We start from the raw sequence: 72,089 nt of genomic DNA on the forward strand, positions 1-72,089 counted from the left end.
GATGGATCTGTGCTAGAGCTTGAGTGACAGAACCAAGTTGAACAAATTGAAGCTGTTGATATTCAAACAGGTGAGAAAACCATTCCCGTAATGTGCCAGTGAACCTTGATGTGAATTCAGTTAAGACAGCTTGGAGATTAGTTTGGGGGTTTATCATTTGGAGATCAAGCCAAGCATTGAATTCCAAGATCTTGTTACGCCATTGTGATGGAGGAATAGTATCCAAAGAGAACCAGGGACCGGAACCTAGTTTTAAGGGAGAGAATGTTCTGGAGCAAGAGATTCTAATTCTTCAGTTTCTTCAGTAATTTCGGGTTCTTGCGGTGTGTTCATCAACACATGAGGACCTTGTGTTCTAGATTCAGCTGTTGATACAGAGATATCAGTCCCTCGATCGGGAAGAGGAAGAGTCAAGTGTTGTAGTTCAAATTGAGACAGTCCGAATCAAATATACGACTACTGAGGAGGAGTCGACCAGAAAGACATGAGGTTTTCTTTGTATAGCCATCCGTGGCTTAGCACCTTTATCCTTTAGAGGTTTGGATGGAAAGGATGAGGAGTAGAGGATGTCCTTTTGCAGTTTGGATGCCGGTTTAGATGCTCGAGGCACCAAGTCCGAGATCATAGCATATTGTTTAACAGGCATAACCGTGGACATGAAAGGATGAGGTGTAAGAATGGGAAAATTTAGTGGAGAAGAGGTAGATTGCTTGAAGGGTAGAGATCTCTTTCTATTTCCGAAGTTGTTCTTTCAAATTTTAAGATTTCTTTGTCCTTTCGCCGAACAAAGGTGATGTAGGCCGAGTTGACCGCTCCATCTCTTGTTCGAGCTTAAATAGCCCTGGATGAAAGCTTCGTGTGCATCCGTAAAGCTTCTTCTCCGAATGAAGTGACATGAGCTTCTATGGAACTGGTTTTTCATAGACTTCCGAGAGTCTATTGTCAATCTTTTCCGGTAGTAATTCGGGCAACAAAGATTGTTTGTCGCTACCAAAACTTCTTGAGAAAGGGCCAAACCGCCGCAGTTGGATCGTATCCTTCACAATGAAAGGACGGGCGCTTTGGTCTGTTTCATTTTCTTTTCTCACCGTAGGAGGAAATTCCTCCGAGTTAACCATAAAACATGGCACCGCTGACCGGCTTTGGGATCTTCTTGGTTCGAAGAACAAGAGCAAACTCACGGAGGAGGAGGACAAGTCAAAAGTCCTTCTTCCTTTAATATTTCAAAGCATCTCTTCAGATAATCATCATTGGACATTGGTTTGTTCTTTTCTGGTGGAAGACCAATCCAGGGTCTTTCTTTCCTGGTTTGTACAAGAGCCTGAATGGAATCAGGTTGATCATCATCTTTGTCATCATATCGAGGTGGACTAGTACATGTATGCTTTCTTTTCCAAGTCTTAGTCTTCTTTGATCCAATTTCTAAATCCTCCAGATCATCTTGGCAATTACATCCAACATCGCATATAGAAGAATTAACATCCCAAATAAAGTGACCATTAATCTTGCCCTTATAGACTTCCCATCCGTTTGATCTGAAGCTGTGAATGGGAATTTTCTTCTCATAGGATCTCTGTACTGGTTGAATCATAGAGATAGTATGAGGATTTGAAGATGATGATACTGTGGATGATAGATACGAAACCTTGACAGACTTGTCAAGCTGTTTGATGAATACTGGATCTTGTTTCTGGACAGGCTGTGAACTTTGGTGAAGCTTTTCATAATTTGTGATCCATACAGAGGGAATCAACTTCTCCAGCTCCTCTCTAGGCAACTGCCTAGGAGTCTGAACTATGGTGGGAGTAAGACCACTGTCAGCAAAGATAAACACTGCGTCTTTGCTAGAGAGACCAGGAGTCTGTAGATTTATTGCATGGTCTTGAAGCCTGTAAACCATCTGGTGATGAAGGGTAGCCGAAATGGTATCGGCGACCTGGTCAGCGCCTGTAATCTAGACTTGGACTTTCAAGGCCTGACTAAGATGTGAATCTTCCAAAGACATGTTGAAATTAGGGAAGAACGTTAGCACTACGCTCCCTGCATTCAAAGTTGTAGCAATAGAGCCGATTACAGCATGTTCATAATTTAGATACCGGGTATCTAACAAGGAGAGTCTTGCTGTAACTGGAAGTCCTTGTCTCCCGTGATAGGAGAGAACAAGTCTGATGGCTCCAAAGTGGAGATGGGTATACTTCTGTTGTCTCCACTGCTGAATAAAGTATGGAGGGATTTCTAAAGTTACATACTGTTCTGTTGTTACTGAAGAAAGAACACACTGGGAAAGAGCAGATGACTGTACATACTCTTTCACTGCAACAGAGGGTCTAGAGATAATATGTCTTAGAGATCTGGAAAAAGACTGATTACGGCGGAAGACAGAGTAGGGGTTAAGTATAGGCACAAGGGAGTTCTGGATCTGGGCTGTATCAGGTATATGAGATACTTCTACCAGGTTATCTATCTTGTCTGTAATATATTTTTTATAGGAAGTAGGTAGAGTAAGAGAAGAAGTTTGAACAATAGGGCTAGTACTGGTTTCCATGGTTCACAACAAGGCTCTAATACCAATAGGAGGGGTAGCACACTCAACAAGCACGAAGGGGTAATAGTATGGGTAGCACACAAAAACAGATGAGAAGATCAACAAGTTTCTGATGTGCAGGATCCTCTGACGAGGCAAGCACAGAGCATATGCTTGATGATAAAGAGGATGACAAATAGTAAAGATAAACAACAAGATTTTGATAAACAACTATCAGGGGTAGCACACTCTATGGGTAAAGGCACTCCTTCTTTACTAGCAACTCAATCTCTAATCCAGGCCGGGAGCTTTTTTCTGTACTCATCAGAAAGTACTATTGATTATCATCAATCTTTAAGCCAAGCCATACACATACGCAACCCTACAGCCAACAAAGCCACTCCTGGGCTACAAATGCCGTTCTGGGTCTTTAATATGTATAAACTTACTTAGCAGACGAAAATCGAAACTCAGAATAGAATTTCATAGCTTTACCATTTCTAATGAATACAGGAGATAGACCGAAGTGAAGAAGGAAGGAGAATACCTTAAAGAAGGAGTATGAAGAATTTAGAATGCCATGAGAGATATGAAGATAAGAATTTTTATTTCTCACAACTTGTATATTACAAACTTTTACTTGAAAACCTTACTCCTAAGTGAGGAGAGGTCTTCTTTATATAGAAGAAGAGTGACTCTTTAGAAAACCATACTAACAAATAAGAGATTGCCATCTGGCAATCTTATCTAACACGACTCTTAGTGCTTATCTCGGTTCATGTGAAGGAATATATTCCTTTTTACAAGACTCCAAAACAGACTATAATAATGACATACAAAGCCAAAACATATAAGGCCAAACAACTCATAATGATGGAGACCATAATATAGAATCTTGCTGTTGGAAGTGCATCGTGACATCACTTATTTTGTCTGTTTGTGGATCCACATTCTGAGTAGTTATCATCAGAATCATCCGAGTCACTATCCTTATAGCTCCGACGTCTTCTTCTTGATAGGCTGGGCTTGTCAGATGGACAAGGCCTAGAAGACCTTAATGGCGCCATTTGGGCCAAAAGCTGTGAGGCTGATAGAAGGGATTCTTCCGGCTGTGACCATGGCTCCTGAAAAGCTAGATTCATTATTGTTGAAGATGTAGCTTCAGATTGTTGACTAGCTGGTGGTGATTGTGTTGAGGAAGTAGAGGTGAACAACCGTCTTTGATCTGAGGATCGCCTTTGCATGTTGATGACTGGAATTACTTCATTAGCTGTATGATTTAGCTCATTCCCTCTGTGAAGTAAAGCATGTTTAATGACAAAGGGCATTTCTTCAAAACGTCCAGGAAGAGTTCTCCATTCTGTGATGACTGTCGAGATAGTGTCATTCGAAGTGTGTCGTTGATGGAGGAAAAGGATGGTATGATAGGTCAAAGCCTTATCATGATCTGCCATGTGTAGGAGACCTGCTTGGTGAACTAACCTTCTAAGTTGGTATTGCCATGCCTGCTGGTTATCAAATATCAGGAAGAAATGCCAGGCTGGATGCGACTCATTCTCTTCTCTGTGTAAGAACCACAAGGTTTTTAACAATGGTAGTTCTACAGGAAGATGATACAATTGTTCGAAGTTGGAAGGAAACGTTTCTGTAATAGTGGGGAAAAGTTTCCAAGGAAATGAAGCGGAAAAGTCTTCTGGATTTGGTACAATAGTCTGATAAAAAGCTAAGATACGTCTATAGGCCCAAAGCTCAAATTCTTGAATAGACATACCTTCAGGTTGATTTGGGTGTAAAGTCTTGAGACTGAATTGTGCCATAAAGATAAAGAAGGAAGGACCAATAGGGTTCATAAAAGATTTGGATAATCGGGATGGAAAGTCGGGGATGAGATTTTTATCACCTTGAATGTGTTGTACTTCAAAATCATATTGAGAGAACCATTCTTTCAGGCGGAGCAGTTGTTTGTCAGGGATCTGTCGTCCCTTGAATTCCAGAATGCGAGGGAAATTAGAATTGTCCATTCTAATTATAAAATGTTTTGAAGCCACGAAGAACTCGCATTTTTGAATTGCATATTTTACCGTCAGAATCTCTTTGATGTTTGAATGATAATAAAGTTCACTGTCCTTGAATTGTCCTGACATGTGTCTGCATAGTGACTCTTTATTTTCCCGTCTCTGGAGAAGAATAGCGCCCCAAGCATAGTCACTTCAAGGATCACCGCGCCATCGCAGGAATAGAGAAATTTGAGTCTTTTGGGCCAGCTGTTTCAATGTTTTAACAGCTTCAGTATGGGTTTGAGTCCATGGGCCCGCATCTTTCTTTAGCCGTGCAGTCAGGGCTTTTGTATGGGCTGCAGCTTTTGGGATGAAATCTCGAATGTAATTTATGATCCCCAGAAACTGTTGAATCTGCTTCTTGGATAAATTTTCGTTGGGGAAGTGCCGCAATTCTTAGGCTAAGTGTGAGCCTGCTTCATACTGCCCATTCTTTAGTTTAAGCCCGAGAAAATCAACTTCAGTTTGTCCAATGTAAGATTTCTTTTCAGAAAGCATTATCCCATAGGAGTGGACTAAACTGTGGAATCTTCTGAGAAGATCATCATGCTCTTTTGCTGACTTAGAGAAAAGTAGGATATCATCTATGTAGATGATACAGGTGTCTAGGATTGGCTCAAAAATTCTGACCATTGCTTTCTGAAATATGGAAGGAGCTGTTTTAAGCCCAAAGGGCATAACAGTCCACTGATACTGAGCATCTGGGATGCAAAAGGCGGTCTTGTATCTTTCTTTAGGACGAATGCCTAACTGCCAAAATCCTGACTTTAGATCAAACTTAGAGAAATAGGTTACTCCTTGAAGACGGATCAAAAGAGAAGAGATTTTAGGAATTGGGAATTTGTCATCCGATAGGAAATGATTCAGAGGCTTGTAATTAATGACGAGCCTTTTCTTTCCTCTTAATTTTTCTGATCTCTTTTCCACATAGAACGCCTGACATGCCCAAGGAGATTGTGTAGGTTCAATCAAACCTTGCTGGAGGAGCTCTTGGCATTCTTGTCTTGCTAAAGCCAAATCAGATGGGCACATTCCAGGATGGCTGGCTTTAGTAGGATTGACATCTTCATTTAATTTGAAAGGGTGAGTGATGAAGAAGTCTGGATTCTTGTATAGTGGAGAAGGGTGATAGAAGTTTCTATGAGAATCAGCACAGCATGGTACGAACAACTCTTTCAAGTGAGCAAAGTCTAGTGGGACTTCTGAAACAGAGAACTGGTTGGGATCCTGAGTATAAGGGAGAAATTCCCGTTTATACTTTAGGCCTGTTGGCAGGATTCGTAACCTTTTTGCTGCATGATAAGTGTCGAACCCAACTAGAAGATCTCTTCCAAATAGATAAGAACCAATGACGTGAATTCATACAATACAGCCAGGGAAAAACTGTATTCCAATCTTATCCTTGGAGATTATTCTAGTTTGGAAATTCTTGCCATCAGCAGCTAGGAAGTGATAAGTCTTTTTCTTCCAGGCTAAGCTAGGCAAAACATCAGGATTCATCATTGTACAGTGAGATCCAGTATCCATTAAGGCACCAACCCTCTCTATTCCTGTTGATGCCAGTGAACCTTGATGTGAATTCAGTTAAGACAGCAGAAAGCAATGGTCAGAATTTTTGAGCCAATCCTAGACACCTGTATCATCTACATAGTTCCCATTCACAGCTTCAGATCAAACGGATGGGGAGTCTATAAGGGCAAGATTAATGTTCACTTTATTTAAAAATATATATAAAATAACTGAATATTATCATTCTTATAAAAATATATACAAAAATGCTAATAATATATGCTATTTTGTAAAATAGTATACCTAACAAATATTTTTAAAATAAAATTTCAACTTACAATATTTTAAAAAAAATTAATAATAAAAATAATATCTTCAATTTCTTTAGAAAATTTCCAAAAAAGTCCCCTAGGATAATACTAGAAGCAACTTTTATTTTGTATAAAAGGAAACAAAAATACAGCATTGAGGTATAAAAGAGAATTCCAACTTCCACTCGCTTTCAATGCTTTTCCCCGGGCCTTGCAAGCTCTACAAAAATACAGTTTTATACTATTTGTCTATTGATATTTGGTTTAATATACAAACTCTCTCTTATAATTTATTCATTATACTAAAATTTTATTGTCTTATTTTTATACAAAAATTAATTTTAGTTTTTATATAAGAAAATTAATTAATATTCTTTAATTATAATTTTTGTACAAAAATAATTAATTAGTGTTCTTTAATTAGTCTAATCTTTAGCATAATCAAATTCTAATAAAATTAAAATATTTTAAAAATACTTATATTATTCAAAATATTAAAAATTCATATAATTTAATTTTATATTGTTAAAATAAAATAAATAATATTATTATTAATAATAGTATTATTATTATAAATTTATTACAGTAGAATCGTAACTTTGATAAAATGTTTGAAGATTAAACTATATTTCTTTTATCAATTTAGATCCTTATTTGCATTTGATTTTCAAAACATAAAGAAATTTTAGTGTAATAAATAAAATATAAAAAGCAATTTATATATTATATAAAAAATCAGGGGGCAAGTACTATAAAACCATACGTAATTAATGATTTCCTAATATAAGTTTTAACGGAATGAGTTTTTAGTATAAAATTGTAAAATAAAATAGTAAAAAAATATATTTTTTAAATGTCAGAGAGTAACTAATATAATAATGAAAAGACACAGGGAGCAAATAGTAATTACCCATTTATTTATCAAACCCAACGTGCCTCCTAACTTCTTTGTGTGTGTGTGTGTGTGAAAAAGAGCGTCTAAAATTGAAAGTTTATCTGGAGGCTTTGGGTTTGGGCAATTAATGTGTCCATTCTACAAGAGGCCAGGCTGCCTGGCCTGTTTAACATTATCAATGGTCTGGTAAGTTAACTGAGAGAAAACGTCTGGAAACTGCTGAATATGTTTGCACCAATCTAGGAGGATATCTGCTGGTTGCTACTTGTTACTGTGGCAAAGACATCACGTAGGTGAGCTCACTGAAAAAGGTTCTCAACATCACTCAGGCAGGCCCAATAATATTTTCTAGGCAACTGGACATTGATTTACAAGATTAAAGAATATACAAAGTGACGTTAAGCTAATTTGTAATTCACTATAGGAATTTCTTAACACCCAGCATCACCATTCTAGTCTATAAGACATTGTAAAAAGGCTCCTGGAATCAGGTTTGAATTTGAGACTGAAGAGCAAAGGGGAATAGTAACATTTTGAATAATACAAGATAGAAAAATGTTTATCAATATCAAATATGCAATAAACCAATCTCTACAAATGAAAAAATAAAACCACTTTCCTTTCCAGGGTTTAGGGAAAGCTTTTCTCACTAAAAGTAGCTATTTTCTTTTCTTTAACATTTATATTCTATCATTGCAAAAACTATGATGTAAAACAGATATCGGTACTCTATAATATTCCAAAAAAAAAATTCAATATGAGATATATTTCAGAAAGCAGAAAGCTAACTAGGATATAGAGGAAGGAATATACACTGTTGACATTTGACAAGTCCCACCAGACGTTGCGATTATGCAGTTGCTTCATTCATTTCTTCCATCTTCAACTTATGGAAGTCGACAGAGAGCTAATACAATATGCAGGAAGATTACCCTTTCAGCTAGAATTTGTGCTACTATCTGCCTGGAAGAATGCAGATCAATGTTAGTTAAAAGAGTAAAGGTGGTGAGCAGAGCAAAATTTCCAGTTACTAGGGGCTGCACCAGCAATAAATTGCAGTTAAGCCTCACCTGTGCTGATTACGGATTTGCTTGATAAGTACATCATAGTCTTGTTTACCAGTGGAAGCTGTGCCCCATCCTTTCGTGTTTCAAGCAATTTCTGGCTGCAATATTGAAAGCATATACGGACTCATGGAATAAAGCAATTTTACAATGTACAACAGTCAATCAATCAACCATTACTTCAGGAAAGCAATAATCTAGCGTGTAATTCGTTCAATGCAACAACCATATGCCCTTATCCAGAAAATGCTGATGCTATTGCTACGTTGATGTATAAATAGCAATAGAATGTGACTTTCTCATCAAAAGTAAAGCCAAAAGGAGATTTGACATAATAGTATTACTTCAAATCAAAGTAAAAGGTTAGTTGGATAACTAGATTTCAAGTGAGCTCAAGCAAGTTTAGGACTTCCAATATGCCAATCTCATCTAGTCTGAGACACTAACTTGCCTCCCGGAACACTTGCGCTATAGTTTGCAATGCCCAAGGGACAACATTGTAATGATTACATAGCAAGCACATACATTAACTTAGACAAAGAATCGAGTTTAAACTCCTATGCCCCTAATTATGTTAAGCAATTGTTAATATCACTTCAAATGACATAAAAAACCTAATCTTATATAATAGCTTGTATTTCTTCTAACCCACTTGAGCATATATATATATATATATATATATATATTAGACTGAACTTTAATTTTTCTTTCTTTTGACTAACATAATCAGCTCACAGATTTAAACATAACAAAAAATATATATCTCAACTTAAATTGAATTTTAAATTTGAATTTCTCTTTCATCATTATGCAATCTGCTTATCCTAAATTTCAAGTTTGAGTCTTCGACCCTCATATATTATTATTATTATAAAATAATAGAAAAAATACAATATCTATAACAGCCACAATAAAATTGGATGATTTTTTTGTGGTTACTTAATAGGGCAACTTTCAAACATTAATTCTGGTTTCTCATCTATCCCTATCAAACCTCAATTATTCTCTACTCGTTACTTTATTCTCCACCCGAATTTTCCGGAATATGCCACCGTGTCAGCTGTGTCTCCTACTAAAATTACTCAAATACCCTCCTACATGCATGCTATTTAACAACAAAACAAAAGCATGTAAAGTCATTTTACCTCGTATATGGCAGCGGGCAAAATATGATCAAATAATCAGTTTTGGCACAAGTATAGGTGCTAGTCTTATCATCATACGCATAACTGTACGCGCGTGGGCAAGCATGTTTAAAGAACAAAGAATAAATCGAAGGTGAACACGTGTCAGGCGTTGAATAACCATCACTACAACAAAACTGTGGTTCTCCAAAAGCCTCACACGCGCTCCTACACGCGACACCAGTCTCGCTATTCCCACGCGCCGCCAGCTTCAACTCCTTAGGACACGCAAAATTCAAATCAATCAGACAACCGGTAGCGCCGCAGCTTCCGTTGGTAGCTTTCTTCGGAATCACAAGCATCGGAAGATTATATCCGTCGACTAAGCTGACGTCGTAAAAATCCAAACCCCCGGCGCCGTTTAAAGTAAACTCCGCCAAAGTCGCCGGAGGAATAGCGCCGCTGCCAGAGCATTCGATTTTACCGGAACCGCAGTCGGCGGTTAGACAAGAGAATTTACCGGAGGAATATTGGAAACAATGAGTCCGCCCCCATACCCGACCCGACCAGGCTGCTGGTATGGAAACGGATCTTGATTTTCCGGGTTTGAGAGCGAAGCCTGTTGTAGGTAGCTGTGGAGTGTTAGCGCCGGAGAGTAGGCCCGGCCAGACGGTATAGCGGCACTTGTTGATGAATTTGAAAGAAATTGAATTAACATCTGCAAGAATTTAAAGACAAGCATAAAATCTTTTTAAGAAAAAAGCAAAAGAAAGAAAGAGGATCAGAGAATGAAAATAAGTAAAGAAAAGGCAGTGATAGTGAGTAAGATTAATTACCAGAGAAAAACGAGAAAGAGAAGAGAGTGAGGAAGCCGAAGGAGAGAAGGAGATGATGATCCATTATTGAAGTTTGCGTTTGAGATTGAGTAAAGAATTTCACTTTCTTTATGAGAATGAAGCAAAGCAAAGCAAAGAGTGTCTTATGTATGTGTGTGTGTGGGGATCCTTCTTTGCTTTTTGATGTTTTCTTTTTGTGCGCGTGTGGTGTTGGCTGTGCTGACCCATGCAACTGTATTTTAGGCGGTTACTTTTCTTGAGACTCAAAAAACAGTTGGCTATAATGAGTATGCATTTCCATTTTTCTGTTTTGCTTTTTCCCACCAAAGTTCAACTTGCTATCTATTTAAGTTACTTATGTGGGTAGTTTCCTTCTCAGTTTACTTTCAGATTCCAACCAGTTATCTTCTTCTTATTGCACTATACAGCTTGCTACATGGCAAAAGCAAAACTAAATTGAAATTATTTTATACGTATAGCTTATTCAATTATTACAGGAATGCAACCTAGTAGAAAAGGAAAAACATCCAAGACAGGTCTTTTTGTTGTTCAAATAATTTTACAGATGACAGTAAATAATCTGTCGATTGAATTTTATATAAATAACCAACTCTCCATATTCAAGGCACAAAGTTACAAACTTTTCTGCATAATGAGGTCCGATACATTGCAAAATGACAATAGTAAAACAATACAAACTCCAACACTCTAGTATTTTATATCTATCTAAGCCGTGTTCCTAAGATTAGCAGATGAGTTGATTTCATAAGGTTGCTACTAGGCTTGCCATAGAGACCTCAGCCACATCAAACGTCGAGGCCCTCTGATTGTCATGAACGCGATTGCATTCTTATCATCTTTGAGAACATTAACAGCCTTGGTGAACTCGGTTTCGTCTAGTTCTTCCAATTTCTGCAACTCCTCTAGGCACTTCTGATATATACTTTTCTCATTCAACACATTTCTTTGTACAGCTCTTAGTGTTGCTGCCGTGAACATCTCATATAAAGCATTTTCTAATGTCTCTCCAATATTTTCCCCTGATCTTCTTTTGCGGCCTGATGCTGATGCAGCGACAGATTTGCGCTTTCTAGGTTGCATGTCATTTATTCGGATTATTGAATCAGAATCAAGAGTGCCTTCAACCACTTGTGTAGGCAGATTCATGGGATCCGAAGATCGCACTGTTTCTGTATTGCTGTTTCCTTCTTCAGTTTCGACAGGCACTCCACTCGGAACAAGAAATTTCAAAGTAACTCTTTCTCCTGGACCAGGCATGTTACTAAATGCTAGAAGATTTGAACAATATAACTCAGAAAGGACAGGAAATTTTGAAGCAAGATTACCTTCAAATATCACGGACATCTGCTTGTACAGGGGAAAGCTCTTTCGCCTGAAAGGTCTTGCTTCAGTTCGCACCTACAATAACATGTTGTAAGTTTCTCTCAATGCATCATTCTGTATGTAGAATAAGTTACCTACCGCAATGTAGCTATCCCAAACTTTATCATCAGCCACGACCATTTGCCGTGTTTCATCCCAGCGAAATCCAGAATGACTAAGCAGGGTTTTAACAACACCATAATCTTTTTTCATCACATTGTAACGATTTTTAATCTGGTTTTCTTCTAAATTCATGCCAAAGTTTTTGTTAAAATCACGGGTAACAGATTTAATCACTTCGTTCTTAAACTCATTGTAAGCAGTTCTTCCACAGTTATGCTGCTCAATGAAAAGCTCAACCAGATAAGCATCACGAGTTGGAGTCCATTCTGCCTTGGGTCGCCCTAAGATTCCATCTTGTGCAGCAGACATCCTGTAACACTTTGAGCAATCAAGATGCGAAGATCTGGTAAACCAATAATGAAAATCAAATAATAATATCACAAAGTGACAAATATGAAAACAAACCCAACACTTCTCCTTTCATGAGAGATCAAGCCCATGATTATTGTCAATATGTTGTGCAATATTTAGGCTGTCAAGTCTACTTAGAAGCTAGGGAAGAAAATAAGAACTTGCAAATTTACAAACAGAAAGACACCTCTATATGTGAAGGAAAATTATAAACATGCAGAAGAAAATAATTTACTTTTTGGTTGCCAGTATCTTCAATTCTTAACTTAATACAAACCATAGTTTATTGTGATTTTGATGACTGCATGAAATGACTTACCTTTACATAAATATCTCTACTTCTGAATTTGTAGAGTGCATGGAATGATTCCCCATCATAGCAGTATCTATGACTTTTCAGTTGATGCACATGATTCATTTGACCCACTCCCTTTCTCCGTAACAAGTTTGATGAATAAGTGAAGATAGTTTGCACATCACTTATAATTCAGATCAGACTAGATAATAGGTGTGCACATGTTCTTACCTCATAGACTACACGTTTCTTATCATTTCACTTCCCTTGCTAAACCCCCTTACCTTCTCCACTTTCTTTGCTTACATTCTTACTATAAGATCTCTTTTTTCCGCCCCTCAATTCTTTACCAGTAAGACTAAAGCTTTTCAGCTAGTAGGTTAAAACAATAGAATATCTGACCTGACAAAGAGTAGTCTAGCTAATTAATTTTCACATAAAGCTGGGAAATTGGTTATAACATTCCTTTTCTATCAGGAAGATACATCACATCTTCATACACTTCATTTAGCTCGTCTCCTCAAGTACATTATAAACTTCAAGTTGTTAGATTAGTGTAGAATGATAGCTGTTGTCATCAAAGTTAAATATACCAGTTTTTTAGAATCCCAGCTATTGTCTGTTTGAATTAACATCTGGGAAAGAAAAAAAAAGATGAACAGTTTAATCAAAATATTAGCACACCAAAATGATTCCTTTAACACCAACCTCAAACACAAGAAACCACTAAATGAAACTGTTAAACACAGCCTCAGATGATATCCATTTGAACATATAAGAATATATTACCAAATTCAACACTTACCAATCAAAAAAGAAAAAAAAATTCTTAACTCCACATCGCAACTGCTTTATACTTAATAGCCTGTGAGTGTAATTGAAATATCAACAAACCAACTTCAAATGGACTCACATTATTCCTATTTCATTCTGAAAATTAATAACAAGCCAATAAAAGAATTGTTTCTATAACAAAACATAACCCCAAGCTGAGGTTTTTACATCTCTCTCTCACATTCATTGTTAAATTGATCATCACATTATCATCATGATTTTTCCAGTTTCATTATATATGCTAAGTTCTCATAACTCTAAAAAAGATCAAATAGTACTAATATTAGCTGTTAATAATACCAAATAATGCAGATGCTAAAGAAAAAGAAAAAGAAAAAGAAAAAGTGATACAATGTTATAAGCAAGTATAAATTTTTGAGTGTTTGAGCTAAAATAATACATTTCCTAGTAGTTTTCTTGCATGTGAAAGAGTTAGAGGTACTACACTACATGAACTCAGTTTCTTTTTCAAGATTTTTCCATTTCTTTCCCTCATTTTCTGAGCAACCAAACAGAGTATGAAAAGTTTAAAATGTGTGAGCATTCAAGGAGAAAAAGCCCATTTACAAAGTACCTGAAAGTTTCAGAAATCTCCACCGGAGCTCCGGCGACCGGCAAAAATGGTGAAGCGGGTGTATATTGAGGAAGAAGCTGATTAGATTTTCTTTTTTAATTTAAAAAACTAAGTAAAGGCAGTTTAAAGGCTAATAAGATAATGAGAGAGTATGAAAATAAAGTATGCTGCCACGTCAGATAATCTGCTAGATTATCTTATTTCTGCTTTTGGGCTCTAAACTCTTGGGCCACTAAACCCTTAAACCCTAAAACCCAATCCATTTTAACTTTTATTTATTCAGAGTTTTCATTTTAATTCTATTATCTTAATATTAAATCAGGAATATGATTTTGTCGTTTGGTTAATCCTAATTAAGTTTTAATTCGAAGTATAGTTTCATATTCTCTTATAATCTCATTTATTTTGTCTAAGAACTATTTAGAAATATAAAGATTATAGATTGTGATATTCAAGTGATTTTAATTTTATTATTATAAATAAATCAAAGCAATTAATTCGTGTAAATCATTTTTATATCTGGAACTAATTCCAACATTAGGAAAAGAATCTAAAGTCTGTTTAAATTTAGCATTATTGTATTAATATGCTTGGTAAAAAAATCATTTTAAAATTATATTTAAAGCCTAACTTAAGTAGCAAAAATGTTTGTTTTTTAGTGTAAGATGTCTCGAATGCGAGTCATCTCTTCCTCACTAGTATTGTATAATCTATTGCTTGTTAGTCTTCCAATAAATAAATAAAAATATTATTTTAAAATTATAATTTTAGTTCCTGTTTTGAAAGGATTAAATTAGGAACAAACCATTCCTTATAGGTTTTCATCCGATTTAGTCAAAATATATTTAATTAGATTCTTAAAATTTTAAAAATAGAATAATTATATTCTTAAGCTAGTTCTTCTATTAACTAATTTATCATTTTATAATTTTTACTTATTAAAATACAAAGTTATATTTTTTTTACATGTAAAAGAATGAGTTGAAAAGTGTTAAACTGATTTTTTTTTAGCGCGTAAAACTAACTGGTCATATGCCATTAAACTATAAAAATAGAAGAAGTTAGTTTCGAGAATGTAATTATTATATTTTTTAAATTTTAGACATATAATTTAACTATTTTAAAATTTAGTAGTTTAATTGTGATTTACTTGAAAAGATATATATATATATATATATATATATATATATATATATATATATATATAATCAAATTCAGTTTTGGCCCAAAACCAACGGAAGGCAAAACTACTTTTAAACGATCTAGATATATCATTAAATTTAATGCAAAAATTATTTATATTTGACTAATTATGCTAATAAAAAGCAGTGTTATATGTCTCAGTCCATTTAATATACGACAATGTTACAAATATAAAGTTATAGCTCTTCTTAGTAGACTTAAATCATATAAAATGATGATTGTACTAAACAAATTCCTATGGAAAGTTCATTTTTTTCAAATATTCATTGCTTAAACCCTAAATCAAAGAAGCAATAAGATATATGTCGCATAGCCCAAGAAAATTCAAACGGTGAGTTACCAAAACAAGATGACTTTTGAATCACAAGACTTGCAATAAAATTGGACAACTCGTAAAAGGAAAAGATTAAAAGGGAATATAGAGTCAATTCAAAAGCCATGAAATTCTAATAAGACATATACAAAATACTTTCTTGTGCTTTGGACCAAAATGCAGCTTTAGTGGTGCAACACAAAAGGGGGATTAAAGTGGGAGTAAGAGAGTGACAAATGGGTGTTTTGTGTATAGGATTCTTTGATTCTAAAAATTGCTTCACAAAATGGAGGCCATAAAGGTGGGCAAGTATGATGGTGTTTATTGATCAATAAAATGAGTTCAAATCAAAATGGGCATTTGGGCAGCCAATCCTCAAGTAATGGAGTTGACCATAATTCAATCAAATATTTAGCACATCAAAGAGACCCCACATTCTGTAACTGCTTCCCAAGTCAATGCAGGTTTCCAAGCCCATGCCTCCTTTAAGTACCCAAAAATTAAAACCAAAAAGGAAAAAATACACAAACAGCAATAGTGCTTCCCTTAATATGAATTTTAAAATAATAGCAATAATAATAATTATAAAACCCAAGTAAAATAATTAATTGTTAAAGGAGACACAAGGCTGTAATTTGATCTACTTGGGGACCCTTAATCATTGCTAAACATCTCAAAACTTTGCTTGGAAAAGGCCGTAAAAGAATTGTCAAGGGAAACTCCAAAACCTACAAGTATAAATTAACTACAACTTAGGAGGTGATTATACTTAATTAACTCAAATATTAACCCAAGATTAATTTTCGAAATTGGACAGTAAAAGTAATGCATAATTGCTTGATTTTAGCCGGACTAAAATAGATATAAGAAAAATATAAAAAGAATTTAATAAAAACTTAAAATGTCACATGATTGTAGTAATGAAAAAGAGGAATAAGGTGAATTGCTAGAAATATATAGTTTTAGACATGATGCAACTTACTAATGATATCTAAAGATGCTTTATTGTTCATAATCATAAATAAGGTACTAACATTATCATCTTTTATATATAGTTGCTGTGATTCATTTGCCTTTTAGCAAGCATGGCGTGCTAAATTTCTTCGGCATGCTAATTGTTTTTCTGATCGTTAGTTAGCTTTGTCTTGGTGTTAATTATAAAGGAAGGCAAGGTGGGTAGATGGCAATTTTAGTAGATATTGTTCCCTTTTCTTTCAAAGACAAAATAAATAAATAAAATTAAGAACAAAGTCTATCATTACAAAACAATCCAATTTATATACTTTTGTTGTCTAATGGTCCCATATTTTAGTGACTCCAAATATAGTTTCAAAGACAAAAAGATTAGCAAAATTAGCATGCCCTGTCTATATTCATCAATCTTAGCTTCCCATCATCTAAGATTATAAGAAAATAAAATAAAAATTGTTGTTCTTTATAATAATTTGTATGGGAGACCCATAAATGCATTATATGCCTATAACTTATGAGAAGAAAATAATTACTTCACCTGAAAAATAATGTTAGTGGCGATTTGGTAGGTTCCACATTTCTTTCATGCGGGAAGGCGTAGACAATTTCTATTAGATGAATCATATATAAATGAGTATTGGTAGGTATTTTTGGCCAACTATGATATTCCTTAGTAAATCATAAATCTACTATTTTTTTTTTTTGAAAAGTCGTAAATGTATAAATTTTGATCTATGATATTAGATGAAATTTGTATTTTAGAAAGTATATTCAAGTCTTTGATTAACTTATTTTTTAAAAATAAAACATTACATTACATAACTAATTAATTATTTTTCTTTACATATCATATAATCAAATTAATAAAATTAATGACTCGATTTATATCAAGCTTGACAATTTGGACTTTACTCTTTATTATTATATTGAAAAGAGTCGAATATTATTGTATTCATTAACATTACACGAGTTTAAATCTAGTCCAAAATTTCAATAACTATTAATTAAAAATTTATTAGTTCATCAACAAATTAAAAATATTTTTTAATATTATAAAATATTTAATAAAACTTTTGAATATAATTTAATAAAAATATAAAATATAAACATATAAAATTATATTTATTATAAATAAAAAATATATAAATTATATATTTAAAATTAAACTATTAATATTTTATCTACGAGTTAGTTTACCAGCATGTAAATAAACCAAATGAGTTAAATATTTTTTAAATTATTTTTCTTATATTAGGAGCCTCGATAAATGAGCTCGAATGTACTTTTACTAAATCTAGCTCCTAGTGCTTATAACAAGCTCAACTTATTTTTTCTTATAAATTATTTATTTATCGGTCTAAATTATATATAGATATTTAAGGGTATTTTAGAGTTTTAATGATATATTTTTATATATAATATGGTGAAAACATATATTTTTACCTCACTTAAGCTTAAGTATTTACTTTCATATACTATTAGCCAAAAGAGAAAAATATGAGCTACATACTAAAAAAGAAGCTTAATTGGATATGTTCGTGTCAAGACCTAAGTTTAAGATGCATAGACTACTAATTACAAGGCCCAATTGATATTGTAGTCATTTGTATAATTATTAGGATTTATATTAAGAGTTATTTATGGAATAGTATTTGGTGGAAATAAAGATCCTTAAAGTCTTATCTATTAGATATACTTATATTAGGTATACATCTCTCGGAAGACTTATTTAGAGGAGGATTTTTTTCTATATATATCTCTACAAAATCTAATTATAGAAGGAGGAGAGCTCTCTCCTATCTGAGAGGAAGACAGTATGGCGTACAAGGTGAGGTGCACACTAGCAAGCCAGTCGCGGGCAGCAGCGAAGTTGACGACGCAGTCTGCAAGGGCACTGAAAATTCCACGGGTCGCAAAAAAAACACGAAAATTTTAAATTCTTGGCTATTTTTGGCGAAAATTAAAATAATTAAATTTAAAATATTAGGTGATTAATTATAATAAAAAAGAGTTATTTTTAAATTAAAATACGCTCTTTAAAAAATAAATATATATCCATCTCCTCCACATAAATAGTCATATTATTGATTTATGACTTTATTTTAAATTTTATTCTAGAATTTGTATCCATTTATCAGGACCTAATTTTTAATTATATTAGGATTTAGTCTTTCTAGTATATTTAGGATAGTTTATTATTTTCAATTCTTTATTTCTTTTATGATGTATGCTCAAGTGTGCTTCTAAGATTTGGATGGTGGAGATTGGAATTCAAGTTCATGGCTTACTATGCATTGTAAAATTCCACGGGAGTATTCTATCTTTTTTCTCTCTTTTTATTCTTTATTTTTATATATGCAATGACATTGAGTACAATGTCAAATTTAAGTGTGCGGGAGGGAAATAGAATATTTTTTCAATTAAACTTTACATGCCATGACATGAGAATTAGCAACTTTGATGAAGCTTTGCAAAATTTTAAATTTTTCTACTCAGCTTTTTCTTATTATTCTATATAAGAGTCAATGAAAGAATACTATTATGCCGAGTCTCTTGAATTCTTGAGTTAATTTTTAACATGTATAAATGTGAACTCATGAGTTATTTGCACTTAAATGGTCAAGTATCTATTCTTTGCATATGGACATGATGAATAGTATGACAAATTTGACTTGGATATAATTAGAAGCGTATGATTTAGACTATGATTTTTTGTTACTAAATTGGTTTGCCTAAGTTTACGAGATATGATATGGGTAAGTTAAAGCTCTAAGTAATATGTTATACTCTGCTAATTTTGATTGCTTAGTAACCAGAAATCTTTATGACCAATGTCGATTTTCGCGTAAAAAGACAATTAAGATTATGAGTATGCAAAGCATCTTGAAGTATGTTTTGTTGAGTAACTAGGTGCATTTATTACCCATATTTGTATTTGTATAAAAAGGTATAACATCTCAAGAAATAAAGAAATACCCCAAGTATCAAAAGTTAAAATCCAAGCGGTGTAAAGAAAAGAAAAGAAAAGTTTAAGAGCTTCAAAAGCAGTGATATAAAAAATGTATAAATGTCTATCGATCTCTTGTTATGAATGAAAATTTTACCTTTTTTGAATAGGGTTATAATAATTTGGATTATGCATCATAGTTGTATCCTTTAAAGATGAGTTAGACTACTTATTGTGAAACAGGTGTGAAGGATTGGATGCTTTAGTCTTTTGATTAACAATGATTAAGTTTAAATTCTTAAAGAAATTATTATGATTCAAGTGTTCTTGGGTTGATATGATCTTTGCATTAGTGAGATTCTTTTGAATAATATCTTTAAGCTGAGTATGGGTTTTCTTCATGATTTTTGCAAAAATTAACTTTCAATTGCTATTTATTTGAGGACAAGTAAAGGTTTAAGTGTGGGAGTATTTGATCGGTCTAAATTATATATAAATATTTAAGGGTATTTTAGAGCTTTAATGATATATTTCTATATATAATATGGTAAAGATATGTGCTTTTACCTCACTTAAGCTTAATTGTCTGTTTTTAGGTAGTATTAGCCAAAAGAAAAAAATATGGAGCTAAATACTAAAAAAGAAGCTTAATTGAATATCTTCGTGTCAAGGCCCAAGTTTAAGATGCATAGAGCTAATTACAAGGCCCAAGGATATTTTAGTCATTTTATATAATTATTAGAATTTATATTAAGAGTTATTTAGGATAGTATTTGGTGGAGATAAAGATATTTAAAATCTTATATATTAGATATAATTATTTTAGGTATACATCTCTAGGGAGACTTATTTAGAGGAAGACTTATATATATATATATATATCTGGAAAACCTAATTCTATGAGTAGGAGAGCTTTCTCCTATCTACTCTCTGCATATGTCCACCATTATTTTCTCTATAGTTCTTCCATAAACACTTTAGTTTAGTTTTCATTACTCTTTTTAAGATTTAAGGAGCTTTTTAAGAAGTGGAGAGTGATGACCAATCATCTTCCTACTTGAAGAAATTTTGGATCTAGAGGGATGTTTTACTTTATTGTTTTATATCTTTCTATTTAATACCATGATCATTGGGTTAAATATGTTAGGCTAATTTTCATAAGTGTTTAGTTTAGCCTTTTTACTTTTGTATGAATCTTGTTATTTATTTATTTAATGATTTTTTTTTTACTTTCATATCCTTATTAGTTGTAGTTATTATTGTTAGTTAACCATCATATTAATTTAGCAATAGTAATTGTTATGAACATATTTAGACTAAAAGTATTAGAAACATCATCTTTACTTTAATATATGTTAGTATAAGAAACCTAAGTTACACCATTAGCTTGAGTGACTTAGAAAAAAGGCATCACCATCTAATTCATTAGATCTAGGCTTAAAATAAAACAAGGAGATTACTAAGTAAATGGTTAGACAAAATATTATCTTTAGCATATAGTTTTAAATCATAAGCCTAACACATGTACTTATCAAAAATAGTCAGATAGCCTCATCTATTTTGAGTTTGACCTATCAAACACATGAACTCGCCAATTACCTAATTCATAACACCTGGTAGCTTATATGGTATAGCGCATTATATCAAGCTATTATGCATGAGTGAGGTCCTTTTCTGTGGTCTGAAGTGGCAAAAACTATTTTTTCAGTTATGTAAATTAGGAGGCTTATAGTCTAAACTAAATTAGGAGGCTTATAGTCTAAACTTGGCTCTAGGTGCAACAGATGTTGACTCAAATGATGAAAGTAGTCAAGGTTGGTGAGGAACATTATTGGAGGCATGTGGAGTTTGACGGAGGAATTGGAGGTCTACAAAGTTCAACCTCATAACTAGGACCAGAATATGTTCTGTTCAGATTAGTAATGAGAGAGGCAAGAGGAGAATTCTACTTGGTAACCCTTGGTCAATTTATAATAACTTGTTGATTGTAAAAAAGTGGTCGCTATATGTAACATTGAAAGAAGTAGACTTACAACATCAGGAGTTTTGGGTGCAGATCCATGGTTTGCCCCTAACTCAAATGATGAAAGTAGTAGCTAACCAAATTGGACAAAAGCATATTTAAAGGAGTTATGGAGATTGTTATGACTCTTGATAATGTTATATAGTGGAATATGGGAGTAAGATTCTGATAGATGTTTTGAAAACTATGCATAGGGGTTTCTATAACAAACGAAATAAGGACTCTTAGGTTAGATTCCAATATGAGTGCCTCCTGAAGATGTCTTATGAATGTAGGGTCCTAGGCCACACAGTATGAGGAAGTTCCCTGATGCTGAGAATTTATAAAAAAATGGATAAATGGTCAAATAGAAGATAGAAGTATGAGATTTGGATTAGGGCTAAAATTATGACAATAAATAGGGCAAGGCATGGAAGGAGGCTAGGAGAGGAAGACGAATGGTAGAAGAGACAAGGGAAGGAAAGTAGGATGGCATATGGGTTTATTGGTGGTGGTCTGTTGAGAATTTTTTAGAGAAGCGTATAGGGAGGACCAAAGAGCTAAGAAAAGTAAGTTGTTGAATACAAATAAGGGCTACAAATATGGGTGTTATGAAAATAAAGAAAGTATTGATAATGAGAAAAAAAAAGAATGTAGAAACAGGAGGAGAGAGAGAAGAGGTCATGAAAGATAAATTCGTTGATAATATTATAAGAATGTAAGAGTTAACCATTTTAGATAGAGTGGATATTGAAAGGAAGACAAGTAAAAGTGAAAAAGAAATGATAGAAGAGTAGCGTCATATTGATAATGGTAGAAAGAGTCATACCAATGGATGACTTGTTTCAAATACTGTGGACGGTAGTATTGTAAAAAATAAGAAAGTTAGAACTTGTAAGGAAGAAAGTATGCTTGAGGATAGCGGTAATAAGAAGGCTAGTAAAGTTGGTCCAAATTTAAAGATGAAGGATTCCCTTTTAGGTTTGGACGAAGAGGGAAAAGAAAGGCTAAAGTTTATATTAGGCCGCAATGAAAGGCCTAATAAGCAAAAGAAAGTTGGTAGTGGAACTAAGTCTAGTAGGCTTAAAAAATTAGTTCGCAAAGGAGTTGTAGTAGCAGCCTAAGAGGAGGGTGAAAAAGATAGTCAACTAAAAGAAATTACTATTTCAAATGATCAGGCCAAGGTATCAGCCCAAGAACACCAACCTCACCATAAATGTGCTAGCTTGGAACTGCCAAGGTCTTGGGCAAGCCTTGGTAGTTAAAGCTTTAAAAGAGCTAGCGAGGAAGTATAAATATCCTTAGTCTTTGTAATGGAGACTAAGTAGTAGGAAGATTATATGGAAGGTATTAGGAAGTCTTTACGTCTTGACCATGCGTATACTATGATCCAGTGGAAAGTATCTGTAGGATTGGCTTTGTGGTAATTGGATAGTTTAGATATTAAGGTTGTCTATATGGATAGGAATGTGATTAATGTTAGGATTAAAGACAAGTTACCATGACACTTAACATGTGTCAATGCTAGTCCTAGAGGTGATGATAAGGAGCGGGTGTGGAATCGGATAAGAGGTCCAAAGAATGAGTGTGGAGATGCATGGTTATGGTATGATGACTTTAATGTCTACTTGAAGCCTCTTAGTAAGAAAGGAACCAAATAAACTAAGCTTAATCTGAGGGTTTTAAACAGCTTTTAAATGATTGTGATATGTTCGAATTAGATTTCAAAAAGGGGATCTATACTTGGTTTAATAATTAGGTAGGAAATGATAATGTTAAGGTAAAGTTGGATAAAGTTGTGGCGAATGAGCAATGGAGGAGATGGGTCTAGTTTGCTAATGTTGTTCATAGGGTTTTTTTGGGCTCAGATCACCACCCTGTGGTGATTCAGCTTAAGGGGAAGAGAATGAATATTAGGAAGGCTTTTAAGTATGAATTAAGATGACAAATAGAGGATGAGTACTTAAGCTCAGTAAAGGGAGGTTGGGCGTCTGTGCCATATCGTAATGGTAAAGGGACTCTTTTATTAAGGCTTCAGAGGTGTAAAGAAGCCCTTAAAAGGTGGAGTAAAGAGAAATATAGGAATTAAGCTCGTAGGGTCCAGTGTATCCAAAATCATTTAGAAAAGCTGAGTTGTATGGATTATACTGTGGAGGTTGGGTAAGAGGAAAGTAAGCTAAAAGAAAAAATTAGGTAAATATCGAGACAAGAGGAGATGCTTTGGAAGCAAAAATCCTGAGTAAATTGGCTACATTTGGGAGACTGTAACACGCATTTCTTCCACATGTTTTCTGAGAAGGCAACACAATTGGGTAGTAAGAATTCAAGTGAAAAATGGAGTTTAGGTGGAGGACGAAAGAGATATAGCAAGGGAAGTGATAACTTTCTATAAAAAGTTGATCTCAAGGGAGTAAATATTTGTAACTCAAAGAATAGTTGAGAGCATCCATTTTCTAGTAAGTGCTAAGGTTTTGAAGACTGAGATTGAAGCTATTGTTTTTGAGTTGGCCTCATTAAAGCGCCTAAACCTTATGGATACTTGGGGGCTTTTTACCAATCTCTTTGGGCATTAGTGTAAGGTGACGTATGTAGGTTATTTTAGAGTATCTTTGTCTTTGGAAAAGTATTGAAACAGCTAAATCAAACCTTGATATCTTTGGTCTCTACGGTAAAGAGCCATATCAAGCTTGTTGTGTTCAAGTCTATAAGGTGCAGTAATTTTATCTATAAGGTTATAGCCAAGGTGACTGCTTCTAGGCTAAAACTTATGATCAAATCAATTAGAGTTTCCGTTGGTTGGTGTTAGAAAGGCTTGATTTTAAGTCCATATGGATTAATTTGGTTATATCTTGTGTCTCTACAATCAACTACTCAGTGGTGGTGAATGGGTGTCCTTCTCCTTATTTTATTACAACTCGAGGGTTGAGGTAGAGGGAACCTTTGTCCCCCTACCTTTTCATTTTAGTTTCGTGCATTCTATTAAGAGCGATGAGTAAAGCTCTGTCTAAAGGAGAAATCATGGGGTATGAGATTAAGAGAACTTGTTATACTCTTACCTATGTTCTATATGGAGATGACACTCTCATCTTTGGTTGTACAACAATGAGAAAGGTGTGTGGCATCAAGAAGATCCTTGATGAGTACTCTATGGCTTCAGGACAAGCAGTAAATTATGGAAAAACTAAAATAGTATTTAGTCAGAATACTAGTATTGTGGCTCGAAAGAGGGTGTCAAAAGTGCTTAGGTAGCTATCTTGTAATACTAGCATTGTAGGACCAAACTAAGGTGCATGTGTCTAATTTTCTAAGTGTAATGATTAAGGTTGTTATCCAAGCTCTTTCTACCCATATCATGTCTGTATTTAAACTTCCTTTGTTTGTGATAAAATAAGTTGAGAGCTTCATTGCTCGCTTCTAGTGGAGGAACATAAAGAATGGCCAAGGGGGTTCGTTGGATAAAATGGGTGAATCTTAATAGCAGCAAAGGTGAAACGGTGATGGGTTTTCAACAATTGGAAAGTTTCAACATTGCACTTTTGGCAAAACAAAGATAGTGTCTTGCTAATTGTCCAAAATGGGTAAAGGAATTTATTTTCCGTTCTCTAAGTTCTGAAAGGCGAAGAAAGGGGAAGACCTTTATAGGCATGGCAAGGTCTATTAGAGGGGCATAATCTGCTAGAGAAAGGCACTCAGGTGAAAATCAATTCAGATAAGTATGTGTCAATGTCGGATCAAGCATGTTTGCCAAACTATGGTGATGGGTTGGTAAAGTCGAGGAGGCCTTTGGATAATTAAATCTTTTATGTTATAAATCTTATTAACCGGTCTAGTAAGAACTGGAGAATGGATTTGCTGGAAAGATATTTTTCTAAAGAGGATCGAGGGGCAATATTAAGAACTCTAATTGGTTATGATAGTAAGGAGGATTTATTGAGTTCCATTCATGATAAGATTGGAGAGTTTACAGTTAAGTTTGGATATCGCTTTCTTATAAAAGAGAGGAAAGGATCAATGACTAGTAGTAGGATGTCTTCATCTGACCAAGCTGATAATCAATTTTGGAAGTCCGTTTAGAGTTTAAACATCCCCCCTAAAGTTCACAGTTTTATTTGGAAGTGTCCTAAGGAGGCGTTAGTGTGTTGGAAAAATCTCTATGACAGGCATTGCTCTTTGTCTTCAATTTGTCAAGTATGTAGACTACAAGAGAAAACGATTGAGCATTGCCTGTTTTTATGCCCTCGGGCAAGGAGCATCTAGTTTGCTAGCTAGCTTGGATATAAGCCTTGCTTTAGTGGATTCATTGGTTTTAAATCTTGGTGGATGGAAGTGAGTTTGATGTGTAAGGACAGTGGGGATCTAAATCTCATGGATAAGATAGCTATGATTTGTTGAGGGTAGGAAGGATAGGAATGAAATGATTTTCAAGAGGGTTCTCCATGATATATAAAAGGTAGCTAGTAGAGGGTATCAAGTGTGGAGTGAATTTCAAAGTGCCTAGACCTCTAATAGTGGCGCTAAGAGAATTATTCCAGCTTCAATGAGGAATGGAGACACTCATCTTGATAAATGGAGGTATTCACTTAGGAAAATTCTTGTAAACTCAGATGTATCATTTCTGGCTCAATCAAAGACAACTATTGTGGCTTTCATTTGTAAGGAAAACCATGGAAAGGTGTGTCAAGCAGTTGCCAAGTAGATTAGTTGTAATTCAGCTTTAGTTGCAGAAGCTAAGGCTTTGAGGGAGGCAGTTCAGTTTGCAAAATTGAGGGAGTTAAGCCTTGTTCGTTTTGATCTAGACTCTTTAGTGGTAGCATATGTATCACGTTATTTATTTGAAACTATTAGGTGTTTATATGTTAGACAATTAGTAAGTTCAAATGTCTAATAAGCGAAACTCAAAGCAGGGGCTTGTCCGACTATTTTAGCTAAATACATGGAGCTATATATGTATTAAGCCTTAAACAAATATTTAATTATGATGAGATGAGGATTCCTATCAGAATAAAGAAGGTCGAGTCCTACTAGGATTCGGCTCATCCCCTCACATTAGGGTTTGATTCACCTACTTATTGTTCAATTAGGAAATGATTTCATTGAATAAGACAATTCTAATGAAATACAAATACAAGATGGAATAGGAAGGGGGTAAGGAAACCATTCAAGACATAAGCATACTTATAATCTCTTGTCCTTGAGCAAAAACTAATTTAATTGTCTAATGAATATTGAATATAAAGTCTAACTTTTCCTTAATTGCATAAAGAATCGGTAAACATATATATGCAACATCTATTTCTTAGGCAAGTACTCAGATTCTATAGAAAATTCGCTCTCTTTTCCTCTAAGATTGGCTGAGCTACTATTCTAAAAGCCTCAAATTGTTAAATCTCAAACACACCTTATAAGATAATTTCATAAAGTTAAGAGCATCCCTTTGATGAAAATAAGATTAAATACATCAATGTTAAGCCTTATCAAAGAAGAAAAGTACGATTATTATATTTTAGCTTGAAAAAACAATTTCCACAAACTTACTTGTGTTTGAGACATTACTAATGGATCACATGCCTCAGTTGATGTGCATTTTGATTTTAATTTTGTTTTATTGTCTCGTCGCAAAACAGACTTAAAAATTTACTGGAGTGCCTGCTGGATTAAGCAAGTGCATGTCTTATAGGTAAGAAAAAAACAACCGAAGGAGTAATTAGTTAAAGCAAACAAGTACATAAATTAGCCTTGGAAATTACTCCCAATAATTGATGGTAGGAAGTAGGAACTCTCTAGAAGTACTAGTTCACTGACAGTGAACACAAACTTGATCAAGATTTTACCATTTCCTCTCAAAATTTTACCCTCAAAACTCATGTATGTTTTGATGAAAGACAAAGACTGAGGCTCTATTATACGAACAAGGCATGCAACAAAAAAAAAATTAAAATTTGCGGTGGTGTGCACTACACAAGGAGCAGTCAAAGGAGACACAGGCAACAGAGGAATGTTTCTGGTCCCTGCTATGACTAGAAAGTATGGCCTAACAAAGGAGTGGGTATGGTATTTGGTGCCCAACAAAACCCATGAATATGTTTGCTCTCTGCGCCAAAGATAACAAAGCTTTTTAACACCTGGATATGTATATCATGTCTTTCCTTTAATAATTTCACCAATTTGATACATGGGTTTGTTTACTTTTCCTTCTTTATTTATACAAAGACAAAATCATTATGCTCTATAATCATGAGTTGCAATGTAATCTTAGCTACCCTCACTCTCACTCGTTCAAATTCAAAAAGCAGGGGCTGTAAGCAAGAAAATAAGGCACTTAAAAGCAGTATTAATTATTTAGCAAAGCTGGCAAGGTTGGGGAAAATGCATACAGTGTTTTGAATTAATCAGAGAGATGCATCATTAATATTTTGGTTTTCATCCCCACTAATTGTGTTCTTCTGATTTTCCTACTCATCATTTTACAGCATTACTTCTACTCATCAGAAACTAGCACTGTAGGTCAGTACACACTGTTTTATCACTTTTTTTTGTTCTTTCTTTTTCATGCCTTTTCTCGGCCATTTCTCCATGATTTCTACATTTCAAATTAAATTACCTCCTCCAAAATTAAAAGAAAAGAAACAACCATTTTGAAGGATATTACTTTCTTATCAAGATATATCAGTACATAATTTTATAACTTCTTAATAAGACATTTTTTTATAATTTGCTAATAAAAGTACATATTTACCACATATTAAAGGATAAAAAGTTACTCTTTTACCATAAAATAGAAGATATTAAGACATCCTTCAACACAGGAAGAGCTAATGAGACTCACTAAAAGGTTAAAGAAAAAGTTTTTGTGGAGATAATAAATATATAAAGGAGATGAGCTTTTCTAGGGCACATGATTTGGGGAAGAACTCAATAGATAGCCTCTTTTTAGTATATGGTCCAAAAACTTTGTCTTACATATAAACAAATGTGTGCACATATAATTATATAAGTAACATGTATAAGTAGATGTGAACAAGGAGATTTTTGGGGTTTGGGCATGCATTCAGAGTTTACAAAGCTTACGGCCATGTGAGAAAAGCAGCTTTCTTCTTCTTGTAAAGCGACCACGCTCGTTTCCTTGCAATCATGTGGTCTACTTTGCTATTATTTCCTTTCACTTCTTATTCCCCTTTCTTTGCTATTTTTTCTTGATTACCTACTGCCTACATTATAATATTACTACTGCCTACATTCTTAATTACCTTAATTACTACTATTTACATTCACATTTCTTTTTTAACTGTTTTTTGTTCTTAATTTAGAGCCTTACAAATTAAGCATGCACGGAGCAAGAACATGATTGTGTTTACAAATAATATGCTCCCCAAGCTATTCAAATTGATATTACAAAACAAGGCGAAGTCGACTTGGGGACAGGGACAACATTATGCTCTTGTTTTTTGTAAACTTTTTTCATATTAGTACTATATATCTGATGGAAAAAAACACGAATTTCTCTTTAGATAAATATATATTGACCCTCTTATTTATCCTGATATTAAAGCAGAAATTTTAAAAGTGAGCAACCTTTTTTTATATATATATAGAATTATTATTTAAATGAATAAATATTGGTCGTAGTTAAATAATTCAAACATAATGCTCTTTACTATTAAAAACAATAGTGATCTAGTGTACCTTTTTATGCTAGTGTAACATGCACGAAATATTTTTGATACCTCACCCTCCATTTTCCTTAAAAATGACTTTTCAAGTGAAAAGAGAAAGTAAAGATTAAATAATTTTTTTTTAAAAAAAAAAAAGGAAAATGAAATGGTATAATAGCGATGAAGATCAGTAAACAAGGGCAAATTAGGCAGTTTATTAAGAAAAGACAACAATCAGCTCCGAAAGCGGAGAGACCCGCTCGTGCGGTGAAGCCACGCTCTTTGAATATAATTAATCCTGTTTTTATTATTATTGTTTTATTTTCTTAATTCATAAAAATAAATAATTAACCATTTAAATATTTTATATATTTCTATATTTGTTATGGAGTAATTTTTATGTATAGCAGATGTATATATTATAATAAATAAAAATATATTATGTATATATTTATATTTCTAATTTAATAACTTATATATTTTAATTATTTAAAATTAATAAATATATAGAAATTATTTATTAAATTGATATACATTTAAATTAAAAAAATTATTTTATTTAAAAATAAAATTTCAAAAAGACACGAGCTAAAAGAAAGAAAGAAACTTTCTTTTAAATAATGTCAAGAAACCATTTCAGCTTTTTTTTTTTTTTTTGTAAAAAAAAAAAACAGAATTCTTTTATAATTAATTTTAAGTCCCCAGCAAAAAGCAGATTTACTCACTTCCCAAAACCACTAAAATACCTTTCAAAGCAGAGAGCCCTTTCCCACCCTTCGAGATCTCTCTTCTTCTTCCTCCTGTCTTATATATATATATATATGTATATCTTTCCTTCTCTTCACGTCCATTTCCCATTCTCGTTGCCCTTCTTTCTCTTTCTTTCTATCTTTACAAAGACTTAACATTATATAGTAAAGTGTGCATTGGAGAGACTGAACTATATCATTAAGATTCAAAAAATTTGAGAAAAAGAAAAAAGTAGAGAAATGGCAGCTGATAAGGTGGTTGAGACTGTGATTGTAGGTAATTATGTGGAGATGGAAACTGAAGGTCAGCCTAAGGACATGAAAGCTAAGCTTTCCAAGTTCTTGTGGCATGGTGGTTCTGTTTATGATGCTTGGTTTAGCTGTGCTTCTAATCAGGTTACTTTCTTTCTTGACTACTAGCAACTTGTTCTTGAATCTTGAACTACATTTACTAACATATGAGTTGGGATTTCTGTGTTTCTATTTTGTTTTATTTCTTGCTTTGCAGGTGGCTCAAGTGTTGCTTACTTTGCCATACTCATTTTCCCAGCTTGGAATGTTATCTGGGATAATGTTTCAGCTGTTTTATGGAGTGTTGGGTAGCTGGACTGCTTATCTTATTAGCATTCTTTATGTTGAATACAGAACTAGAAAAGAAAGAGAAAAAGTTGATTTCAGGAACCATGTCATCCAGGTTAATTGATTTTTAACTTTTCTACTTTCCAAGAAACACAATATTTTCTCTTTTTTACTTTACAACTTTCTCTCTTTGCTTTCCATGCATTGATTCTTTTTCTATGAATGGAATCAAATAACAGTGGTTCGAAGTTCTTGATGGGCTCCTTGGAAAACATTGGAGAAATGTGGGTTTGGCATTTAACTGCACTTTCCTTCTGTTTGGTTCTGTCATTCAACTCATAGCTTGTGCAAGGTACAAACATACATACATATATTAATATACTAATCTTTCTTGGACTCTTGCTTTAACTCTATCTTCAGTATGTATGATAAAGAAAGAATCACAAGAACCTGACCATGTTCTTGGGCATCTGTTTTAATTAATTAATGTTTGCAGCAACATATATTACATAAATGATAATCTGGACAAGAGGACATGGACATACATATTCGGAGCTTGTTGTGCAACTACAGTGTTTATTCCTTCATTTCACAATTACAGAATCTGGTCATTTCTTGGCCTTGTTATGACTACTTACACTGCTTGGTATCTCACCGTTGCTTCTCTCCTCCATGGCCAGGTAATTTTTTTTTTTTTTTACCTTTTTTAACTACAGTGCTTACTACTTTTAACACAGTCACAATAATATGCACGGTATTCTCTCATGCAACCGATGACCCATGGCACGTCTCCCTTTTCACATAAATGTAAAGCACATTTCTGTCCTTCACATCACAGATTAGGCATGCCTCAACTCTGTCTCACCAAATCCCACTTGTCCCATTTGATGTCATGTACGAGTATATGATCATTTCAGAGACAGTACTTTCATGTATTTTTAACATCTGCATAGAAAATTCCAAACAAAATTTAAGTGTTAAGCCACTAAATTATTAATCAAGTACTCAGCTTTTTTTAGTTTGAATTAAAGGAGAAATTCTAAAGTAAATTGTGTCTTATCACATTGTCCATAAAAACATCCAATAAAAATGAACCGCGTCAGTAGTTGATGATGCGATATGATATAATGTTAAATTAAATTAATTGACTCTGCATGCATTATTAATTGAATGAAACTGTAGATATTCAGGATATTATCATAAAAGTGATTACCTGTGGCTAGTACATAAAAATAAAGAATTCAAATTCCACCATTTCTCACTCTTCGCATCTTTAAAAGGTGTGCAGATACATTTGTCATTCCATCTTTTAAGGAGCAATAACTTTATTTATTAGGAGAGAATACAGACATATCAAGCAAAAGATTTGGTTTTCGTAAAGCATTTAGTTGGAAGCAAGCAATGATATAATAGGCCAATGTTATGGTAAAGTAATAATAAGCACTTAATGCTAGAAGATTAAGATATGTTGTGTTTGATGGTGGTGTAGATGGAGGGAGTCAAGCATTCGGGTCCAACAAAAATGGTGCTTTACTTCACTGGGGCCACAAACATTCTCTACACATTTGGGGGACATGCTGTTACAGTGTAAGACAAACTTGGACTTGTATATGTACATATAATTCCTTGTCTTTTTACCTTATTTATAAAGTTTTTATACAAACAAAAGAAAAAAATAAAATATATATATATATATATATATATATATATATATATATATATATATATATATATATATGCTTTGAATCTTGTCATTGATGGGAACAGAATATAAGTCTTTAAAAAAATACCCTTTTCTTTTGTCATTTCGAAAATGACTATACCTTATACTGGGTATATATTTACATATATAAATCTAGAAAATGACTAAACCTTGATCTTGCCTAGACATTGGTCTGACCATAAGGTCTAATGACACAAGCTTTGCCTAATGCATGTAAATATACAATACAGTGTTCCCAAATTGCCCTTAGATAAGGCGTGGGAGGCAAAAAAGTCTTTGTCTCCTTGGGAACCCTACTCTTCCTTTCTAGTGCAGAAAGCCACTCATCTTTCCATATGTTTTTCTTTTGCTTTTTGTCATCAGAAAAAACTATTTGGGGTCCAGCTTATCAATGATTCTGTTCTTTATTGAATTTCTTTCAGAAAATGAGCTACTGAATATGATATTAAGAGAGAGGTGGGATTAATTTAAATGTAAACTAAATAATTTTAAAATGGATGAAACAGGGAAATCATGCATGCAATGTGGAAGCCTCAGAAATTCAAGGCCATATACTTAGCAGCTACAGTGTATGTTCTGACACTGACACTTCCCTCAGCAGCAGCAGTATATTGGGCATTTGGAGACATGCTTCTTAATCACTCCAATGCTTTTTCCCTCCTCCCAAGATCTCCCTTCAGAGACATGGCTGTCATTTTGATGCTAATCCACCAGGCATGCCCTCATCTCCCACATTGGTTACGTTTATCATTATTTAATTCCATTTTCATGATTAGAGGCCTAATTAAAAACTACCCTTAAGGTAATCCTTAAAGTAATATAATTAGCTATAATTAACATTAATAAAATAGATTATGTCGATAATGGGTCTGAAAATTTGTGGTGCAGTTTATAACATTTGGATTTGCATGCACGCCATTGTACTTCGTATGGGAGAAAGCAATAGGGATGCATGAGTGCAAGAGCCTATGCAAAAGGGCAGCAGCAAGATTACCTGTGGTCGTTCCTATCTGGTTTCTAGCAATCATCTTTCCATTCTTTGGACCCATCAACTCCACCGTTGGATCACTTTTGGTTAGCTTTACAGTCTACATCATCCCTGCCCTGGCCCACATCTTCACCTTCAAATCAGCAGCTGCAAGAGAGGTATTACTCTACACCTTAATGCAAGCTATAATAAGTTCAAATTATCTGAGCAACCTGTTAGTGTCAGTAGAGGATAAGGAAAAGTCAAAGTTTGACTGAACAGTAGAAAAAGGAATTTTTAAATGTCATTAGTTAAGCTAATAAAGGAATTGTATAGGAACAATAAATGATTGGTGAAGGGATTGATAGCGTGTGGCCACAGTCTAGCAGACCAATCCCGGACCTTTCTCCTAAATTGATGATCATTAATAATAATTGGGATTATAATCAATTTAATTCATTAGGAAAAGGATTACAATATTACCATTGTGCTGATTGTAGCTACAAAAAAGGCACGAGATTCTTGCTGCAAGAATTTCCATCGAGGCAGAGAGTATCTGGCCGTACCTGATTTCCCCATATCTGGGCTGTGCTTTTACAGTATTCTTTTATGATATGTTCTTATGAATTTGGACATTATGAAGATTACACCAGGACCCATTTGTAAAATGTCCTACACTTTTTAGATGCGAGCCCCATTGTAGCAATTAGAGTGTTTTTCTGTAAATATTTTGTTTAAGCAGTACAGGCAAATAGATATTTTAATGGATCACAAAACACATATTTATTAATTTTATTTAAATTTATAGATAAACATATAAAAATACATTTCTTAGAACTTATATATAATGTCTAATAATCAAATATCGGTTTAAAAAAGCTTATGTTTTAATATGAGCAGTTTGATGGATTATTATTCTAAGATGTTTGACATATGTTTGTCTTTTGTGATGAACGGTTGTGATTGCAGAATGCAGTGGAGCAGCCACCCAAGTATTTCGGAAGATGGGTGGGAGCGTACGTGATAAATGTGTTTGTAGTGGTGTGGGTGCTAATTGTTGGATTTGGATTTGGTGGATGGGCAAGCATGACAAACTTCATTCACCAAATTGATACATTTGGGCTGTTTACAAAATGCTACCAATGCCCACCGCCAGTAATGCCACCACCGCTGCCACACCTGAATGCCACCGCGGCGGCTCCTTCTCCTCTCCACCACCTCAACAACCACACCATTCACCACCCATGATTTTGGACACAAGAAAGATTGCTAACTTACGGCCTTAAGAAACCACAATCATTAATTTGGAATCGCACTTTGTCTTTGTTAGACCATGGACAGAAAATGACAAAAGAAAATCCTGCACTGTCTTTGGCTAGGGATGACATTGTTATGCACCCAATACACATACATATTCCACCTTTTTTGTTTTTGGTTATCTTTCCTCTGTCTTTTATTCAGCTTAGAGAGTTCTAAGAATGGCATTATAAAAGGGGGGTAAAAAAGAAGAAGAAGAATGTATGGAATATTTGAATATTTGTACTTTTAGCTATGAGATCAAGATGCTTAATTAGCTATTCTCGACATAAGTAAGCTAATGTAATGTCATGGGTTTGTTAGCCATTTGCTTGTTTATTATAATCTTATTTCATTACAGTACCGAACATGATTAATTTGGAATTAAGGCTCAGTTGAAACATGGTATATGATTTATGATCCCTCCACATTCTGTGATTTAAACAAAAAAAAAAAAAGATAACTAGTAAACACGTATGTGGTTGGACCCTACAGAATGGAAGTACTGTCTTCACTTGGAGACTGCGTGATTCTAATTTGTTGCAGCAATTTCTTGTGCACTCATGACACCACAAGTACAAAAAGGATAATGAATTCTGAATCCTACGAGGATCCGGTTCAGCCATATGAAGATGGTTCGGTCCACTGTAGAGTATACTTCTATTACAAGTGGTTCTCCTATATATTTAGAATAAGGACTATGGAGCCTATAAAAAGGATCTGACACTCGTAACTAGGACAAGACTAAGGCAATTTATAATTTTCCCATTTGTTTAGAGATGTCATATTAACTTAGACCGTTGGAATATTTGTTTGGAAGAACAAAAGGATCTTTTAAGCTAACATCTTTATTTTTTGTATCAGTCATCAATTGGCATCCTCTTTCAAAATAAATATTTGTTGATTACTTCCTGAAAAAATAATGTCTCGCCCCAGAAAATACCTACACTTCAGAACCATGGTCGTCAGGAACAATTCCACCACCCAAAATTATTCACCGCCTTGTTCAATAAATACCACCCTTTCAGCAATCAAATCAGCAACATTTTTCGAGCCAGAAAAAAGTCTATAATGTTACCAAAAAAGATTTTGTAACTTACTATCAAAGGCTTTTCTCCAAGATAAAGAAGAAGAATACTAAAGGCAAAGTGTATTAACTGAACTGATATTTACTTATAGAACCTAACAATAATATTAGATCGGTACTGAAATGATTAAAACTAGCCATTTATTTAGTTAGAATTTAATATTTATAAATTATTTATATTTCTTATATATATATATATATATATATATATATATATATAGTAAGAAAAGAAAGATCAATTTAAGTAATCGTATAAATTGAGAGAAGAGAGATAATGAACTTAGAGTTCCGAAGAACTCACATAAGCTAACATCTACTGGTTGTCCACATTACTTTATGTTCATGACATTCCTTTTTACAAATTTCCATAAAGACAATTGAGAAGTGTGTTGTCTTCTTTGCTCTCTGGTTTCATATTTTTGATACACTACATAGGAAGCTTTGATAGGATCTTGAAAATGATATGTCATGCACAAACAAAAAAAAGATAATAGTGGGACTTCAAGGCTTACATCGTTTTCTTTTTCTGTGCACTTCTCCCATGGCTGCTAGCTCATTCCATGACAATAACAATAATAAAAAGCAAACCGGACAAAGAGAAAACAAAACAGAAAACCTAATAATTAAGAAGAAAGGAAAAGGCAATGACGTAAAGAATGAAGAGGATCGTTGTTGCTCAATATTTGGGACGATAAAAGCTGCTTCACACTATGCACAATATGCAGTGCAGGAATCCAATAATATCAGCGATAGTAATAATAATAATTATAAGGTAAAATCTATAACATTTATATAAAAGTTTACAGTCACAAAGTTGGCAAAAGTTACCTTTTATGAGAGACCATATCCCTTTTATAAGAGCATGCGAACCCTAATATAAAACAAAACATTTATATCTTTTTATGAGAACCCACTTCATTTTTTCTTTCATGCCTTCTCTCCTTTATTCTCTACGCACAACAAGACAATGACATTGCACACACCTTCGTTCCCTATTATTGTATCTTCCAAATTCCACTCATCGATGTATAATATCATATAAATTTATAAAAATTAATATTATTTTAATTTTAATAATTAATTAATATAATTAAATATGATATTAATTAATTATATATAGTGTTGAGTTATTGATCAATTAAATATATTATTTTTATTTATTAATTTTTTTTTAATTTTAGTCAGGTATTTAAAAACTATAAAATGTATTTATATAATTTTGATTTGTATAAATAATTTAAAAGTTATATATAGACTCACTAACATTCTAAGTTAGTAGAAAATCATATAAAACTGATAAATCATTTAAAATAATACCAATTAATTGTTAATAGTTAAAAAATAAATAAACTTATAATAGTAAAATGACACAATAGTACTCTAGCAAAACTCATAATTTTAATCTATATAAATAACTAAAAATTATATATGGATTCACTCAATTTAAATTAATAGAAAAGACATATAATTAAAAAAAATAGATTAATAATAGTAAAATTCCAGTTTAAGTAGCAATTTGCCCCCTCAAATTGTTGGCTAGGTCCAAATCACCATAAAATTAATTTTTTGACCTAATTTCTCCAAATATTTCATAAACTGGTTAGTATGCCCATACTCGGCTTGAAGTCTTTGCGTGCAAATGACACGCTTTTTAAAGAATAAAAAATTCAATATAAATGAACTTATAAAAGTAAAATAAAAACTGAAAGAAATGTAAAAAAAATATTTGTTACTTTTTTATTTCTTTCTCTTTCTCTCTCCACTTTATTCAATTATCTCCAAAATCATTTTGAACTAAACCCAAAATTAAAGTTGGGTCTCAGATTAATTCTTGTTTCTTCTTCATTTTCTATCTCTTTCTCTCTGACCTTGTTCCCTGTTGGCCACAAGAAATCCTAAACCTGAAAGTATTGCTTCTTGTAAAGATTCATCTCTTAGAGAGATGAGACGCATGATCAGAATTAAACACGCTTATTGCTTCATCCATGTGTCTCCAGAAATGCGCCATTACCACGAGAATCTCCAAGCTCATAAGAAGATGAACTGTTTGGATGCATGTAATCGGGACAAATTTGAGAAACACCCTTGTCATCTGAATTGTCAATGCATGTTTGTTAGCTGGGACATTTCCAGAGACAAGATCTGAAGATTATTGATATTTAAATCATAAAAATCTTTCATAATTTTGCACAGTCGAGAGCCATGATATAATTTCATAAATTATATCATTTATTAATTTAGTATTAGGTCTCATTTTTATGTATTGATTACTAAGTCTCGCTTTTTACATGCATTATATAATTGTCTTTAAACTCCTACTGGCTCCTTGAGAGATTACTGGACTTCCTTAATTTTGTACTCCTTCTTTAATTATATTAGTTATCCTTAGCATATACCAAGATGAGATTACAAAGATTATGAAGCTCGTATTATAAAATTATGCCCAAAAATAAAAATAAAAAATCCAATCACATTAGTTTCCTAAATCTATAATCATTTTATATGCCGAGATTGCAGAAATTAAATAATTAGATATATAATTTCATCTTTTGACAATTTTATTTAATTGAAATTTCTTAATTATACGCCTTCAATTTAAAATGCCCTTCTGAAATCTCATTTCAAACATATGAGTTGGTTGAAAAATTACTAAAATTTATTTTATGTAACACTTACATAGAAATATAATTAATTTTAATTATAGGACAATCCCTACACGACATTATTGAACGTTTCTACGCCGTTTTTAATAAAAAAAACATAAAATTTAACATGTCAACAGATATAATTATACTAATTACATGAAATACTGATGTTGTTAGAAAAATCCAATTAATAATGAATAACAATGCAGCAGAATAAAAAATTATTCTGAAATAGTTCAAGATTCAAAATCTTAAACACACAGCATATTACAACTCTTGCATATATTAGATCATACTGCATTTCACATAATTAACTATCTAGATCTATCTTAATTAAAATAATTAAGATTACTTATTATAGCACGGAAACCTAATGCAAAAGTTTTGACTTTTTTTTTTATTTTCTAGCTCTCCAACTATAGAATTATTTAAAATATAAAATTCTGATTTTAATTTTGCTTTTAATACTAAAATCCCCAAACCATCCCTACCAACTTTACTAATTACAAAAATCACTCCATTATGAATCTTTTGCTATCTATTTTCTAACTGATTAGTATGGTTGTAGCTACTGGTTTTGAGGTTGAGCTAGTGCTAAGGTAGCATGAAAATTGCATTTCCATTTCTTATATTTAATGGTTGTACAAGCTAATAGCATCTTGCACCTTTGAGTTTGGTGGTGCAATGTTTGCTAATGCTTATGAAGGTGGTAATTGCAGACATGGTTGTGTGGCGAATAAGATAAGGAGTGTACGGGTAAGGATGTTTATATAGGTTAGGAGATAATAGTAAGTTAATACTTGATTAGACAATAGAAAACTAATATTTGTAGCTGTTGGAAATTATGTGAATTTTAAATAAATATTTTTTTAGCTTTCCTTCTCTGTTGTCCCATATTGATAAGAAACACATAGTTCAATGTGTTAATAGTAAGGAGACTTTGGCTTCGGCTTTGGGCCCCAAGGGGTACCAACTTTTGTGGAACAGAGAGGACATAAATTAATGCCCCACGCGTGCGCTAGCTGCTGTCCGTTTGGCCAAGACGAGACGAGGTGAGGTGTTTGTATTGTTGGTCTTCTCCTTGTGTAGTGAAGATTAAAAAAATCAGAGGGTTATTCTGGATTGGTTTATCCTAGGGACGTCGGAGCCATTACTGCTTGCACAATCTTGGGCCAAGCCGCAAAACATCTTAAAAAGAACGACCTAGTCCGCGACTCAGCTCCTTATTTTTTTGGTAATATTGTTCTACATTTGTGCTTTCTATTTTTTTCAATTTTATTTTCTTTCTGCCATTGTCTCTGTTGTTGTTGCTGATTTAAATAAGCCATTTCGATTTAAGGGCTTACACTTTAAGAGATGGAAGCAAAAGATGTTCTATTTAACTATAAAAGAACTTGTCTATGTTTGTACATCTGAGAAACATGTGCTTCCTAAGAATCCATATGAAAAACAAACTAAGGATTTTGAGACCTCGGATGAAAATGATTTTTTGTGCAAGAATTATATCTTGAATGGCTTATCTGATTATCTCTATGACTATTACAACTTTAACAAATCTGCAAAAGAAATTTGGGAGGCGTTGTAGAAGAAATATGACACAAAAGAGGTTCGAACCAAGAAGTATGTTGTCATCTGATACCTCAAATACCATATGACTGACGATAAATCTATAGAGGCTCAATCACATGTGATAGGAAATCATTATCTTAGCAACCATACACCCCAATAACTAATGAGTTATGATACATATGGAATGCAAGAAAACACCCTCCAATCAATATGATTCCAAAACCCAAGGATCTCCTCAAGTGAAGTTAGGGAAAACTAATTCCAATAATGAAACTAGCACTTGAATTCAATTCCAAACGCCACAAACCAAGTATGATTTGAAAAGTTAATAATCAAACACAAGATTTTGATTAGAGAACTCCACAAACTAAAAATAGTTTGATAAGTTCAAAGTTCATGCAACAACTTAAGCAAAAACACTCACAAAGAGCAAATAAAGATTATCATTCAAAATTTTATTCCTTACAAATGAATCTGGCTTTGATATTTATAGCCAAAACAAGACAAAGAAACCTAAATAGATGTCTTTTGATCTTTCCCACGTTTTTCCTTTAATTCCCCTTAAAACTCATTAAAAATGGTTGTTTTTTACATTGATGGCCCTCATTTTGTAACTCCCAAATGACAACTAAACATGTGCACTCATTTGTAACTCCACACAACACATATATAACTCACATCTAATAAAATAATCCTTAATTAAATAAAAATAAACTAAAACAATTACTTAAGCTAAAATCCAAAAGATAAGAACCCATATAAATATGAATTAAGCCCAAAGGCCTAATCATAGCCAAATGGCTTTTATTCTTCAAAATAGACTGAATGCTTCATTATAAGGTTTGACTCTTGTTTTCATACATGAGTTGCATTTTCATTTTAGACCTTTTGGTGCATGCCTTTGCAATGGAATCTCATGGCAGCCTTGATTCATATCAACATGAACTTCAGAAGATTGCACGTGAAATCATCTTTGAAGGTATGTCTCTTGATGAACAATTTTAAGTTGCTGTTTTGATTGATAAATTGCCTCATAGTTGGAAAAATTTTAAAAATGGTCTTAGGCATAAAACTAAAGAATTTTCCTTAAAGTGTTTAATTACTCGCCTCTATTGAGGAGGAAGCCCGAAAACAGGACTAAAAAGATAAGATTCTTGTGGTTTTTAAAACCACTACTGCTGCTCTTAAACCAAATGGAAAGAATATGAAAAGTCAAAATCATAATCGAATCTAGAATCGCAACAACAGCATAAACATACCTGTTCCATAATTTCAAGCTGGAAATCAACAACCCTCTTAAGGAACGATTTGTTACAATATACATGCTATAACTATACCAAGCTAGACCACTTAGCCTAGAACTGCCGGATGAGGCATTGTCCTACTCCTCAGGTGAACTTGACCGAAGAGCACTATTATGCTATGATTATTGAAATAAACATGGTTGGAGGATTCGAAGGGTGGTGGGTAGACACTGGTGCTTTTCGCCATGTTTGCTATGATCGCGCTATGTTCAAGACTTACACTAAGACTAAAGACAGAAAGGTGTTGTTGGGCGATTCTCACTCTACTATTATTGTTAGTTCTAGTATAGTAGAACTGAATTTTACCTCTGGAAAGACTCAAACTCTAAAAGATGTGTTGCATACTTTAGAGATGAGGAAACATCTGATTTTGGGCTATCTCCTTAATAAGGCTGGTTTTACTCAAACTATTGGTACTGATATGTGTACTCTTACTAAGAATAGTATTTTTATTGCGAAAGGGTATGCAATTGATGGAATATTTAAGTTGAATGTTGATGCTAATAAAGTGATTTCTTCTACTTATATGTTGTGTTCTTTTAATACTTGGCATGCTCATCTTTGTCATATTGACAAATGTATCATTAAAAATATGAGTAATTTAGATCTAATTCCTAAACTGTCCTTAAATAATTTTGAGAAATGTGATTTTTACCGTCAAGCTAAGATAACTAAAAAGCCACATAAATCATTAGTAAATCTGAACCTTTAGATCTAATTCATTGTGATATTTGTAAACTTGATGGTGTTTTAGCAAGAAATGGAAAATGATATTTTATCACTTTCATAGATGATTGTTCATATTACACTGTTGTTTATCGTGTGAAAAATAAAAGTGAAGCTTTCGAAATGTTTAAAAGACTTTTAACTAAAGTTGAAAATTTTCGTTGTGATAGAGGCACCAAATATGAATCAAGTGATTTTAATAATTTTTATGAATCTAAAGGTATAATTCATGACAGGATTGCTCCTTACTCACCTGAAATGAATGGTAAAGCTGAAAGAAAGAATAGGACTTTTGCTGAATTTGTTGTTGCTATTTTACTTAACTCTGGTGCTGCCTCTCGTTGGTAGGGAGAAATCTTGTTAACCGTTTGCTATGTATTTAATAGAGTTCCTAAATCAACAAGTAAGCTTTCTCTTTATGAAAATTTTAAAAATAAGAAACCAAATCTGTCTTATTTTAAAACTTGGGGTTGTCTTGCTTATGTTTGTATTTTGGATCCTAAAAGATATAAGCTTGGAAGTAAAGTATATGAATGTGTCTGTGTTGGTTATGCTGTGAATAGTAAAGCTTACAGGTTTTATAACTTGTATGATCATGTTATTATTGAATCAAATGATGTTGATTTTTATGAACATAGATTCCTTTTTAAAACTAGGAATAGTGGGGGGTTTGTCTAATGTTGATTTGCCTTTATTAAGGCTTAATGTATCTAACAAAGATTCAAAATTTAAACCTAGGAGGAGTAAACGAGCTAGAATTACTAAGGATTTTAGCTTGGACTTTCATGCATATATCCTTGAGGAAGATCCTAGTACCCTCCAAAAAGCTTTTTCTTCTGTTGATGCCAACTTTTGGCAAGAGGCGATTGATGATGAAATAGACTCATTAGAGTCTAATGGAACTTGGCACCTAGTAGATTTACTACCTGGCTGTAAAACAATAGGTTGCAAATAGATACTTAAAAGGAAACTAAAACCCGATGATTGAGTTGATAAATATAAAGCTAGACTAGTTGTCAAAGGATTTAGGCAAAAAAGAATATGTTGATTTCTTTGATACCTTTTCTCATATTACTAGAATTACTTATATTCGTGTGTTTTTCTCTCTTGTTGCTATTCATGATCTTGTTGTGCACCAAATGGATGTTAAGACTACTTTCTTGAATAGTGAATTAGAAGAAGAGATATATATAGACCAACCTGAGGGTTTTGTTGTTCCTAGTAATGAAACCAAAGTATGCAAATTGGATAATTCTCTTTATGGTTTGAAATAGGCACCTAAACAATGGCATGAGAAATTTGATAATCTTGTTGTATCACATGGTGTTAAAGTGAATGACAGTGATAAGTGCGTTATTATAAATCAGAAAATGATCTTTACATTATTTTAAGTCTATAATGGATGATTTGCTTATCTTTGGTTCAAACATATATGTTGTGAATGATATGAAATCCATATAGTGTGCTAATTTTGACATGAAATATCTTGGAGATGCTAATGTGATTCTTGGAATTAAAATTACTAGATCTAATACGGGAATTTCTTTGGATCAATCTCATTACATTCCAAAGATCTTAAAGAAGTATAATTACTTTGACTGTAAACCTGCATGTACTCCCTATGATCCTAGTGTAAAGTTGTTCAAGAACACTGAAGAGAGTGTTAGACAATCTGAATATGCGAGCATCATTAGTAGTCTAAGATATACTACTGATTGCATTAGGCATGATATAGCTTTTGTTGTGGGATTACTATACAGGTTTACTAGCAGATCTAGTATTGAGCATTGGCATGCGGTTGAGAGGGTCATGAGGTACCTCAAGAGAACCATGAGCCTCGGATTAAATTATCAAAAGTTTCTCTCTATACTCGAAGGATATAGCAATGCTGATTAGAATACCCTTTCAGATGACTCCAAGACAACCAGTAGCTATATATTTAGCATAGCAGGTGGAGCTGTCTCCTGGAAGTCTAAGAAACATACTATTTTGGCTCAGTCCACTATGGAGTTTGAGCTGATTGGCTAGTGAAGAAGCAAGGTGGCTAAGAAGTCTGCTATCAAATACCCCTTTATAGGAGAGACTGATTCCAGCTGTCTTGATCCGTTATGATAGTACCGCGACTATTGAAAAAGTTTAAAACCGTTATTACAACAGAAAAAGGCGACAAATACGTCGCAAACACGGCACTATCAGAAAGTTTCTCACTACTTGAGCTGTAAGAGTGGATCATGTACGAATTGATGATAATTTGATCGATCCTTTAACGAAAGGATTAGCTAGAGAGAAGGTTTATAAAACCTTAAAAGGATGGGACTAATGCCCTTAGAATGATGAGTTACTCTTGGTGGTAACCCAACCCATAGACTGGAGATCCTAAGAAATAGGTTCAATGGGTAACAACAAGGCAAGAAGTGATGCAAAAAAAATCATGCTATAAAGAAAGTTCTATTCCTAACAAGTTAGTTTTTTAAAGCATGATATTTTGCAGCGATTGGAGGAAGAGTTGTCTTGACTCTTAATGAATGTTATACTCCATGTGGAGTGGAGTACCTAGCTACAAGAGTACTCTTGATAGCTCACGATTTTCTCCCCACAATCTCTCCCTGAATTCTCTCCTCTAATATTTGAGTTCAGAGGCTTATATAACAACCTTTGGTTTCTGATTCTTGATCATCTTCTCCATTCGGTTTTTTAACGTATAATAGCTTACTCATCCCGAATATTATGGAAGAGGGTGTTTATATCGTTGGCTTTCTCTTTGTGCAATAAAAACAATAAAACAGAGAGCTATTCTGAGTTGTTTTATTCTGGGGATGTCGGGACCATTATTACTTGCACAATCTTCGACAGAGCCGCGAAACGTTTTTAAAAGAGCAACCTACTCCAAGCTCCTCATTTTTTTGGTAATATTGTTCTGCATCTTTACTTTCTGTTTTCAACAGTTGCACGTCTTAAACTCTGAATATCTAAACAAAATGGGACTATCATTTAAGAGATGCACATGTAACAAACAAAACTATTTAGATATAGAAAGCCCGACCCAACAAGTCAAGATAGTACTTATTTAGTGAGACCAAAGCAAGCCTAAGGTCCATACAAATGTCTGTAATCTTTTAAATTCTGTTGATCTTATACTTATGTCCCCTTCTATAACTTTACTATCAAAGTGATACAAATTAATTTTAATAGTCTCCCATCCAACATCAAATTATCAAGTCATATGTCAGTATTCATTAAATTTTCAATTAGCTTTCAGATCAACTTTCTTATTCCTTTTCTTTCTACTCTTGCTGATGTAATTTCCATATGCATTCTACAACTTAACGTGCAAAGTTATCTTCCGGATACAAGAATTGCATTCTAACTTTTATTATCTTTTACATGTGCAATGAACTTGACAGAAGAAGTATATTGTTAATGGTGCATTCCAAATGCAAGTTGAAAACTTCAAAAAGTAAACAATAAATAAATAATTGGAGTTAAGTACTGCATAATATGATAGGCATAATCTCTATCAAATAACTATAATGATAAGCTGTAGTCTTTTAAGTAGTTTAGTATGTTTTCAAACGGAAAAGATAAAAAAAAAGTATCTATAGACTTGTGTTGACGGGCCCTGGCCCACCCTACTCGTCACTAAAACACTTGATCATTTTGCATTGGAAATTAGTATATGCATATTCTTTTGGAAATATGCAAGCCCAGCAGCCATCGGAGCCCATTAACATAACTTTGATTTTTGTTTTTCTTTTTTGTTGATACTTGTTTAGTGACAAGCGACAAAATTTTATGGGGTGGAAAACAATCCAACAACTAATGAAAAACATCGATTTGACATTGTTCTAAAAAAGTTAAATATATATATTTCGGCAGTTGAATTTTGATGATTTAGCCATTAACTTCAAAATAGAAAAAAGACCATAATAAGCTTAAACACTTGCAAAAAAAACAGAATTGTATCTAGAGAAAGAATTTTGGTAGTGCTGCAGCAAAAGAATAGCCGAACCCGTGAGCATATTGCTGTCATTTTCACTACCACGTAGAGAAATCTCTACCTGTTCACAAAAGAATAGGTGAAGAAAAATAAAAGGGAATCGTAGTAGCAGCCCACTAGTTGATAGCCTAAACATTTTTTGTTTCAAATATCTACTGTTTGTTGGCACACAAATTCCAAATGGAGTAACACTTCTTTTTAGTTTTATTTTATCATTTAGAAGATTGTTGCTTATCCAACCTCACCCAGTTGTTGTTGCCAACTAGCAACAGCCACGAAGGCAATCAAGAATTTAATTACTAATTTGGTTTTTGTATAGCATAATGACCCGAGATTCCCTTTTCTCCAAGATGACCCTCAATTTATTCCTTTCTTTTCTCTAGTAGAGCATAGGCCGCCAGTCAAATGGAAGCCTCTATTAATTTTCAATTTTGGCAAAAAGAGATGAGATACCCCAGACTTTTCCTCTAGGTTTAGAGGATATTTGATGGTAAAATGAATCATAGTCTATAATACATTGTGAATCTTGACCATAAACGGGCAAAAACTAGTACCAATATAAAGAGAGACTATCCAACGCAAGAGAGCAATCAAAATAAAGAGTTTTAACTGGCCTTGTGCTAAAAAAGGTGGAAGTGAAAGCTTTTCTGTATGTGACAAGTGGGCACCAGTGGACCAGTGCTGTTACTATCATTATCCCATTTTTGAACCCCTAACCCAAACATAATAAGACTATTTGGCATTAATTATTTCCACAAAACACCATATGACAACCCAGATGATGTTTCTACACACAGAAATTGGACCACAAACCGAAAGGCAACCAACCACAAGCGTCTAGTACCCGAGCTTTTGTGATTGGGTTGGTTTTAAGGTTGCACCAGTAAATGAGCTTTCATGAACCAATAAATTTTAACCCGTTTCAAAATAGGGATAAAGCATACACACACACCTTCAAATCAAATCTCAATCAACCTAACACATATTCAAACAAACAAGAACCAAATACATCCATACAGACCCAACATAGTAAAAAGAAAAGCAAAAAAGAAAAAAAGCTCAAGTTTTTATGTCACTGTCAGTGCTCCAAAACCAACTATCCATCAACCAAAAGTTGCAAAAAGTTGTCTATTCTCCTTTACTCTCTCTTACATTTCTTCTATTTGGGTAATAGAAATACATGAAAATGAACACAAACCATTAGTTTCATGGCCCAGAGAGCATCACATTCTACACTAAGGACTTTGGGTATTATAATAATTGAACAAAGAGAATATAAATATATAACATAAAGCAGTATAAACTAAAAAGATTGATACCAAACCAGCATGTATATTTATATAATTGTGTATAAACACCTTTCGAAAACAGTGAGAGTTCTACAGTTTTAAAATTGCTCATAACATTTATCAACATTAAAACCAATAATCTCTCTACTGCCCCTAACCTTAAAGGACCTATCACCATCACCATACCGATCTGAAGAAATCCTAACAATAAACTAGAAGACCCAAAACGCAGACAATAACAATAATAACTAAAAGGGCCACTGAAACCAAAACATACTGGATAAGCAAAATAAACCCAACCTTTTGCCAAAGCAGTTCACTGGGTCACCAGGAAACGACCTAAATCATCGTCATTGACAGAAAAGAAAAAAGAAATAAAAGTTACCATGAAAGAAAACAGATAGAGCAAGTAAAACGTGACTAAACAATCACATTTTACAAGTTAACCCATTTTAACCTTAAGCTTAGCGCCCACTGTTAGGGCACTCCCTTGCGAAATGACCAGATTCACCACAGTTATAACAGCCCCCGCCGCCTCCCCCGCCGCCTCCATACCTCCCGCCACCGCCACCGCCGCCACCGCCTCCCTGAGGACAATCCCTAGCCATATGCCCCATTTCACCACAAGAAAAACACCCGCCGCCACCAGAACCTCCATACCCACCACCACCACCGCTGGACCTCCCTCTGCTACCACCGCCATAGCCGCCGCCGCCACCGTACCCTCCACCACCATACCCACCACCACCATAACCCCCACCAGAGCTTCTACCGCCTCTACCACCACCCCCGCCGCCGCCTCCGCCGCGGGAACCCTGGACAGGGTTACCATTAGGGCCAGTGACATCAACAGCCTTACTACGGCCATCATCGGAGTGTTCGATCTGATACTCAACCTCTTCGTTCTCACCTAGGCTGCGGAATCCATCGGTTCGAATCGACGATTGATGAACAAACAGATCTTCGGAGCCATCATCTGGCGTTATGAACCCAAATCCCTTTTGGTCACTGAACCATTTCACTTTACCAGTTAACCTTTCGCTGCCCATTTTTTTCCTCTCAAACGGCCTCACAAACCCTAGCAATTGAAAACAAAATATCTTTTTCTCTAGAGTGCTTTTGGCGTTTCAGCCTCGCGTGAGGTTACTTATACTGGAATTGGTGATCCTGCCACGTCATCTTTTTCTTTTTAATAATATAAAAATAATAATAATATTCTGCTATTTCAGTGTATAAGTGTGTGTTATATCATCCAGTTCTTCTGGTTTTAGGAATCCCAAACGCTTGCTTCAATCCTACGGTTGGGGATTTTCTGACTGTTGATATTTACCGTCGGATGAGTTCTTTTAAGGAAAAACGTTGAATAATATAAAATCGAGAACATAAGAAAAATATATACAAAATCGAAAATATCGCTGCTTGTAAGGGTAAATTGGGGAAAACAGAGTAATATTAGGATTCGCTATGTTTGGACAATATGGAGAGTGGGGCCACTGTCAATCTGATAGGAAAAGACTATCCTATCTATCTGCATAGTGATTTTAATTCCTTATTCTGTTTTCTTTTTAGTTATGTGGGATGCAACCATCATCTTTATTATTCGAATTTAATTTAACTATTTCTTACATTTATAAATATTTTTATTTAAATTAATTTAATATTGTGTAAAGTCAAAAAAATAAGAGCACGCTCGTATTAATATTTATTTTTAATTAGATAATTTGTTTTAATTTTAAAATATTAATAATTTTTCTTTTTATTCTATATTTATTTTAAAAATAGTGTAATTTACTCTTTTATTTTTATCCAAAATAAAATTTATGTTAAAATATCTATAAATATAAAGGAAACTAAATTAGATTACCAGACGTCTTAGAGTCATTCCTAGTTATTTTAAAAAAATTCTCATACCATAGCTAATATATCATCAAACACGTCTAATGAAAAATAAGTTATATTAACAATAACACTTGAAGGTATTTGATTTTTTATATTATTTATTACATATTTATTTATATAATAAAATTAAATATTTCAATTTGATTTGTCAAACTCGTGTTCACTTATAATACATTGTAAAATTAATTTGTTAATCCAAAAAGTAATTTCGAGACAATAAAAATAGTTTTATACAAATATTATTATTATATCTAATGATTACGAGTTAGGATAAATTCTGATAAATTAAATAATACTGTTTTAAAATCATTTGCATCAAGTGATATAATAATATTATCAATTGATATGGTTTAGTTTTATTCAACATGTTTATAGATAACATGGTAAACAAAAACTACCTAAAATTTCTTTTAAATTATCTATTTAGCATATAACTCACTTTTACACAAAAACAATTAAAAGGAAAAGAAGAGAGAATCTATTGGACTATAAAAAAAGTCATTTTTTATAAGAGAAAAAGTCAATTTTTCAAACAGATAATGAGCACATTATTATTTCTTCATTATGTTAATATTAACTAGTTGTCTACCGCATATCGCACATTGCAAAATAATTGTAGTTATTTTAATTATATTTAATATAATAATATAAATTAATTTTATAGACAAATAGAGAAAGGTGCATAAATGCCCAAAACATGTTGAGAGAGGATATAAGCCTTTAATGTTTTTTTTTTTAGCCTAAAAATATACGGAATAACGTCTTTATTGTATTTTAAGCATTAAATTAACGGTGATTCAATTTGAAGTAAAGTCGGTTTGCTCTGAGCTGATGTGGCAAGGCTTGTTTATGAGAGGGACCCAAATTGCTACAACGTGTCTGGAAGAAAGCGAGAAATACATTAACTCTAACTCACCGGCTTCTTCAGTTCCTCCTCTACCTCATCCGCCACACCCATGTCTGCAATTAGTATGTTACTTGAACTATTAAAAGCTATGTGGATTTCTTCTTCTTTTTTCTTGATTGGTTGCCAAGGGACTAAAGGATAATCGATAATGAGGAAAAGTTTGGGATCCAAGCAAGATTCCTTATTTTCATTTTCATTTTTCATGTTTCATGCTGCAACGTCAAAGGGATTGAAATTTAACATAGAGTTTTTACTAATGTTTTTCTTCCTTTCAAAAGTAACTCTGCAGCTCCAAAGAGGAAAGAGCAAGACCTCTCAAGTATGTGGAAGAGAATCCATTGGTTTATCCAGTAAGAAACCATCTCATCTCATCTACAATCAAAGGTGAAACTTTTTCTCCCAATTTGCAGGAGTGTTTGGCATAGCCATAAATAGCCCTTCTCTTTTCTTTTTCTTTTCTGGTTAACGATAAAAGAGAGGTAGAGTTAGAACAAAAAATTTATTTAAAAAAAAAAAAAAAGGAATGGAAATGAGGGTAAAGAGGATATCAAAACAAAGACCAGTAGAAGTGGTAGGGATAAAAAGAAGACTGAGAAAAAGAGTGAAAGAGAAAGACCTCGAGTAACGAGGAAATGAAAGGTTATCTATCTAAAAACCCATTGATGAAATTGTAAGGATATTTTTAATTTAATTAAAATTCTAAATTTAAATTTTAAATATATAACTATATTAAAATTTTTAAAAAAATATTTTATCAAAACATATAAATTAACGTTTAAACTAATTCTAAATTTACATAATCTATAGCTTCTATGTGTGGGCTACAAAAACGGCAGAGATATAATAAATACACGTTATTATTAGTTTGTAAATGGCCTATGGCCTATATAGAGGGTTGGATCACTAACTTCACACATCCTCGTTACACGTATATAGAAAAAAAAAAAAAAAAGGGAAAAGACTATCACAACCTCAGTTACACAAGCCCTGCCACATTAGTTTAAGGCAAACGAACGTTTACTTCAAATTGAATCATTGTTAATTTAAAGGTTTAAAATACAACAAAAACGTTATTTCATATATTTTTGCACCAAGAAAGAAAAGTTGAGGGCTTATGTGCTCCTCGCTCAAAAACGTTAGGAGTATTTATCAACTTTTTCTTAGAAAAATTGTCCAGGATTTTTAATATTTTATAATTATTTTTAATATTTTTAACAATAATAATAATATAAATATTTTTCTTAAATTAATTTTAATATTTTTAAATTATATCATTACAATAATATGAAATTATTCTAAAATATCTATCAATTTTATTTTTAATATTATATAAATTAACACTTTATATATAATTGATATTACAATTTTTTAAAATTAGAATTATTATATAATTAAGAATTAACTTATTAGTTAATATAATATTAACAATATAATTTAAAATGTTGTCTTTTAGAATTAGGATGATCGTCTAACAGAAAATTAATTTGTTGGTTAATATAATATTAAAAATATGATATCTAAACATATGGTGCTAGACTTGAAACACTGGTTATCGAATAGGAGAAAGAGAAATTAACCAATTAAAATATTAACTATTAGAATTTTTTTTAATTAAGAATTTAAGTTATTAATCAATAAATTAACAAAAAAACTATAAAACTTAACCTAACATTAAATTCTATATATAAAAAATAAGTACATATGTTGAAACAAAAAGTTTTATATGTTAAAATATAATGATACATATATTAGCCCCACGAAGCTAATAATCTTAGTTTTGATGATCATAAAACATTGTATATTTTTGTATTGTATGCATGGACATCTAATAATATAGGTACAAAGTGAATCTGATCAGATGACTCACAAAGTAAAAAATCTCAGCAGACATCTACCTTAATCAAAGACAATAATATATGTCAACAATCTTCATCTAGAAATTTGTGTGTTTTAGATATCTTGTTAAATGGATTAAGTTACTTTTTCAAAATGAATTTATTGCACGCTTTGTTCATTTGATATTATATGTTTTTGAGATATTTATTTTGCATCAAACATCCATTCGAACCTTTAAGGTATCTACCTGTTATCTAGTTTGACGCCTCATTTTTTACATATTTATATATTCCTCACATGTGTCCGAACGATTAGTTTATATTGGGTGAAGTAGAAGTAACCTCACACAGTCAGCTTTAGTTGCCTGCCACGGTAACAGGCTTTTTCTGATAGTTTTCTACTAACTATTGACATAAAGCTGTAAAGGGTGTCAGATGCTTAAATCAGCAGCTGTAAAATTTTCTAAAATAAATTTTGAAAAGATTTCTTTATGCATATATCTAAACACTTTAAGAAATGTCTCTAACATCTAGTTTTAATATTGCTCTACAAATAAAGGCTTCATCTGTCAAATCAATAAGGAAGAATAGCATTTACTCTCCAAAACTCTCTAGAACCGAAAAGCTTTATCACTCTTCATCTTCTACTCTTGAGTATTTACATTTATAATCTTCTAAAATTAGTTTCCTTGAATTAAAATTGCATCTAATCTATGTATCAATTCTATTCATTTGTATTTATTTCTTTTAAAAGAGAAAATATTTTGTAAGGTTTCCAAGCATATTGTGTTAAAACTTGTGGTTTGTAGGGTGAAAGAACCTTCCTTTTAAAAGCTTGTGAGAGGTCCATTTGCGCCTAAGAAAGTAAGTGAGAGGTGGATAAAAGCCTAATAACTTCTGTGGATTAGTCAGAAAGGAGATATCTCGAACTGTATCAAGTGTCTTAGTGTCAAAACCTTGTAAAGTTTGATCTCTAGCCGTTAATAGAGTCAAATAGTATAGACAATCTTAAGGTGCAATCCTTAAGGATTTGATGTAGGTCTTAGTATCAAACCAAGATAAATGATAAGCTATTTGTGTAGCTACAATCTAAGGCAGTGAATCTATCAATGCAAACTAGCACTAACGGCGAGTATCAAGGTCGTATTCTCGGGAAAGGATGATTCTAGAACTACTACAACGTCTTATAATATCTAACCCTAACAAGATCGATGAAGTTACTATTCTATGATTAAATGTAAGCAAGTGATTAACTAAGTGTTAGACAGTCCGAAAGGATTTCGTGAAACAATCAAAGGAAAAAGCAAACTCAAGGATACCTAAGCTAGTTGGATTTTAATGAAGGTAGAGATTATATTGATTACCAATTGCAATTATCCGTGGATTAATTCTTAACTGAATTCGGTTTCCCTCTCGAGATAACCGAGTTTCCAAACCTAAGAACCTAAAGCTGGAATCTCTTACTAACGATCGATTATTAAATTAGCATTAAGCTTTAATCCCCCTCTATTAAGCTTTTTTAATTCTTAATCCGGCTAGTCAATTACCCTTATCTCTAAGTGATCATTAACCAGTTCTTGCTATTTAAATTTTCAATTGCCAAATGAACTTCTCAATTACATAAAGTAATCTGAACACCACAACTCACAATGTCTCATGAATAATATGATTTCTCATTAATAATTAAAGCAAGAAGAAACAAACATTAATAATCAAAGTGATGAGAACCCATGTAGCACAAGGAATCCTACTTCAATAAAGAATCCTAATTCCACTAAAGATCCTAATCTAGCAAGGAGTCCTGATGACATCGAGAGTTCAAGCGACAAAAGGAATCTTATTTCCACTAGGAATCCTAATCCAATTAGGAGTCCTGCCGAGATTCAACTTAGATTAATTGTATTTCATTCATGGATTAAAGCCCAACGTGAAGACATGAAGATCAGATCTGATGTTGAATTCAAGCCCAAACGTAAAGCCCAAGTCCAAGGTTGAATATTTAAAGTCAAAATCCAAGTCAAAATAGGAATTTTTTTTTAACAAGTCCAAGTCAAAATAGGATTGCTACTCTTTTACTTCAAGTTTTGTTTATTTAGGAGTCTTGGCTACATATCCTAGTCATTCTAGGATTAGGATTATTTTATTTTAAACTCTATAAATAGAGCTATGTAATTCGGCAAAAGTATATATATAATCTTTGATTGAATAGAAAACCTTATTTTTGCTTAAAGAGTTTCTTTGAGTGTTCTTGAGATTAAAGCTTATTGTTTAGGTTTTGATTTCACTTCTACCTTAATTTAATTCTATTAACTTGTTAATTTCTAGGATTAAATAAGTTCATCTCATTATAGCTATTGATCTTATTTCTTTATAAATAAGGGTGATAGTTCCGCAAATAACTTTTGGCAAACCTTATAAGTATCGATCTTTGGCGTGTAATCTTCTCTTCCATAGAAGGTTTACATCATTTGGTATCAGAGCTAGCTTACAAGGTTTGGTTACGTATCCTATTTGTTATCTTTGTTCTTCTTCTACTCATACTCTTTTGTTTTCAGATTTTTCTTCATCTTATTCTCTTCGTCAATTTGTTTGGTCAAAGACGCTCTAAATAAATTGGCCTGTGATATCTTTATTTTGTTATTTCGTTTCCTTTAGTTTGCTTGATCAAAGTCTTCGAGACGTTTCAATCAAATTAAAGCTCTATGTGTTTTGTTCTTGTTTTGTTATAAAAAAAAAATCAATCCATTAGTTTCTTATTCTTTATGATTCGTTTTCTTGTTTAGAGTATTTTCTTTTATTCAATTCGTCTTCCTTGCTATTCTTAGAGTCCAATTCATTCATTCATTTTATTTCGTAACTGTTAAATACATTCTTTATTCTACGTAAATCAAATATATCCTTTTCGTTTAATTTGTTTATCAAAATTAGTTCGTCATTAATTCATCTTATTCTTGTGTGTTTTATTGTGTTTAGAGTTAATCTTGGTCATTAAGTCTAGTTTCGTTTACCTAGTTTGTGTTCTTGTATGTTATAAATCTGATTCGTTGGTTATTGAGTCGTTACAACTTTGGTTATTAGGTATTTGATTATTTTAGCCTTTATAAGTACCAAAGAGTAGAGATTGAGTGGTACAAGGCAAATGGTGAGCTCATTAGAGGGTAAAAGCCTAACTGAGTGAAACACGAGAGTAAATATCTTTACTTTGAGTGTTAAACACGTGCGATTGTGTATAAAATATATTTTTTCAGGAGGAGTTTGCTAGAGGACGTCGAGATCTTCTTTATCAATCTTATGTTAGATTGTGGGGACGAAAGAATGATGATTATTATGAAAAGTGTTTGCAAAATTTTTATAATCCTAAACCTAAGCCAAAGAAGATAGAAAGACAATCACATCAAGATTTCATTGATAAACTTTCAAAGGATATAAAATCTTTAAGGAGTAGCCTTAAAAATAGTTTTGAAGATTTAAAGGGATTGAAGCATCTTGAAGATGAAGCTGAGTCGAAGTCATCTTTGGAAACTAATATTGATGATATAGAAAAGGTATATTGCTCTACTGAAGTCAATGAAGATACAAAAGGCATAATGAATGAAGATGGTGAAAAAGATTTGCAACTTTTGAGTGAAATCCAAGATGAACAAATCATTATTGAAGATGAAGCAAAAGTTGAGCTTGTGAAGGATGAAAATGTTTTACTTGATGCCATTGAGCCAATTGAACATGTTGATTTTATTGGCATTGAAAGTATTATTTGTTCTAAAGTTCCTCTAACAACTTTTGCGAAAGATCTGTAGGTTGATAATGAGTTAGTATTGTTCTTTGAGATTATGTGTTTGTTTGTTTTCACAATATTTGAGCAAGATTCGAGGACGAATCTTTTCAAAGAAAGGGGAATGATGAGAACCCATGCAGCACAAGGAATCCTACTTTAACAAAGAATCCTAATTTCACTAAAGATCCTAATCCAACAAGGAGTCCTGATGACATCAAGAGTTCAAGCGACAAAAGGAATCTTATTTCCACTAGGAATCCTAATCCAATTAGGAGTCCTACCGATATTCAACTTTGATTAATTGTATTTTATTCATGGATTAAAGCCCAACGTGAAGACATGAAGATCATATCTGATTTATGTTGAATTCAAGCCCAAACGTAAAGCCCGAGTCCAAGGTTGAATATTCAAAGTCAAAATCCAAGTCAAAATCCAAGTCAAAATAGGAATCTTCTTTTAACAAGTCCAAGTCAAAATAGGATTGCTACTCTTTTACTTCAAGTTTTGTTTATTTAAGAGTCTTGGCTACATATCCTAGTCATTCTAGGATTAGGATTATTTTGTTTTAAACTCTATAAATAGAGCTATGTAATTCGGCAAAAGTATATATATAATCTTTGATTGAATAAAAAACCTTATTTTTACTTAAAGAGTTTCTTTGAGTGTTCTTGAGATTAAAGCTTATTGTTTAGGTTTTAATTTTACTTCTACCTTAATTTAATTCTATTAACTTGTTAGTTTTTAGGATTAAATAAGTTCATCTCATTATAGCTATTGATCTTATTTTTTTATAAATAAGGGTGATAGTTCCGCAAATAACTCTTGGCAAACCTTATAAGTATCGATCTTGGCATGTAATCTTCTCTTCCATAGAAGGTTTACATCACAAAGTCTCATAAACATTAAAAGAAATTCAACAACATAGGAACCCCAATGGGTTCAACAATTGTAGCTACTCATGCTAATAAGCAACATAAAGTAAAGAACAAATTCAGAAAAGTAATTTAAAAGCATGTACACCCTTTTTCTTCAAGTCCGATGAAAAGCCCTAAATTCCCAATTTTGAATGATGAACCCTAAATTGCCTCTTGAATGCCTCCAAATCCACTATTGATCTTCAATTTGATGTTTACACCAATGTAATCCTTCCTTCAATAGGTGAAATAGTCTCCTAAAGTCGAATATTGAAGTCTGGAAAAGGATGGCTTATGCATGTATGTGTGAAATCAAGTCAGAAAATCGAACCCTAGCTCAATAAATCACATTTGCCTATATAAATCTCTCAGCACGGCCTGGTCAAGCCCGTGCTGATCAGTACGGGAGGAGTCCAGGCCGTGTTGGACCTCTGAGTCCCGCAATTTAAGGCTTCTTCTTAGCTGTGCCCTCGCCGGTGCTGAGCCACTACGGGCCATGATGGAGGCCATGGTGGCCTCAGAAACCTTGCTAAAATGACACTCTTGAGGGTCAAGTGTTGATGGTTCAGTACAGCCAGAGTCCAGCCCGTGCTCAACCTTGGAATGCTAGTCCTTGCTCAATTTTGATGGATTCTGGTCCATATTTGTGCGTATTTCTCTCAACTACTGATAATGTCCATCAATAATCACTTGAAACATGAAAGGAACCAAAACACAGGTGATTCTGGCATAAAACAAGATAACTATATACAAAAATGTAAGTAATTGGGTATACAAACATGTGTAAAATAATGCACATCAATAAATCTTTGTGTTGATCTCTATTAACTTGTAATTCATTAGGCATCTAATATTGCTACATATTTTTTTAGTTGCCTATTACATCTTATAAAGAGAATTTACTACTTTGACGCCTAATAATTTTTAAAAGGTACATGACACCTTTCTCCTTGCATCCTCTTGCTCATATAACCTTTAAGTGATTCAGGTTACAGCAGTTGAGGTATTAGTTAAAATAGTTGGCTTTTTGGTGTGGGTATCTAACAGGAAGCTTTCTGAGCTCAGTTAGATATCTATACAGTTAGCATCAAGTTGACAATAGAATTCCTGTAAAATTATCTTATAAGCATTTGATAAATCAGTAAGATATCTAGCCAGAAAATTTTTAAAGAATCCAATTCACCTCCCTCCTGAACGTCTATTCCGCACTTTCAACGTGTTAAAAAAATATGTCCTAAAATTTTATATTTATATATAATAGTGTTTATATTATATTATAATTTTTTATTTTTGAAATAAAAATTATATTTCAGAATCTGAAAATTATAAATAAATTAAATCTTGCATTAACAAATTAAGAAAATTTGAAATATCAGAATAACTTCTAAAAACTTAGTAAAAAAGAATATAAAAAGAAGGGATAAAGTAGAGTTTGCCAATATTTCCACTTGGAAGCTTATGTCAAGCTTTGTAGAAAATAACAAGTAATTAATAAAAATAAGAGAATAAAGAGGAAATCTCTATCTTGTATATAGTATTAGGATTTTACGAGGAGAGTTTTCTCTGTATGGTCTTTCATCACATATTTGCCAACCTATTGAAAACTTAAACATTAATATCTCACAAAATCAAAATGTACAAAGTTTTTTAAAGTAAATGTTTAGAAATTAAAAAAAAAATATATCATTTTGATTAGTCAAAAGTCGAATCTAATGAATTCTAAACTCTTATATAAGAAACAACTATTTATTTTGATTGAGTCATTCATTCTTTTATTGTTTTGTTATAGATATTGAAATAATTTTACCGATTCAATAATAGTATTCTTTTAAGTCGGTATTTTTAATTACTTTGACTAAATAAACAAAATGAATAATGATAATTTCGCTTAGTTTTAATATAAAGAAACTGAAAATTATAATTATGGGCAAAACTCCAAAGAAAATTAGTAATTTGCTAACAAAAAATTAACTTTTACATATTATGCAATTTGTTAGCCTCAAAAGGCTAATAATCTAAGTTTTGATGATAACAAAATATTGTATGTTTTTATATTGTGTATATGGACATCTAATAGTGCATATACATAGTAGATTTGATCATCTGACTGGCAAAGTAAAAAGTTCCATCAGACATCTACCTTAATGAAATGCAACAACGGACACTCTGAACAGAAGTCTATATGTCAGTAATCTCCATTTAGAAACTTGTGTGTCCTAGATATCTTGTTAAATAGATCAAGTTGCTTTTCCAAAATAAATTTCTTACACACCATAAAATTTCAAATTTTTTTTTTTAATTTTAAATCACAAAAAGATATATTTTGATTTTATCAAAGTGATTTAGAAAGCAAAAATTATTCCTTTGATATCATATTTTTTGAGATATCTATTTTGGATAAGTCATCCATTTGATATTTTTAAGATATCTATGTGCTATCTAGTTACATATCTAAATTAGCAGGTGTAAAGTTCTTTAAAGTAAATTTTAAAAATATTTATTTATAGATATACCTAAACTCCATTTGATATCTTTAAGATATACCTAAACTCTTTACAAAAAATGCCTTTAAAAATATGTAAAATTTTTTAAAAATATTTATTTACAGATATATAAAGACTTTACCTATCAAATCAATAAGGAAGATTGTGACTTTCTTTCTTTCTCTTCACGGAAATTATTCTAGATTCTTTAGGTTATTTCTTTAAATTGTAGTGAGTTTTACAATTTTAGAAAAAATTACTAAAAAATATTACATGCGTATTAAAGAGATATATTAAATAATATTAATAAATTATGACTACGAATTTATAAAATCTATAACTTATATTTTAGTAAGATACTATTAAAAAAATAACAATTATATTAAAGAGGTACAATATAGCATTAAAATTTTGTATATACGCTTTTGTGGACATAATTCTTCTCTATTTCTAATTTATTTTTCTTCTATAATCTTTTGTAATTATATAAAATTGTCTAATAATATTTTAATCTTTTGTATATTTTCTGTATAAAAAATTAAAATAAAAAGTTGACAATTAGCATAATATTTGTTTTGCTTATATATTAATTGCTATTATTATTGTTATTATTTAGATTTAAATAATTAAGTATTTTATTTTTTTCTATGTAATAGATATATATTTAGCGTATTCTTTGTATAATTTTTTAAAATTTTTATATAGTATCGACATGTTTGTGCTTTGGATATATGTTTCTGATTTTTAGTTTGCTAACTGCATTAACAATAGTTGAAGGAAAGTTAAAATATATTATTTCCTCCATCTAATTTTGATAAATTATTTTTTATTTATAAAAGGATTAAAAATCAATTCTTTTAATTAATATTAATAATTTTTACTTCTTTCTTACTAAAATATTTTTAATAAATTTTTTAATTCAATACATGATAATTTAAATATTAATATATTTTTACCAATCTATAATAATAAAAATATATCAATCGATTTTAGATATTTAACTCTAAACTAAGAATTAAAAAGAAAAAAGTGATGGAAGAGTTAAAAAAAATAATCTAAAACTAGACTGTAAAAATATATAATAAAAGTTGGAAAACTTATCCAAAGTATGAAAAAGAAAAATGAATATAATATTATGTTTTTAGGAGAAAAGAATAAATGAAATAGAGAAGTGGGAATGTTTGATGAGTGGTCAAATGGTGAACAGTGAGTCAAAGGATTGGAGTTGTCAATATGTGCTGTCCTTCCGGTGGGGGCACATTTCAATGCGCCTGTGGGTATGAACTTGTTGCTAACCAATTCAGTTTAACACAAATCTCACATTTAATACTTTTGGAGTAATTTCTTTTTTATCAGGGGAGCCTATTTTCTCGGCCCAAGTGCTCGACTACTCTGAATAGATTCTTGCCTAATTAATTTAGTTTAGGAAGGGTATTTAAACTTTTTTTTTTAATTTTTAATTATAATATAGTTATCATCTATTATTACAATATTTTTAATAATTCTTTTGGATTGTAATAGTTTTTATAATAAGATTAATTTATAAAATAATTGTATATAAAAATTATTTTTAGAAAATAAAGCTAAAAGTATATCTAAATTATTTTTAAAATTTAAATCTCAACCTTCTTTTCATTCTCTTAAAAAAGATATAGCTGTATCGGAGGCAATTCCAAACTGAAATCAGAAGAAATTTAACTCGAATAATAAGAGAAATTGTTCTATAAATCAGTCTTTTTGTTATGGTGTGTTGAGTTGAATAAACATAATGGTTATTTTCTAAGATTTGAAAAAATATATAATTGGATAATGAAAGGCATTATAAAGGACAAAGAATGGTCAAAGTGTAGTAAATGAAAAAAAGAGCCTTTCTTTTCTTGTTTCCTCTTTTCTTTTCTTTTCTTTAGACCAGGAAAAAGGACACTGCCCTTCCCAATATTGCTGTCCTCTCTTGGAACGAGTGGTGGCGTGCTGCCCGTACTCTTTTATTTTTCTTTGTTTTTCGGGTTTACTTTTTGGGTCTTCCTTTTTTTACTGAGTTTTGTTTTGGGAATTAGTACTTTTACTGCTACAATTTGGGTTACTTATTTGATTCAACCAAAGGGCGCCTCCCTATCTCTGTGATCCGGTTTCTACATAAAATAATACTTTCCTGCCACATGCTTTATTTATTGTAACTATTATATTTTAGTATTAGTAAAACGGATTAATGTTTTCGGGACTTAATCAAAGCTTAATTCCATCGAACGCTGGTTAATTGAGACTCATTTGATAAATGAGTTCAAGCCTAAACTAGATAAACCTCTCATTAGTTTTGTGAGTTGGGTCATTAATATCTATCATAATTTAATCTAATTTGTTAATTAAAAATTATATATTCGGTACTCATATATTCTCTCTATTTCATTATAACCGTCATTTTTTAGTAATTTATTTTGATTAAGAAAATTTAATAGCGTTAATTATAAAAAAATTAGTTAAGTTAAACTAATTTATTCTTTTATAGATATTTTAAAATTTTGTTATATACAAAATCTGAAAAACTGCAAGAATAAAAAAAAAAAAAAAGATACTAAGAAAGATCTAAGAGAAAACATTCTTTTTTTTTTTTTGGATTTTTTCTCATAGCTCAGGCCGCGTTAGAAGAGAAAACTAGCAAAGCCAAAAGAAAAAAAAAAGAAGACTTATTCTAATATAAGAATAAAATAAAAAAAATAATATTATATTAAATATATAAAAGTGATAAATAATAATAAAAAATTTATTTTGAAAAAAAGACAGTTATAATGAAATTGAGAAAATATAATTTTTTTATTTATTTAATAAATTGATAAATAATATGTAATTATTAATTCAACTAGGCTTGATTAAGGTGGATTAAGTTTAAATAAATTTAATTTGGGTATTATTTATTGACGCAAAACTGTGTAAATTACTTTGTTATTGGTGCTGTATGAGGAGATTAATTTTAGGCCAGTTAAAGGACCGCCCATAAGCTATCATGTGATTTCTTTCAGTATCTCTCGTTCGTAAAAATGTGTTTGAGAAGAGGACAAAGTAAAAGAGAATTATTTGAATCATTATGAGTTTCCAAAATAAATTCATTCACCATTGGACTTTTCTCTGTTGTAACACTGCCATATTCATCAAATATTTCTATCAATTGGCATAACTTCAACATCTCTTCTTCTTCTTCGTCTTCTTCGCCGGTCATTCTATATTTCCTTTTCTCTATTTTAATTCTTTTATCATTTTTTGCTTTTTAGCTGCTCATAGACAGAACCTCCAAATGTCTAATGTCAGTTGGATTCTGCCTAAAAAAGAAAATCTTTTTATTGTGTTTGTCCAGCAAAAAATTTATAATTTTTTACAATTCAAAGAACTGATTAAAAATCCAGCAATAATCTTATTAATACAGCGTCAGAGTTGGCAAATAAAATTACAAATTTTGATTTTCTATCTAATTTTTTTATAAATTTTAAAATTTTTAAAAATTAATACATGAATATTCATATCAATTAAAATTAATAAATTACAAATTTAATTACAATAATAAAAACTAAATTAAAATCTCTAGTAATTAAATATACAATTTAATTAAATAAAAAATCATGCATTTAATAAAAATAAAAATATATGTAATAATAAATAAAAATGGTAACATGGAGATAATTCTTTATTTTTAAATGACTATAATTGTTTAAGAACATCATATTTATAATTTTAATATTAATATTAATTAATTATACAATATTAATCTTTATAATTTAGAATCTAAAATCTTATAATTAACCAATATTTATATGAAGGTTTTGCATGACCAATACTTATATTTTTTATTTTTTTAGAATTATGGTTAATATATTCTACTTATTAGTATTAGTAAGGTAGGAATTTTTTTTTTAGGTGAATTTCTATGAGCTCTCACATTTGGTCTAGTTACTCTACAAAAGATAAAACCCATAGTAGTTACAAGGAGGTCTTAAAATCAAGACATCTAATCCAAGGAAAAAAACTCTTATTCTAATTAAATATATGGCTTCTAATTAAAATTAAGTTTTATATTAATCACTAAATATTTTAATTTTAATTTTTTTTTGTAATTAAATTTATTATTTATTTATTTATTCTAATTGAATTATATCTTAAGTATTAAATATTTAAATTTGTATACCAATTTGTCAAAATTAAAAAATTGTGATAAAATTGTAAAAAAAGTCACAATTATAAAAAAAATTAAAGTTTGTGATTTTGTTCATCTACGTGGAGTAGTTCAGTCAACTCCGGCACCATGTTAGTAAAATTATACTGGATTTTCAATCAGTGCTTTGAATTAAAAAAATTATAAGTTCGTACTGAAATTTTCAAAATTAAAAAGTTATTTTAAATTTATAAAAAGTGCTAAAAATTATGATTATTTCTGTAATTTGCCCTTATTTGATATTTATATTAGTAATTGAGATAGGTTTGAATTCAAAATATTTTAAATGAATTTGAATATTGTTAAAAAATGAGTCGAGTTTGAGTCGATTTCTTTTCTCATTTATTTTTGTTACATAAATCAGAATAAATAAAAAATAAATTTTATTATTTTGAAACTATTTTTTTAAAATAAAAAATAACAACTAATAAGCAAAGTAAAAATACTTTCATAAAACTAAATAAAAATATTTTATTTTTTAAAAATAAAATCAAAAATTATTTTTTAATAAAAAATCTTAAAAACCTTATATATTTTAACATAAAATATATAAAACAATTTATTTCACTTTATCTTTATTATTAAGAAATCAATTTATTTTAACAATATATCTATTAGTTTTATTATTGCAGATAATATAAGGAGCTAAATATTTATCTTTTCAATTTCAACTCAAAAAATAAGATTAAATACTTATGAATCAATAAAAATAATTTGTTCTATATTTTACAAATAACTATTACAAATTTTATATTTGGACATTTTTTCACACATCTTACATCTAAAAGAAATAAATATTTTACTGATTTACTAATTTTACTTTTAGTAAGTAAAACTGATTTACCAGATAAAAATTTCATAAGAAAAAATGATATGCCGAATATTTATCTTTTTAATTCCAATTTAAAAAATAAAATAAATTAAAATTATCTTTTAAATAAATTTAAATAAGTTAAAAATGAATTAAATTGAAGCTATAACAAAATCTTTGCGATTGTTCAACACCTTTATGTTTTTGCCGAAAAACATTTCATAAAATTTACTTTTAAATATAATTTTAGTTTTTCTAATTTATTTGAAAAGTTAAACTAAATTTTATGTTATCTAATTAGGCTTTTATGAAAATTCGAACTATTAAGTTTAAAAATTAATTAACTAAAATATTTTTAACTAATTAAATAATTCTTTTATTCATGTATCTTTGACTTTTCTTTCTGTCTTCTCCCCTGTCTCTCTCTATCTCTCCCACTATTGTTGTCGCATAATCATCCAAATTTTGTTGCTGTCGTTTTATGAATAAAAACAATTATTGTAATTCTAACTTTTTGTTTCCATTTTTATTAAAAAAAATGGAAAATACGGACCAAAAATATCTCCTTTTAGAATAAAAGTAAAATGGTTAAAGTTTTATTAGAAATTTATTTACAGATAAATTTATTCTACTTGGAAGATTTAAATATGACTTGAAAGGTAAACTAATCATCTACTTATGTATTTTCACTTCTTGTTATTTTTAACTATAAATTACAAATAAAATAACTCAATAAAAAATTTAATAAAAGCTTTAATATTTAAAAATTATTTATTATATTTACAAAATAAAAATTTAAAATATTTATATCCTATCTTATTTAATATAATTTTAAATACTTTAAAACTCTTTCAATACAATAAATATACAAATTGTAAGTGTATAAGCCGTTAGATGACCAAAAAATAAATCTGGTTGTTCATCAGAGTTCTAACTTGTCTTAGAGGCAGGTTTGGTGGCATTGGATATTAACAATATTTACCAAGGATAATGATAAATTTTATTTATTTTATTGTTATTTTAGAATTTTGCTAGAGACTATTATAAGTGTTTTTTTAATTATAGATAATTAATTGATATTATTTTAAATAATTTATTAATTATATATATATATTTCTATGAATTTAGATTATCAATGAATTCATATATAATTTTTATATAAGTCAAAATTATGAAAACTATTTTTAAAAATAAATTAAAATATTTATATTTATTTTAAAATCTTAAAAATTTAGATGAAATTATTAAAAAATATAAAATTTAAGATTAGTAAGTAATTAGACAAAAAAAAAACTTATATAAAATATGTATAGTTAATCCCATCTCAATTATCATGAAAAGGCTTCACAAAATTTATATATATTAAATAAAATGATTTAAATCTATATAATAAATAAAATGATAAAAGTAGGCCTGTAGTCGGGTTAATTACCCATTTGGTATCCAAAATTTGCCCTTTGTTTCAAATTGGGTACCAAACTTCAATTCGTATCAATTTGATTACTAAATTTTGATTTTTATTTCAACGGTAAGTCACTCATTATTTTCCAATGATTTTATGCATAGGTAGCGATCGGAAAATAATATAACAAACAATCAAGTGTTATGTTATTTAAATAATGAGCCTTATATTTAATCTTAATCATACTCTACTATCTTTTTTCTTTTACTTCTAACCCTAATCCTAGAAACTACCCATTCACTTTTAATAACACTTTACATAATATTTTTTGCTCCATATTTTTTTATTCTACTGGTACTCTGTCTTTTCATCTTCCCACTTAGACAGCCAAATAACACTAAATTTATTAAGTCCTTACAAACAACAAAGCCTCCTACCACCTTTAAGAGTAAAACCGTAACTTACATTCTTTTTTTGACAAAAGGTCATGGTAGTTCTTCCACTGCTACTCTTTTTATCAAACAGATACAAATTGTTTTCTGCTCCATTACAATAATCAAACCGTTGCATATGTCCAACCAGTCAAACAAGAACAAAACAGATCATTTCTTTCTTCAAAACTCAGGGCAAGAAAATAGATCTGACGCAAGAAGCCATTGGATGCTGATAAACATATACAATAGCAAGGTTACAAGAATCAATTTTGATTGCTTCCTTGTCTGGAATTTCCAGCTTCAACTCCTCTTCAATAGCTATTATAATCTGTACTATATGAAGAAGAAAATAGAGGGCACCAGTAAAATAGAAGAATGCGGAGAAAAACCAAAAAAAAAAGAAGGAAAGAGTTTGTGTAAAGTGTTAGTAAAATTGAATGCGTAAAGCATGATTACAATAAAAGGCAGGGTCCACTATTTAAATGACATGACACTTAATTGTCTGCTACATCATTTTCTGGTCGCCATTAAAATATTGAGCGACTTACGGTTGATAAAAAATCAGAGTTTTAGTAATCAAATTGATACAAATTAAGGTTTGGTACCCAATTTGAAACAAAGTGCAAAGTTTACATATAAAATGGACAATTAATCCTACAGTCTCAAATATGTTTTCTATTATCTTTGCATCTGCGTATCCAAGCTCCATGAGATGAGTTTACAAGATGAATTCTGGAGGAAGGAAACTAGCCAAGCCAATACTGGAACACACTGTCTGAAGCCGTAAACTAATGTAAACAAAAACAGATAAAGAAGAAATGTCACCATTTCAATTGTCCCTCCCTTCCCTTTCTCACTAATTAGGGTTGAGATAAAGTAACATGTTCAAGATTGATAATTGATACCAGGATAGCATTTAGATTTTAGAGGGATTATTTGTTGGTGGCAAGCAACTGACGAGGAAATGGCATGGGCAAAGTTGTTGAGTGCCCAGCTTTAAAATGGAGGCCGTCTTGTGATGGGTTGGAACTTGGAACCAAAACACAAGTGTCACCCTCGCCCTTACAAGTGGTTGGAACTTGCAAGGCTGCACCTAAGCACCACTTTTTTACCCTGCACAAGGATAGTCCCCACTCATTTGAGAAGGTCCAGTAGCTGCAAAGCTAAAAGAATAGTATAATACTAGAGCAATAGGAAATAAGCCAGGGGTCATTACCTACGCCTGGTCTATTTAGTACCTCACTTCCACAAGAGCACAGGGGTAAGCTCGATAATTAGCATGTGATGATGATGATTATGATGTGATTGCATTATATAATGATAGTGATAGTGTTCTTTAATTGTGAAGATTAAAGAGTGATGAGTGAAGAAACTTATGGCAATTTCTAAGCTATTACAAACTCTGGCTTTGAGTTTTAAGGAGGGAAGAGGAAAGCATGTTCATGCTTTTATTTTTTTCCTTTTTACTTGAATACAATGGTTATGAGAGCATGTTGGTGCTTTTTAGAAATGAAACTTCTCAAGTCTTTTTTTTTTTTAATTATATAAACTTTTATATTTATAACGAATATAAGTGGATTATTATCCTCTATTATATAATACACAATCCATTGACTCTTTCATAAATTAAAAAAATAAATAAATACATTAACTCTAAAATAATGCATTCCAATTAGCTTGGGCGGCTTCTTTCAATATTAATCTTAGTCCATATTAGCAAGCATATAAACAAAATCGATGTTGATACGTGACTTATAAAACTTGTATAGATATGAAATAAGATGTAAAGATAATAAACCAAAATAATAAATTTGGGGGATAAGGACATAAAAGTAATATATTATTACATCATTTGATTTTAAGTATGTGGTTTTTTTAAAAACAAAAAGAGAAGTGTGGTTATAAATTGTGATAAAAAAATGTATTTTACTGTTAAAAAATTTCAATTGACAATAATTTAGCCATTTTTACTCCAATCAATCATCTTTATCATATTTCTCGTGTTTGATGATATTGGTTTAAAATTTATCAACTTAAAACGTCATTATTGGACCATTAAATCGATAGCGTCAATATCAATGACTTTTTAAAGTACGTTTTAACGGTCAAATATTATAATTATGAGTTATTAAGCTCGAAACTCACATTATTAAATATAAATAACATGATAATGATGACCGATCGGCTTAAAAGTGGCTGAATCCTTATAAATTGAGACTTTTTAATGGTGAGATATCTTTTTTTTGTCACGATTTATAACCACATGTCTCATTTTATCTGAAAAAAATTATATATTGAAAATTGTAAAATGATAAAACTACATTATATTTTTATGCATGTATTTATCTTTAAATTTAAAAAAGTCCGAATTTATTTTATAAAATATTAAATATTAGGGAAAAACGAGATTATTTTGCCTTGATATTTTTATAAGAATAATATTTGTCTTTGGACATGATAATTTTATAAAAAGAACTTATATGAAAAAGACATATATTTTATTAACATGATAACTACAGTATATAGGTAAAGTATACAACAAGCGAATTATTAAGTTATATAGATGAACAAGAAGCACAAAAAAACACCACATGATTTGGATAGTACTCAACTTCCGAAGTGCTAGTGTATATGCATATCTATTATACTATTATTATTATTATAAGTTATAAATATCAGCATTTTATTTTTTTCTATAATTATTTTTGCTATTTCTGCTTTTAAAAATCTACTTTAAAAGAAAAACATAATTCATTTTGCTTCTTTTAAAAGTTAGATTTAAGATAATTATTTAAAAAATTAAAAATAAAACAACAATAACTGAGAATAGACAATGACAAAATAGTCCCTAGTCATGCATAATACTAAATGTGTAAAATAAAATAGATAGTTTGAGCTTGAGTCGGATTCGCTTCATTTCTTAATTTATTTAAGTTTGTTTAGCAAATATGATGATCCGAGCTTGGTTTTATATTTGGATTTATTAACAATTTAAATCAAGCTGAAAAAATAAAAGTTCGACTTGATTTGTAATCAATTAAATAATTAAATATTTATATAAGAAATTAAATTAATTAAAAAGAACTTTATAATATAAGAATTACAAAAATATTTTATTACATAAGAAATTAAAATAATTAAAAGAGATTTAAATAATTAATTTTCGTCTCAATTCTCATTATAATTGTTTGTTAATCAAACAGTTAGTTAATGGATAGCTGGTATCATTTTTTTTTTATATAAAATTAAGAAATATTGAATATTTTCTAGTTGATGTTTTCTGAAAACAGTTTTTTTTTTTCAGATTTTAATATAAAACATGATAAGAAAAGAAATAAAAGGAAGATAAGATGTGGGGAGCAGAAATGAAAAAAAAAAAAAAAGAAAGAGAGCAGAAATAAAAGAAATTAGTAAACACAAAAGATTAAGAAATGTAAAGAGAAAAACACAGAAAGTAAAAATTATAAAAATAATATTTAGTGATTATTGAAAAATGATCTTTTTTAAGAAAAAAATATGAAAAAAAAATCTCTCTAAAAATAAAAAAAAATCTAATCAATAGATTTTTTATTTGAAAAAATAAAAAAAAATAAAAAAGAAACAATAACAAATACTTCCTACAAACTCATTTTTGATTGCTTTCTATTCCAATTTTAACTGCAAACCTTTAATTAAAAAAGTTCTAAACTTTGTACTTGGTTGAGATCTATATTAAAATTTATTTTGACATTAAAAAAAAATTAAAATAATAAAATTGAAATATATATTTTTTATGTTATGAAATATATTGACCTACTAATATAGAATTCATTTGAAAACTCAATCTATTTTATTAGAATTTAATTTAGTTATAATTAATATTATACAAATTTAATTATGTAAAATAATAAATTAGCTTTCATTTTATTTAAAATATATAAATATATAAATTTTATAAATATAAATGAGTTCTATTAATTTTCTAAATTTCAACCAAATATTGTGGCTTCTAAAATAGGAGTAATTACTATTTACCTCTCGTATTTATCCATATTATACTAGTTACCTTCTGACATTTAAAAAATATAATTTTTTATCCTTTTATTTTGTAATTTTATACTAAAAACCTTTTCCGTCAGAATTTCCATTAAATAACCATTAACTAAGTTTAGTTTTATACTATTTGCCCCTTGATTTTTAGTTTAATATACAAATTATCCTTATAGTTTATTTATTATACTAAAACCTCATTGTCTTATTTTTATACAAAAATCAATTTTAGTTTTTGTACAAAAAAAATTAATTAGTATTCTTTAATTACAGTTTTTGTATAAAAATAATTAATTAGTATGTGATCTGCTTGAATGAGCTAACATTGATAACTCTAAAGAAAAAGGAAAGAGAAAACTTGAATGAGCTAACATTGATAACTCTAAAGTATGTAATGAATTGGGCTCTCTTTAAATTGTTTTGGACCTTCACTGTTACAATATGTTACTGATTATCAGTCCTTGATTCCTTAGCCGACTCAGTGAACTATGCCAATATTGATATTCATGACACTGTAATGTCACTTGGCCAGTGTACTTCAACACTTTTTAGTTTTATTTTTATTAGTGTTTTTGATTTCGACCACTCTTGTTATTATCTTAATTATAAATAATAATATAAAAATTTAATAAAATTATAAATATTTTATAATTACTTGTCACATACTACAAAATAATAACAAATCTAAAATATTTTTAGGTGTCTTACTTAATGAAATTTCTGAACTTTTAAGTTTTTATTAATGTAATAATTCAAAAATTAGTTCGAAAGTATTTATTCATTAATTTATATATATAATCAATACTTCAAATATATATTGATATGCTCTCTTTCTTTAAGATTATAAATTATAATAACTTATTTATTAATATAATATTAAAAATATTATTAAAATATTATATGTTATATTAGAATAATTGTTTAATTAGGAAAAAATTATTAGTCGATGTAACGATAAAAAAAAAAATTACATTAATAATACTTATGTAAAAAATTTTCAGTTTATATGTAAAAATTGGGTACCCATGTCGAAATTAAATATTAATATTTAAAAATAAAAAATTATTAATTAATAATTATTAATTTATTAAAATATAAGAGGATCCACAGTATATATAATTTGGCTGTAGATCAGAATTTCTCTATTGATTATCAACATTACAATGAATTACCATATAATAAAAAGATATTGATAGCTAAATTTAATGCTACTGTACAAAGCCTAAGATGGGTAGTAGCAATGGTTTGAAACGGCAACAAAACAAGGTAAAGATGACGCGTATGGCTATGAAAAGATTAGAAGTTGGCTAATTAACAATTAACAATTAACAAATAAAAAATGGCTAACAGTTTAGCTCTTTTGGGAGTCTCCTAAATAGTTTAGTTACCATGACATTGATGGTAACAACAATGCTACATTTATGTACACACTTGAGAAGAACAAAACCAGTTCGGGAATTTTTCTTTTCCTTTTAAAACTTCCTTTTTATCCTTACAGATTTATTTGAGCTAATGGAATCCTCTTGAACCTCTTGATTGATAGAGTTCCAATCTACTCTTTGCATCTTGTAATAGTGATTCAATTGTTGGTTCATGGGTCAAATGTGCCTGCTTTGATGACCATTCTAGCACAATAAGCACCTCTTCATTTGCAAGAACCTCGCTGTCTGGGCAGTTTAATGAAATGTAGCATAATAGAATCAGTGAAGGAATCTGAACCATTTGTTCTCCGAAGTAGACCAGTTGAATTAGATGCTTGGCACCTCCTGCGCTGATGATTGCCTTTGAATGATTGACACAAAGGAAGTTTTCTGCGGCTGCGAACTTGTTAAGCGCAATTGCTGCTTCCATTGTAATCTCAGGTTCCCTTTCATCTAGTAGCTTCACTAATGGCCCAATGATTCTGGTTTCCGTTGCTCGAAAGGTCCTTGCCAAGTTACCGATAGCTTTGACGCAAGGTGTGAGGAGGACCGAGTCTGCCTTTTCGATTACTTTGAGCATTTGATCAACCACTGCTTTGGCAGCAGGGGATGTAGGCTTGAAAGCCGACCGTCTTAAGTCAGATGTTTGCTCAGCTACAGCTGTGATTTCCATCAATGCCATTGCAGAATAGGATTGAACATCATCAGGACCCTTCTCTAACAAAACCGCGAAGCATAAAAGTGCCCGCGACTCTGTTATGCTGCGACATATGGTGACATTCCCTATGCAGAGCTGCCAAAGTGCTCTTGCTGCCATTGCCTTCATCTGTGCTTTTGTACCAGGATCTTCGAATTCCCTCCCTTTGATGCTAGTACCAGTTAAAACATGATGTTGTGGATGACCCTTTTGTTGTCTGGCATTGTTTTGGTTGCCTTTCACCTGGTTGGCAAGAGGGGGCATATTTTTTGTAGGACTTTGTGATTGGTTTGGCTTGGTGATAGTGTTAGGATTCTGATTCTTCATTGCCAAAGTGTTGGTTATAACATTGTGCATTTGACTAGGAGTGGAATTGTTCAT

General features: G+C 31.4%; 5 protein-coding genes across 7 annotated transcripts in view; 1 reads left to right on the forward strand and 4 right to left on the reverse strand.

Moving 5' to 3' along the window:
* Positions 1 to 7,810: 7,810 nt before the first annotated feature.
* LOC8268687 (thaumatin-like protein 1b) lies at positions 7,811 to 10,660 on the reverse strand. The gene is made up of 4 exons (XM_002532655.4): positions 10,321 to 10,660; positions 9,506 to 10,202; positions 8,367 to 8,461; positions 7,811 to 8,259 (listed from the first exon to the last, which is right to left on the reverse strand). The coding sequence occupies exons 1-4, from the start codon at positions 10,382 to 10,384 to the stop codon at positions 8,252 to 8,254; spliced, it is 864 nt and encodes a 287-aa protein (XP_002532701.1). The 5' UTR covers positions 10,385 to 10,660; the 3' UTR covers positions 7,811 to 8,251.
* Positions 10,661 to 10,866: 206 nt separating this feature from the next.
* LOC8268686 (uncharacterized protein At2g29880) lies at positions 10,867 to 14,001 on the reverse strand. 3 transcript variants are annotated; one of them, XM_048378443.1, is made up of 3 exons: positions 13,881 to 14,001; positions 11,803 to 12,136; positions 10,867 to 11,739 (listed from the first exon to the last, which is right to left on the reverse strand). In XM_048378443.1, exons 2-3 carry the CDS (start codon positions 12,133 to 12,135, stop codon positions 11,098 to 11,100), a joined length of 975 nt encoding a protein of 324 aa, XP_048234400.1. In that variant the 5' UTR covers position 12,136; positions 13,881 to 14,001; the 3' UTR covers positions 10,867 to 11,097. The 3 variants fall into 3 exon arrangements, with proteins under 3 accessions (XP_048234400.1, XP_048234401.1, XP_048234402.1); XM_048378444.1 differs by having other exon boundaries at positions 12,497 to 13,967; XM_048378445.1 differs by lacking the exon at positions 13,881 to 14,001 and having other exon boundaries at positions 10,870 to 11,585; positions 11,667 to 11,739; positions 11,803 to 12,458.
* Positions 14,002 to 29,789: 15,788 nt separating this feature from the next.
* Positions 29,790 to 34,610, forward strand: LOC8268690 (auxin transporter-like protein 5). The gene is made up of 8 exons (XM_002532650.4): positions 29,790 to 30,114; positions 30,227 to 30,412; positions 30,537 to 30,649; positions 30,794 to 30,977; positions 31,787 to 31,884; positions 32,527 to 32,734; positions 32,909 to 33,166; positions 33,957 to 34,610. The coding sequence occupies exons 1-8, from the start codon at positions 29,959 to 29,961 to the stop codon at positions 34,233 to 34,235; spliced, it is 1,482 nt and encodes a 493-aa protein (XP_002532696.1). The 5' UTR covers positions 29,790 to 29,958; the 3' UTR covers positions 34,236 to 34,610.
* A 12,313-nt stretch (positions 34,611 to 46,923) lies between these two features.
* On the reverse strand, positions 46,924 to 48,034 carry LOC107262322 (glycine-rich protein 2-like). Its single transcript, XM_015727549.2, has one exon. It carries the CDS (start codon positions 47,947 to 47,949, stop codon positions 47,365 to 47,367), a length of 585 nt encoding a protein of 194 aa, XP_015583035.1. The 5' UTR covers positions 47,950 to 48,034; the 3' UTR covers positions 46,924 to 47,364.
* Positions 48,035 to 70,876: 22,842 nt separating this feature from the next.
* The window catches only part of LOC8265347, a 2,642-nt gene continuing 1,429 nt past the window's right edge, over positions 70,877 to 72,089 (reverse strand). Inside the window, exon 1 of the mRNA XM_002528241.3 lies at positions 70,877 to 72,089. This exon is cut by the window's right edge and continues 1,429 nt beyond it. Coding sequence (XP_002528287.1) covers positions 71,100 to 72,089 — 990 coding nt within the window. The 3' untranslated portion in view covers positions 70,877 to 71,099.

The sequence above is a fragment of the Ricinus communis genome, chromosome 8, assembly GCF_019578655.1.
Source record: "Ricinus communis isolate WT05 ecotype wild-type chromosome 8, ASM1957865v1, whole genome shotgun sequence".
NCBI lineage: Eukaryota > Viridiplantae > Streptophyta > Magnoliopsida > Malpighiales > Euphorbiaceae > Ricinus > Ricinus communis.

Coding starts and splice junctions, on each gene's coding strand:
- LOC8268686 (XM_048378443.1), bottom strand. CDS start 12,135: ATGTCTGCTGCACAAGATGGAATCTTAGGGCGACCCAAGGCAGAATGG. Junction 11,740..11,802: donor TTTGGGATAGCTACATTGCG/GTAGGTAACTTA, acceptor ATGTTATTGTAG/GTGCGAACTGAAGCAAGACC.
- LOC8268690 (XM_002532650.4), top strand. CDS start 29,959: ATGGCAGCTGATAAGGTGGTTGAGACTGTGATTGTAGGTAATTATGTG. Junction 30,978..31,786: donor CTTCTCTCCTCCATGGCCAG/GTAATTTTTTTT, acceptor ATGGTGGTGTAG/ATGGAGGGAGTCAAGCATTC. Junction 33,167..33,956: donor AATCAGCAGCTGCAAGAGAG/GTATTACTCTAC, acceptor TTGTGATTGCAG/AATGCAGTGGAGCAGCCACC.
- LOC107262322 (XM_015727549.2), bottom strand. CDS start 47,949: ATGGGCAGCGAAAGGTTAACTGGTAAAGTGAAATGGTTCAGTGACCAA.
- LOC8268687 (XM_002532655.4), bottom strand. CDS start 10,384: ATGGATCATCATCTCCTTCTCTCCTTCGGCTTCCTCACTCTCTTCTCT. Junction 10,203..10,320: donor CTCTTTCTCGTTTTTCTCTG/GTAATTAATCTT, acceptor AAATTCTTGCAG/ATGTTAATTCAATTTCTTTC. Junction 8,462..9,505: donor TGCCCGCTGCCATATACGAG/GTAAAATGACTT, acceptor TCAATATTGCAG/CCAGAAATTGCTTGAAACAC.